This window comes from Xyrauchen texanus, chromosome 6 (genome assembly GCF_025860055.1).
Source record: "Xyrauchen texanus isolate HMW12.3.18 chromosome 6, RBS_HiC_50CHRs, whole genome shotgun sequence".
Taxonomy (NCBI): Eukaryota; Metazoa; Chordata; class Actinopteri; order Cypriniformes; family Catostomidae; genus Xyrauchen; species Xyrauchen texanus.
In genome coordinates this window covers 37,438,279-37,509,099 of record NC_068281.1, presented here as the reverse complement: position 1 = coordinate 37,509,099, position 70,821 = coordinate 37,438,279, and the positions used below count along the sequence as shown (strand labels likewise).

Sequence of the window (70,821 nt, the reverse complement as noted above, 5' to 3'; positions counted from 1 at the left end):
GTGTCTTCCACAGTCTGACATCACAACGTGGAGGAAGCAGAGAATGAGTCGTTTGGTCAGTTTGGTTTCAACAAATGCTCTTTTTGCAGTGAGGATGAAGGTTTGAATTTTCAGTGATGTTATGAAACTTACAGTATGCTTTTATAGTACAATGAACTATTACATGTCAAAAGATCAATGACAATTGAATTTCTTCATTTCATGACCTAGATGTGTTTTCTTCAGACTTCGAAGAAAGTAGAGACGCTGCTGGGCTTTCTTGGCAATAGAGCTGGTGTTGAGGGACCAGGTGAGGTTCTCTGCCAGGTGAACACCAAGGAATGTTGTGCTCTTGACGATCTCCACAGAGGAGTCGTCGATGTTCAGCAGAGAGCGGTCACTCTGTGCTCTCCTAAAGTCAACAACCATCTCTTTTGTTTTATCAACATTCAGGGACAGGTTGTTGGCTCTACACCAGTCCGTTAGCCGCTGCACCTCCTCTCTGTATGCTGACTCGTCGTTCTTGCTGATGAGACCCACCACGGTCGTGTCATCGGCGAACTTGATGATGTGGTTCGAGCTGTGCATTGCTGCACAGTCGTGAGTCAGCAGAGTGAACAGCAGTGGACTGAGCACACAGCCCTGGGGGGCCCCCGTGCTCAGTGTGGTGGTGGTGGAGATGCTGTTCCCGATCCAGACTGACTGAGGTCTCCCAGTCAGGAAGTCCAGGATCCAGTTGCAGAGGGGGTTGTCCAGGCCCAGCAGGTTCAGCTTTCCAATCAGGTGCTGAGGAATGATTGTGTTCATTCATAGACTTCAAATGTGAAGTCTATGAATAGCATTTGAAAGTATGAGTCCTTTTTATCTAGGTGGGTGAGGGCCAGATGGAGGGTGGTGGCAATGGCGTCGTCTATTGAACGGTTGGGACGATACGCAAACTGCAGTGGGTCTAGTGAGGGGGGCAGCTGGGTCTTAATGTGCCTCATGACAAGCCTCTAAAGCACTTCATGATGATGGGTGTAAGTGCGATGGGACGGTAGTTGTTGAGGCAGGACACTGAAGACTTCTTTGGCATGGGGATGATGGTGGTGGCCTTGAAGCACGTTGGAACGACGGCGCTGCTCAGAGAGATGTTGAAGATGTCGGTAAGAACATCTTCCAGCTGGTCTGCACATCGTCTGAGCGCCCAGCCAGGAATGTTGTCTGGTCCAGCAGCCTTCCGTGGGTTGACTCTACATAGAGTTTTCCTCACATCAGGCGTGGTAAGACAGAGCACCTGGTCGTTGGGAGGAGGGGTGGACTTCCTTCCTCTGCTCTGTTCGGTTTTTCTTTGTTTTACAAATGGTGAGTCCCTGGAGGTTTGCCATTTTGAATGATCCATGGTAAATTTTTCTCGTTTGTTGTGACAACAAACTTCCATCTTCAGCTACTGCCACACGCACACTACAGAAGCCAGATCTTATTTTCTCTGTGTATGGATATGATGCCAACACACACAGGTGAATGACGTATGCAATTTCCTGTCAAATCCGTCCCGACAGTTCTAAAATATTTATAATATAATATAATTATTGTAGGTTTACCAAAGTATATTTGGGTAAAGAAATGGTTTGGAAGATGGATTTTTGTTGCACTCTATCATTAATAACATTTTGTTGTTGTTGTTTTTACAAAAAAAAAGTTACATAGTGTAGCTTTAACCAATTGAGAAAATTTTTTGTAAAGAAATGCCATTGAACTGTTGACTCATGAAAGCAAGCAATGAACTTTCGAATCAGTTATAAGACACATCCCCAATCCTACATGCCACTCGAAGAGGATGTAAGATGGCCTGTCATTGGACATTGCTGGTTTATTGTTTGCTGTACCTTAATGTTGTTCTCATGTTTAGTATGAAGTTCCTTTCTGTTGGTAGCTTTGTCTCCAGTGGTGTTTGCCCATCAGATCGCCGTTTCTGGCCACTTGTCGGGAGACTTGTTCTGGGCTCTGCTTCGCACCACACCACAATTCAACGGATTGTTCCAGACCTCCACACACACTGACGAACACACTATCCTAGCCCCAGTGGCTTCCTTTTGAGCTTCTTTTGTAAATGGAACTACTGGGCTTCCATAATGTGCACTCATGTATTCAAAGTGCAAGGAAACTATTTTATTACCTTTTACTTGATGGTTGACATTTTTAAAATCATTAAATAATTTTTTGTACAAAATGCTATAAATGTTTTTCATACAATTAGTAAAAACAACATGAACTCAAAGATTACAAGTCTACGAACTTGATATGTGTTTTAAATCAGATTTTCTTTAATATTTCAAATTTTTATTTTATTATCTAATTTCTTAAGGAGAAAAACATGTTTTATGAGGGAAAAAATATCAAGTGCACCTTTAAGCTGTAAACTTTCTGACTGTTCTAACTAAAATAAAACCCACCCACTAATCACATATATTGCTATTTCCCCCCTTAGATGTTACTATGCAACATTAATAATTTAAAGTAATGTGTCTATAATGTAAAATATGCACTGGTGGTTTACATAAAAACAAAATCCTTAACAACACCTGGCCATGCAGGTCAGTCACTGGTCCTGTCCCAATACCCACACTTGCGGTCTTGGCAAATTGAGTGAGCGTGCAAGGAAGTAAGTGTTCTAGTCTTATGTCTAAAACATGCCAAATCACAGTGCACTTAACCCACACTAAATCCACACTCGTGGGAATACTGCTTCAGAGCAGTGTTTCAGGATAGGTGTATCCCAGAGTGTATCCCACCCCACCCACCAGAGTGATCGGTATATTTTTGCCATGATGACATCAAGGGAAACTTTTCAACATAAGTTATTTATTACAATCAGATAGTGAAATGTAAGTGAAGCATATATTTACTTTAGGATGAATGAAAGTGTTCAACATTATGTAAAGTGTTTGGGATGACTTAATATCAGCATCATAATTACACATTTTTATTTATGTGTATATTTATATACCTCTTTGTTATCCTGTTCTTGCCTAATACTGCTGGTGATTTTGGTAATTTATCAGCGAGTGTGGCATACAATATACAATCTAGTAAATGTTGTTTTAAAATAAAATAAAAATTAACTACTACCACAAGTTCTTTCTCATCTTTATGTACATACAATAGATGTTGTAATGGTTTTTATTTGTTGTATGAAACCACACACTGATAAATTGTGCAAAGCAGTCTTTAGTTGTCTAAAAGCATATAATTTAAATGGTTTGTATTAGTATCTTTTAATGAATCACAGATTTATAGAATAAAGTTTTTATTTAAATTTAATTTATGAAGTTTTGTGCAGTGTATTGAGAAACCAAGTTGAATTTTTTTTCCTTATTTTTAAAAATAATTAACTTTTACCATTATTTTCACACAGTAAAAACATTATAAAACAAATGTACTTTCTACAGCACTTCCAACAACCAGTAGTGTATTAATAAATAAAAAAAATAATTTATTCATTTATTATTTTAAGTAGGCTTTAACAATCACTGCTACCAAAAACAATCATTCTTCAGCAGAGTGAAAAGACAAAAAGTATTGAATGGGTAAGTAGGCAAGACCAGAGCCATATAGAGCTCTCTATAGACGGTTTCAACGGCAACAACATAAACAAACGTTACTGCGCATGCGCGCTTTAGTGGCCCAAACTTAACTTACGGTAGAATCAATAACAACAGAGTTCATCTGTAGAAACCATAGACAGTAAAAGAAACAAGCAAATTACATTACAAGCTCCCGTCTGCCTTCCCCCACTAAATCCAGATGGGTCACCAAAAACGCTTTTTAAAGCCCTGAAAGTAAGTTATAGTTCATATATCTCTAACAAATCAACTAGTCTAATGTAAAAGATTCAGTACATATATATATATATATATATATATATATATATATATATATATATATATATATATATATATGGCAGTGTAGGTAAGGTCTTTTCACCATTTACAGGTGAAACTAGAAAAATTCATGAAAAAAACTTCATGTACTTCAGTAATTCAAATTAAAAGGTGAAATTAATATATTTAGTATATATAACTATATACATATGCATGATTATACTTATCAGAGGGCCGACATTTCTGTATTTAAAATCCTTTTTTTTATTGATTTCATGTAATATTCTAATTTTCTGAGATTTTGAATTTGGGGTTTTCATAAGCTGTAAGCCATAATCATCAAAATTATAACTTTTGCACGATATTCTAATTTTTTGAGTTTCACCTGTATTTTAGGACGCTGTGCCAGGCTGTGCTCTCTTTTCTGTCATGTGTGACAGCAGTGGGACAGACACAGCCTCTGAGTCAGGTAGTCAGGATTTCACCAGCAGTCAGGGAGAGCATGATGCTCAGGGAGAGGAACTCTACGTGTTCAGCAGCTTAGCTCAGCCCCACAGTGAGCACGGTAGTGTTCTGAGCTGTCCAAAGTGCACAACATTTTATGATGCCTTCATTAAACTGAACCCAGATCAAGTGGTGGAACTAGAGAGAAACACTAGAAAACAGAGCATAGAACCACTCTGGCATGATGCGCGCAAGCTACGCATAACAGCAAGCACAGCCAGCAAGGTGCCTCAGCGTGAGACAACTGACCCGGCTAAGTTTCTCACTGAACACCTCTACCCAAAGTTCCAGGGGAGCGTGGCCACAAGGTATGGGAAGGAAAGCGAGGGACTTGCTAAGGAGCAGATTAGGGAGAGGGGCTGCATAGTGATGGACAAAGGGTTGGTAGTGTGTGCAGGAGACCCATGGCTGGCAGCAAGCCCTGATGGTATCATTGATGACAAGCTGCTAGAAATAAAATGCCCTATCACACTCAGTGCTTGCACATCCCTTAATGATGCACTCACTGCCACAAACCAAGACATCAGAGTGGAGGGTGGGCAGTACATTGTGAACCCAAAAGGCCCCAGAGGTTACTACAGGCAGATACAGTTAGGGATGCACTGTCTCGGGCTGAAAACATCCTGTCTTGTTATTTGGACCCCAGTACAGCACCTGGAACTTGATGTGCCTTATGACAATGGTTTTGTCTCCAAATATATGCAAAGGCTACGTAGCTTTTACTTTAAACACATGCTGCCAAAAGTTGTGGATGCATTTGTAGAGGGAAGACTGCAGTTGAGTGACAGCTACATGAACATTGTCTCAAAAGCAACTTAATAGTGCTGATCTGAAATCAGTTTTACAAGAAAAATAGTTATTTTTCTTAAAGCATAGGTTGTTCCTGCCTTTTTGAGCAGCAAGCTTTTTCACTTTTTACATCAAATACATAAATACATTAAAAACGGAAATCATAGTCTACAGTACTTTATTCATCAGTCAATAAATAAGTTACTCAATAGTTGTTGGTGTTCATTACTGAATATATCATTTCATTTTATAATTACAATCCATGTGAAACATTGTGATACAAGTGCAACACTACAAATATCAATGCATGTGTTTGGTATTTTAATATATTTAATAATAAAAAAGTAATTAATTTCTCTCCCTCATTTCGTTCCAAACCTGTAAGACCTTTGATCATCTTCAGAACACATTTTTGATGAAATCCGAGAGCTTTCTGTCCCTCCATTGACAGCCTAAGTAATTAAAAATAGCTTAATTTGTGTTCGAAAGATGAACAAAGGTCTTGCAGGTTTGGAACGGCATGAGGGTTATTAGGTGAACTATCCCTTTAAGTTGTGGTTAAGTCCTGCTTTATTTTGGTACAAGTGGTTTCCCCAGATTTGAAAGTGCTGCACAAACAATTAATATTTGATCTATTGTGCAAAGACTGTTATCATTTCTCCGTTTGACCATACTGACTGGCAGGGTGTTCCGCAGAATTCTGAATGTCTTCAGTTTTCCTATGGCCCTTTCCATGTGGATTCTCACTCGGGACATTTTTCTAGAGTGTGTCACCTCTAATCCTGTCAACTGTTTTCTTCCCTTTGTAGATGCTGGTACAAGAAGACGAACACATTTGGTGGCAAAATATTCAGGAAAATTGAAGCCTCGATCAGCCATTACATGGTCTCCTTGTTCAAGAAGGTCAATTAACCCTGAATTTTTTTGTTATAACCTTGTCACTAGCACGACCACCCCAGACTTTTGATAAAAATGTAATAGCTCCTGTTGGACTAATACCAACAAGGAACTTCACAGTATTATGTGATTTGTAGTGGGAGTATGTGACTGCCCGTGTTTGCAAACTAGTTGGCCTCTCAATAAACACTTCAGTACAGTCTATTATACATCTAACTTGTTGGAAACCTGTAGTCTTGAAGAGGGTGGGGAGATTTCTTCTGATATCTTTCCTGGATGGCCACCGGACAAGGCATTGTAACTCTTTAGCCATTACATCGAGCCATTCATGAAAGATGTTTGAGACAGTTCCACAACTCACTCTGAAGCGAAAAGCGAGGTCTTGATGAGTTAAGCCTAGGCGAAGCTTCATCAGGACCACAAGAAACTGCTCGGGAAGGGTAAGTATGGTTGATGATGCGTTACATGTTGTTGTCAGGTAAGTGAGGAGGGTGAAGAACACAGAAGCAGATGGTAGACCAGTGTAAAAATGAGTGTGCTTGTCATCATTTAAAATAAAATCGGACGGACTGCCAAACATATGATCTAGTAGTCGTTTTTCTTGAGATTCCAGTTTCTTCTCCAGTGAAGCCATTTTTCTTTTTAATTCAACATTTTCATTTTGTAGCTGGTCAATGTCTGCCATTGACAGATCTGTACCCACAGCAGTGCATCCTTCTTCAGGGTCAGCATGGGTGACCTCTGAGTAAGGTGAATCCATAGACTCAACCACAGATGGTCTCCTCTGGTATCGCTCCAACTTCTGTGAACCATCAATGGTGTTTTTATGAGCGAAAATTGATGGAACATAATCTGGATGGCATGGGTCCACTGATGGCGCACCTAAAATAAAGACAGAAACAGTCTGTGTTGACAGTATTGCACCTTGCTAAGCATCATACATACATGCTTGGCATAATCCATAACTTTAATGGTTTCATGTGCATTTCTATGATATTGATTACAACTTATTGATTTAAAAAAACATTAGTAGCCTACTAGTACAATGAAATTAGGTCAAAGTCAAATTTATTTCACAATGCACATCGTTTTAAAGCTGCTTAACAGATAAAATATATCAGTGAAAATGTAGTAAAAGTCCATATTTAGTACTTCATTTAAAGCTTCATTAGAAGAGCTTTATTCAGCATTATTGTATTTATGTCCCCAGGGAACAAGCCAAAGGCGACTGTTAGTTAAATAATGTAGGTTATTTGTAAAGCATTGATGGAAAAACATTGTGGCTCTTATGTTTGATAGATATCAGGTATCATAACGCTAGTTTAAATCATAACTAAAGCGTATCAACTACAACACTGGGCTAACGTTACTGTGTAAAAGTAATGTATACAATGTTAGCTACGTGTGTAGTAATCAATTTAGTTAATACATAACTATTGCAGGCTTGTTACTGGTCAACTAGCTATTATCTGTTGCTTATCATGAGTTTGTTACCTCTGGGCAAGACCAAAGCCGCACGTGGGTGTATTGGTACAGGGCCGGTGTTGACAGTGATGAGAGCGTCGCAGTGCGCCTCCTCAGGAAGTGCGCGGAATTACACGCTTTCCCTTCACAGCTGATTTTCTCGCCATCTTGACATGAGCAAAAACATTTATGCCCTCTGTTCAATTATTCTGCCATTATCTCTCAACACCGAAAAATCGTCTGCATATTGCAAACACACCACTAATACTTTGTTGGAGCGTCGAGAAAACACCAAGTTGATGTTTACACGATCATTGCGCACATATTTGTCAATATAATGTGTGCTTCTTGAGCACTTGTGCAGAAGGTAAGATGTTTTTTCTTCATTAATACTGAATGGCAAGGTTTTCTTTTTCGCATCTACTGGTCGTAATGTTTTTTAAGTTATAATGTTACATTTAAAGTCTCCGTTAGCTAAGTGCTTTTAGCGAGCGAGCTGATTACATGTGTGTTTACAACCCTCCTGCTATTAGTAATGCTCTTTTTTTTTTATATCTATTAATACAATAATAATCGTAAAATACACTACCAACGTTTCTGTTTCATTGCTGATCTGGTAAATGTGGTGTTTAGGTTGCAATCAGCCTTGCATATCATTTTATAACACTCCAGTAAGCTGTTTTACCTAAATGCAGGTCACACTAACAATGAAATGGTGAAGAACAGATTTATGGAAATGTTTATATTGGAGGTATGTCTGTATGATAGTATATGACTGATCAATCTGTGTTGATTGATGACAGATTGGCATTTACTGACAGCTGTCATTGGGGCAGATGAGCACCTACAGGAAGTAAAGCATTATGACTCGTGTTGTCCACTCATGGATAAATAATGTGCCTACAGGGATGGGAGACCTGGGAGGGTCCCCGTCTGCAGACTGAGGGAGCTAGAGAGAGTCTGACTGTATGTTACAGTGGAAATGGACCAGGACTATGAAAGACGCCTGTTGAGGCAAATAAACCACCAGAATGTCCCAGAGGGCCACCCCTCCAAAGTAAGTGTAAAAAAAACATCTTTAGTTTATCTGCTTATCATGTAACTGTAATTTGTATTGGCAAGGTTGGTGTCAGACATTAAGTTTAGCATCCTGGAGATTTTTTATTTATTTATTTATTTACTTTATGAGGGTACATTTTTATTGACCATATCAAATATTTATATATTTTAAAACATTTAATCAGTTTGTATTTTATGCGATTAACATAGTTATTGAGAAATATGCAGTCTCACGATAAAAAAATAGGGGTGTTCATTATGGGAAAATGTTTTACCCTTTTTTTCCCCCAAGCCCTTGTTAAAGGGATAGTTCACCCAAAAAGGAAAATTCTCCCATCATTTATTCATGATATACCAGATGTGTATGACTTTTTTTTCAGCTGAACACAAACAAAGACTTTTAGAAGAATAGCTCAGCTCTGTAGATCAGGGTTCAAAACTTTGAAGCTCCAAAAATTACTTTTAAGGCAGCATAAAAGTAATCCCTACGACTCCAGTGGTTTAATCCATGTCTTCATAAGTGATGTGATAGGTGTGGGTGAGAAACAGTTAAATATTTAATGCCTTTTTTCTTGCCGTTTCCATATGCATGAAGAATGCGAATCACTAAAAAACAAAAGAAAAACACTTAGGAGAGTTTCTGTTTCTCACTCACACCTATCATATCGCTTAAGAAGACATGGATTAAACCACTGAAGTCGTTTGATTACATTTATGCTGCCTTTATGTGCTTTTTGGAGCTTCAGCGTTTCTGAAATATTCTTCTAAAAATCTTTGTTGGTGTTCAGCTGAAAAAAGTAAGTCGCATACATCTGCAATGGCATGTAAGTAAATTATGAGATTTTTTTTTTTTTTTTTTGGTGAAAGCTTCCTTTAATTTCTGTCCCTGGGTGTGTAGAAGTTAGAATGTCTGGATGTGTATTAAAGTGGCAGAATGTGTATTGAATAAAACAGTTGAATTTGTACATGTAAAGATTATGTATGTTGTTTGTTTCTGTTCATGCAGTCAGTGTATGCAAAGTGCAGCCCGGTTACTGTAAAATCAGGAGACAGATTTATCCCCACACGTGCCGGAAGCAACTGGAGCATAAACTTCCACTATGCCAATGCAAGTCACCATTCATCTGAGCTGCTCTTGAGATCATTTGTCACAAAACATCTCAACCAGTCCAAAAGAATGATTGAAATCTGTAAATGAATTTCATGTGCACTCACATTCCTAACTTTTGTTTGTAGGAGAACTGTTGGTCGCCCAATCAGAATCAGCAGTCGAAGGATGCTGGTACAGACACAGGGAAAGGTGAGGTTTTGATCTTTTGGATTCTGCCTCTGGATTCTACATTTACATTTATGTTTTTATTTCCCTGGGTACATTCATGTCCTGTGTGCTTTATTAAAAGTGACTGATTTTAACCTTATATGTTGGCTTGACAGACCGGGTGATCAAAAATCCCCAAAATCCCATAGACTTACATTAATGGAATGTTTAAGTGGGCCAATGGAATGGTCATTAATCCAAACTTAAGCTGTCTGTCTGTCTGTCTTTCTGTCTGTCTGTCTGTCGCTCGGTCGGTTCGTCCATCTCTCTCTGTCCGTCCGTCTGTCCATCTAACATCTGTCTATCTATCTATATCTGTCTTTCTGTCTGTCGGTCGTCCATCAGTCGGTCCGTCCGTCCATCTACCCGTCTATCTGTCTGTCTGTTCGTCCATCCGTCCATCTCTCTCTCTATCCGTCCGTCCGTCTACCCATCCGTCTGTCTGTCTGTCTTTCTTTCTGTGTCTGTCTGTCTGTCCGTCCATCCATCTACCCATCCGTCTGTGTGTCTGTTTATCTATCTGTCTGTCTTTCTGTCTGTCCGTCCATCCATCTACCCAACCGTCTATGTGTCTGTCTATCTGTCTGTCTATCTTTTTGTCTGTCTGTCCGTCCATCCATTTACCCATCCGTTTGTTTGTCTATCTATCTATCTTTCTGTCTGTCCATCCATCCATCTACCCATCCATCTGTCTGTCTGTCTGTCTGTCTATCTTTCCATCTGTCCGTCCATCCATCTACCCATCCGTCGGTCTGTCTATCTGTCTATTATGTTTAAACTAAATTATGTTTAGAGGCAGAGAGAGAGAGTAGATGTTTATGAACTTGACCCAAACTGATACTATCTTTAACAGATGCCGTGGCGTATGCCGCACTGCTGAGGAACGAACTGTTGGGAGCAGGAATCGAAACTGTGCCTGATCCTCACACAGATGAACGCCGGCACACCGTTCTCACACAGGACACACATAGCCTCTTCAGGGTGAGCCAATTGAACACAAAAATGATAGAGAACACGTGATGGAGCCTGCATTTATTGCCCTCCTTTTCATGTAAAAACAATACTAATTTCACTAAAGAATGTTGCTGTGTGGTTTTCTGCTCTATGATAACCAGCTTTATTCTCTAAATTAGTTTCTCTCATAGCTTGTTACATCATATTAGAACTTAAAATAAATAACACTTTTATTTTGTTTGTCTTTTTTTTCCTCCAGTACACCATCCACACAAAGAGAGTGCCTTTTGAAAACGAAATCTCCCCATACTCCCTCTCTCCTCTCAGTAACAAAAGGTATTGTCCCTCTCTAAACTCATTAATTAAAAAATATGACCAGATGACAAGTTACTGTGTGTAAAGATTTTGATTACAGGATTACACTCACTGTGGTCCTTTTTTGTCCATATTAAATTGATTTATTAGATATGTACACACATTCCTGTATTTCATTAGATTTTAACTCATTAAAGGGATAGTTCTCCCAAACTTAAAAATTATCTCATCATTTACTTACACTCATGCCATCCCAGATGTGTATGACTTTTTTATATATATATATATATATATATATATATATATATATATATCTTTTGGTCCTCACAATGCGAGTGAATTGTGACCAGAAATCGGATGGTCCAAAAAGCACAAGGCAGTTTAAAAGTAATTCATATGACTCCAGTGGTTTAATCCATGTCTTCAGAAGTGATATGATAGGTGTGGGTGAGAAACAGATCAATATTCAAATCTTTGTTAAGCAGGTGAAAGAAAGTCATACACATCTGGTATGGCATGAGTGTGAGTAAATGATGAGAGAATTTTCATCTTTGGGTGAACTATCCCTTAAAATTATTCTTTGTTCATTTCTAAAGTCACAAACTGTTGCGGTCACCACGAAAGCCAGCACGCAAGATTTCCAAGATCCCATTCAAGGTTCTTGATGCACCAGAGTTGCAGGATGACTTCTATCTCAACCTGGTACACTTCAGTTACAGTTACTTGTTTTGTTTTTTAAATATAAAAATCATATTATTCTCATTAAAAGTCCCCATTACAGTCTCCTTAACAAAGGTGTCACTTCATTTATGGTATGATATGCTGTGTCATAAATCTTAATATATTGACTTACTCAGTTTGTGTGGGGGTTTTTTTAATTACGATTTTAAAAGATTTTGTTTGTTTGATTAAAAAAAAATAATTACATTTTGAATATGTGTATGAATCTTTTTTCATGTGTGATGTGAACAGGTGGACTGGTCTGCTGGAAATCTCTTGAGTGTTGGTTTGGGAGCCTGTGTTTACCTGTGGAGTGCCTGCACTAGTCAGGTATGAGAGCAGGTGTAAAGACAGAAAGCTGAAGAACTGAATGCATGTGATTGTCAGTAACAAGCCTTTCACTGTACACTTCTGAACTTACCAAGGTGACGAGGTTGTGTGACTTGTCAGTGGATGGAGACTCCGTCACATCAGTGTGTTGGAATGAGAGGGTCAGTACAAGTTCAGTTCATTTTAACTTTATACACACTGATCAGCCACAACATTAAAACCACCTGCCTAATATAGTGTAGGTCCCCCTCGTGCTGCCAAAACAGCGCCAACCTGCATCTCAGAATAGCATTTTTGTAGCACAAATTTAGCACAATTGTACAGAGTGGTTATCTGAGGTACTGTAGACTTTGTCAGTTCGAACCAGTCTGACCATTCTATGTTGAACTCTCTCATCAACAAGGTATCCAGAATTGCCACTCACTGGATGTTTTTGGTTTTTGCACCATTCTGAGTAAATTCTAGAGATTGTTGTGTGTGTAAAATCCCAGAAGATCATCAGTTACAGAAATACTCAAACCAGCCCATCTGGCACCAACAATCATCCATGCGATTATCTAATCAGCCAATCGTGTGGCAGCAGTGCATAAAATCATGCAGATACAGGTCAGGAGTTTCATGTAATGTTTACATCAACCATCAGAATGGGGAAAAATGTGATCTCAGTGATTTGGACCATGGCACGATTGTTGGTGCCAGATGGGCTGGTTTGAGTATTTCTGTAACTGCTGATCTCCTGGGATTTTCACACACAACAGTCTCTAAAATGTACACAGAATGGTGCAGAAAACAAAAAACATCCAGTGAGCGGCAGTTCTGTGGTCAGAAATGCCTTGTTGATGAGAGAGGTCAACAGAGAATAGCCAGACTGGTTTGAACTCACAAAGTCTACGGTAACGCAGATAACCACTCTGTACAATTGTGGTGAGAAGTATAGCTATTCTGAGGGCATGAGGGGGACTTACATAATATTAAGCAGGTTGTTTTAATGTTGTGGCTGATCGGTGTATATGCCTGTTAAACACAAATGTGTAGAAGGCCACCTGAAAAACAAAAAAGTGTTTAAGGATATGCAAAATTCTTTCTCTTTATCTCAGGGAAGTTTGGTATCTGTAGGGACCCATAAGGGATTTGTTCAGATTTGGGATGCAGCTGGAGGGAGGAAGCTGACCAGTTTGGAGGGACATTCAGCACGCGTAGGTTTGTGTCACAAAAAAAAACTCCCACTTACTTTAAATCAAAGTGCAGATCGGAGCTTTTATCGGCTTACATCAATCCTACCATAATTCTACTGATCTCAGACACACAGTGTCTCTCTTCTCTCTCCAGGAGCGCTTGCGTGGAATGGGGAGCAGCTGTCGTCGGGTAGCCGTGACAGGGTGATTCTGCAGAGGGACGTGAGGACGCCTCCCCCTGTGGAGAGACGTCTCCAGGGACACAGGCAGGAAGTGTGTGGGCTCAAGTGGTCACCTGACCACCAGCACCTCGCTTCTGGAGGGAACGATAACAAGGTGGGGGTCTCGTATAAATAGGGGGATCTGATTAAATAGTCAGTTGCTCATATGGGAGTACTGATTTCAAGTTATAACAGAAGAATTAATTAAAGTGCTTTTATAAAATTATAAGCTTCACATTTCTGTCTTTAAACCCCCCCCAAAATTGTCCCCATTCACTTCCATTGTAAGTGCCTCACTGTAACCTCATTTATTTATTTTTTACTTTTGTTTTTTTAAAAGAAAATACATTTTTGTGATCATCAACGTTATGCCACAAATGCTGTCGATTAAGCTTAACTTGTTGTGGCATGGGGACCTGGTCATGTGTCACACTCTCCCGCAGGCCGACACGTGACCACGTCCCCATGCCACACTTGTATTGAACCTGTAATATTCCTTTAGGCTTTTTATAGCCTATTCAGTCACCAGATGAAGAATTTAGTTGATATACTGTAGATAATTCACCAAATGAGGGTGAATGAGGAATAATGTTTTTAAATTATTTGCTAGATATAAAGTTGGAGACACAATAACGTGCTAACGGGGCACGTTTCCATGTAGTCGCATTACTGTTAACATGCCCGCTCTTCAATTTAGAACAGTTCATTATCTAATGAAAATAACAAAATATGCATTGAAGTGAGGACAAAAATGTGGATGAATAGCAAATCCCCATATGATTGTTAATCATAAATAATAATAAAAATAGGCAGACGCTATTTGCACCCTGGTGCAATAATGGTATGTGCAATGTATACCCCTGTGCAAATAGTGGCAGATACTATTTGCAGCCCAACCCTGGTGCAAATAATGGTAGATACTAATTGCACCCTGGTGCTCATAGTGTCAGATACTATTTGCACCCATATGTATAAACTAACATACTGTATAGGGGCATCACTGCAGTGTGTTATTAAGAGTCCCACAGACACCGTACATTAATCCCTAACCTTCCCTTAGAAAAACTAACCTTAGTTTTACCACAGTTTCATCATGCTATTTTTTGTAAATTTACAGTAACCACTAAATTAACCATAGCTACTATATTATCATCATATTCCTGTACTAGAATTATGGTTAATTGCATTAAAACTATGGTTTCTGCCAAAAAACATAGTTACTATAATATTAGTAATATAGTGATGCAATGTACATGTTATCTATTATTTTAAGTAGTGTTAAAGGAAATACTAAGAATGGAAACATAAAGTTGGATGGGAAAAGAGCGGGATAAAGGCGAATTCGAACCTCGGTCCCAAGGACAATTGTACACATTCACACACCGTATTTACAGCCCACACCACTGCAGTGACATCTGTTGATTAGTTTGTTGTATATTCCTGTGGTTTTACAAGACTATTGGGGTGCAAATAGCTGCCACCCTGAGTGGCAGATGCTATTAACACTGGAGTGAAAATAGACACTCCGAAAAAAATATCAGCAGCTATCGGCATAAAACTTTAGAGATAGCTGATAGTTCCAAAAAGCAACAATCGGCACCGATTAATCAATATATTGGTCTACCTCTAGTTGGTTGGTATATTATAAAATATCATCATAAATACATGCCCATTTATATCAGCAATTATTTGCCATTTTCTTTTTTTTCAATCATCATGTTTCTTGTACTCAGAGACACATGACCCCAAAAGCTTGTCTTATTAGCTGGTTAGGTTTTTCTTTTTTTCTGGCATGAACGGAGGATATCATAATATATAATACATAATATCATAATATATACATTTTTCACTTGTTGTGTAGGGGTTCATAGGAACGTACTTTTGTCATACTAATAGAATCTTGTGCTGACAATTTGCTGCCAGCTTTCAGACTTGGTGTGAATAGGGATTATGATGTCTTTCTACTGCTATGTAGTTACTGGTGTGGAACAGCTCCAGTCTGCTTCCTGTGCAACAGTACAGCGATCACCTGGCAGCAGTGAAGGCCATCGCTTGGTCTCCTCACCAGCACGGCCTGTTGGCCTCTGGAGGGGGAACGGCTGACCGCTGCCTCCGTTTCTGGAACACTCTGACTGGGCAGGCACTACAAAGTACAGACACCGGATCACAGGTTTGCAACCTGGCCTGGTCTAAACACGCCAACGAACTGGTGAGGAAAATCCCCCATACGTACCCATACAATCAAATCATAAATCTCTCTTCCCATGCTGGCTTTCTCACACTGTTTTTCACCTTTCATGTCCAATAGGTCAGCACACACGGCTACTCCCAGAATCAGATACTGGTGTGGAAATACCCATCACTTACCCAGGTGGCCAAGCTCACAGGACATTCATACCGAGTACTCTACTTGGTGAGTAGAAGTGTAGATTGACATTGGTGCTTTATTTGTTTTATAAATGTTTTTTGAAATGTCACTTGCAAAATATTGCGCTCTTCAGATTGACACAGTAGCGTGTTGTAAATTGTGCCCATAAACCCGTTTACACCTGGTATCTATCTTGGGCTAAATACAGGTGTAAATGCATTTCTAAATTGTTTGGGTTCCAATCTCTCAACCAATCAATGCATTCCAGACAGCAGTGAAGTAAAGCCTACTCACGCTCCAATCAACTATTGCACTAAAAAAATTGTTTTATTCGTTGCCGGTTATGTACTGCTTTAAAAAACAACTGCCTGATCGAATACTTTGCAAAAGCCCAGACATATGCATGTGAAACATTGACAAGTTAAATATAGGGGGAATTCATTAAGAATGAATTGTGCCTGGTAAAAGCATCAGCTAATTGCACAAGCTGTCTGTGCTGGTTTAGCACACGATTCACTAAAGGTATTATGGGCCAGTGGTAGCTCAGCGGTTAAGGCTCTGGGTTACTGACCAAAAGGTCGGGGTTCAAGCCCCAGCACTGTTAAGATACCACTGTTGGGCCCTTGAGCAAGGCCCTTGACCCTATCTGCTCCAGGGGCGCTGTTCATGGCTGACCCCGCGCTCTGACCCCAGCTTAGTTGGGATTTGCGAAAATAACTGCATTTCATTGGCTCTGTACCTGTACTCTGCACAATGACAATAAAGCTGAATCTTAATTATACAGATCGGGCAACGGTGCAAAGGCGCCCACAAAATCTGCTGAACGCACTATGCATGCATATTTTGATCTTGTGAGCACTATATGGGGGAGAATGCGGCAGACCACAGTGATCTGACACACTCTGGTGGGAGTCTCCAGCATTACTCCACATTTGAGTTCCAGACATCAGAATAATCTTTTTAGCACTTGACTACAGCTTGCATAAGGATACATGCCAGATTATAATGCTCTTCTCCATCACTTGATCATTATTTTATAAATTACAGCTTATATGTTCGATAGAAAATGTACACAAACATTCTGTTTCTTTTCAATAATATTAATGTATTAATTTTATAAACGTAAAAAGCAATTTATGTGAATGAACGCAGTCTATAATAAGGCGTGCTTGCATGAAAATAAATGAGCATGACTTAATTTAAATACTCAAGACACAGCGCAATTTCTGCGTCTACTTAAACTACATTGCAGGTGGTTAATGAATACGATGCTAGTTTTTCCCTGAAACACCATACGCAAAAGTAGAGCAACTTTTTAGTGAATTTCCCTCATATAGGTTGCGACTCCACATGCCGAAGTGTCCTTGGGCAAGACATTGAACCCCAAGTTGCTCCCAATGGCAGGCTAGCGCCTTGCATGGCAGCTCTGCCGCTCATTGGTGTATGAGTGTGAGTGTGAATGGGTGATTGGGACAAAGTGTAAATCACTTTGGTAACCTCTAAGGTTAAAAAAAGCGCTATATAAGTGCAGACCATTTACCATCCCAGATATGCATGACTTTCTTTATTCTGCAGAACACAAACTGAGATTTTTTTTAAAAAACATATTTCAGCTGTTTTCACCTGTTTGCCCATTTAATGCAAGAAAATGGTGGTCAAAACTTTGAAGCTCCAAAAAGCACATAAAGGCAGCATAAAAGTAATCCATACGACACCAGTGGTTAAATCCATGTCTTCAGAAGTGATATGATAGGTGTGGGTGAGAAACAGATAAAATATAAGTCCTTTCTTACTGCAAATGTTCACTTTCATATTCTTCTTCTGTTTTTGGCGATTCACATTGTTCATACATATCACCACCTACTGGCAGGAAGGAGAATTTATACTAAAAAATGACTTAAATATTGATCTGTTTCTCACCCACATCTTTCATATCACTTCTGATGGTGTGGATTAACCACTGGAGTCTTATGGATTACTTTTGTTCTTTTTGGAGCTTCAAAGTTTTGGTCTCTATTCACTATTCCCTGCAGAGCTGAGATATTCTTATACAAACCTTTGCTTGTGTTCTGCAAAAGAAAGAAAGTCATAAACATTTGGTATTTTCATTTTTGGTTGAACTGTTCATTTAATAACAGGTGTAAACAAAGCCTTTAAATGCATTACTGTCTCTGCATCAGATAATTGATTATTTTAAATGACTCAAAAGTAATCAAATCAGATCAGTAATCCTTGGGAATTCTGACACACATTAGACATAAATGTGTTGTGAGTTTATGTTTGCTTGTGTCCAGGCGGTGTCTCCAGATGGTGAGGCCATTGTAACAGGAGCAGGAGACGAGACGCTAAGGTTCTGGAATGTCTTTAGCAAAACGCGCTGCACCAAGGTCAGGCTCTTATAAGTTTTATTTGCCAAGGCAAACATTATTACTCATACTTGAGATTAGGGATTTTAACAATCCTCTAACCTTAAGTATTAAACTTGCATGCAATTCATCCAACGGACATGAATGATGAATGTTAAGGAGCTTAGGCTCTGGGTTACTGGCTCTGGGTTACTTTCCAGAAGGTCATGGTTTCAAGCCCCAGCACCGCCAAGATGCCACTGTTGGGCCCTCGAGCCTATCTGCTCCAGGGTGCCATATCCACTGGAAGTGGTATTAGGGAGGCCAGCAGGGGGTGCTCACCCTACGGTCTGTGTGGGTCCTAATGCCACAATATAGTGACAGGGACACTATACTGTAAAAAAGCACCGTCTTTCGGATGGGACGTTAAACCGAAGTCCTGACTCTCTGTGGTCATTAAAAATCCCTAGGGCACTTTCTCGTAAAGAGTAGGGGTTTAACCCCGGTGTCCTAGCCAAATTCCACCATTGGCCCCTATCTATCATGGCCTCCTAATAATCTCCATCCCTGAATTGGCTACATCACTCTACCATCTCCTCTCCACCAATAGCTGGTGTGTGGTGGGCGTTCTGGCGCACTATGGCTGCCGTCGCATCATCCAGGTGGATGCTGCACACTGGTGGTGGTTGAGGAGATTCCCCTATACTATGTAAAGCGCTTTGAGTTTGAGAAAAGTGCTATATAAATGTAAGTTGTTGTTGTTGTATCATGGCTGACCCTGCACTCTGATACCAGCTTAGCTGGGATATGTGAAAACAAATACATTTCACTGTATATATGCAAAAATGAATGATGTGTGACCAAAATAAAGGCTTCTAGGCTTCTAGGCCTGGGGGATGACAAAATGGCCACAGAAAAAAAAAAGCATGTACTTACAATGAAGGAGGAACCTGAGACATCTATGGACCAGAATAGCACTAGTAGGCAGCCAGCAACTGGCTAAATACCTTAGCAACTGCATCGAAACATGCTATGAACCACTCATAATGGCTTAGCAACCGCATAGGAACTGCATTGCAACACCCTGGCAATGTGGCACAGAGTTTTGCATGGATGAGCACCACCCATATGTTCTCGCTTTGATCGCTAGCTAAAGAAAAACTGAGATGCCAATTTGCTTAAACAGAAACCACTGTTGCCTGTTTCACATCATGCTCTTCTGTCCCCAGGAATCCAAATCAGTGTTGAACCTGTTCACCAGGATACGGTAATTAGCAGCTGGAGAAGAATCCATCCAATCACATGAACAAAATGAAAGCCTTGAACTCAGTTCTGTAACTGTGCATCAACTCTAAAGACAATGTCAGAGAGAGACCCCAGCACTTCCTCCACTCTCCCTTTTTTTACTGAGATTCTCATTTCAACCACCCAGGCAACCAATGAGGACTCGTTGTTTACGTTAAGATTCAGTCTGTTCTTATTACTGTATGTTGTGGATGTCCAATCAGATGTGCTATTGTATAAGTAGAAGTATTAATAGAGAAATGAACCTATATGACCTTATATTGTCATTATCATGACTCGGTCATGAGGTTATTCAGAAATGGCTTGTTATGAATATTTTATATGTGTATCATAACAGATCATGATATCTGTGAGAAATAAATACACTTAAACACTAATCCTGTTTTATGTTTTTTTTATCTTAAACTAATTTATTTAGCACATAATGATAATATGGTTTAGTCTAGCAATACAATATTTTGATATGAGACTTATTCAAGATTTAAAGGAATAGTTCAACTAATAATGACATTTCTCCCTCATGCCATCCCAGATGTGTATGACTTCCTTTCTTCTTCTGAACACAAATTAAGATTTTTAGAAGAATATTTCATCTCTGTAGGTCCATACAATGCAAGTGAATGGTGACCAGAAATTTGCAGCTCCAAAAATCACATAAAGGCAGCATGCACCCACACATAATCTCTGCCTGCTAAAACCCTGAAGACTAAAACAAGGACAACTGAAGATCCACTCTGGGCCTTGCACGTTCAGTCTTTTTGGTAACATGCTGCATTCTCAGTCCCTTGTAGTCCCAGACTCGACAGAGCCAATTCCTTCACGATGTCCTTCATCCATTACTTGTTCTCTTGCTCCCTGTGCAGACTGATGAATGAAGAAAAGTGCATGGTGTTGGTGTTCTGTAAGATTCAGGGCATTTGTAATGCATATTTGCACTTCTCAGCATCTCCATTTAATTGCTATACAAGGCAGAACTGCTGGAAGATCTGTTGGCAGAAGTGTTCTTTGATCTCGGTGGTGAGATGTGAGCTGGGGAAGCCGGGGGTCAGCAGTAACTATCTGAACCACAGAGAGTACACTGGGACAGTAACGACTCACTGAGAGCAAGATCTCCACAATGTGCTCAGCCAGACTGCGTGGAGATTGACCCCCAATAGCCTGCATTTTGGAAATTGCTCCTTATGTGGCTGAAGTGCAACATCCAGTATTGTATAGATACATTTTCGTGAAAGTAAAATACTGGCAAAACACTTTTTTCCAATGTGGGTGCTCTCTCAGCACTGGAATGTTTTTTTAAAGGAACAGTTCACCCCAATATTAAAATTCTATGAAAATTCCCTCATATCATTCCAAATCTTTCTTCTGCGGAACACAAAAGGAATATTGCAAACTTTCAAGCTAAAAAAAAACTACCAAAAGGTATCAAAAGTAGTCCGTGCAGCTTATAAACCATATTCCAAGTGTTCTGAAGGTAGACGATAGGTTTTGGTGTTAAACAAACCAAGAAATGTTTTACAGTCAATCTTGACTTCCGTCATAGCTCTCCTGTACGCTGAAACCTTGCAAAAGCAGAGTTCTCTCTAAAAAAGTGCAAGTCTTATATAAAAAGTACTTTCTCTAATGAATATAGAGCCATTGTGAACTAATAAATAAACAAGATTCTTCTTGACAAGATCCCTGTAGGGGCAGAGTGATTAGGTGAAAAGGTGTTTTGAGGGTCTTTACTCAGAATATCCCCATTTGAGTGAAATTGATGACAATTATATGAGAATAAATAAATGGACTGTGTGGGTTATTCAGAAGCATGTTGATGTAATGCTCACCACAGTAGAAAACGGCTTTGATATTAAGACTGCCTGAAATATAAAGGTCAGGCTTTCTCTGCAAAATCTGAAAAGACATCAAAGAAAATATTTCAGCCTCAAATAAGAAACTATGGAAAGAAAATTGGAGGAACAAAGAAAAACTAACTTTCACAAATGTTATATATGTAAATATGTTTATGAACAAAATTTGTGCTACTGGGGAGTCATGTGACGCCATGCAAGGGTTAAACAATTATCCATTTAAGCAATTTTAACCAGTGAGAACTGTAATAGTTTTGTTTGTTAAACTGTGCTGGGAGGGCAAGATGTTGAAAACTTTTTAATCGTCGGCCTGTGGGGACATTAAAAAGCTCTCATGTGTCGGATGCCTCACATGATCAAGATGGCGGAGGTCCTATGGTGGCAGCGCGCTTCATGACGTAGGTTGGGATATCTCGAACATATAGGCAGCACTGACGAAAATCTCGACCGAAATGGAGGGCCTCGCAGAAATACAGTACATCGAGCGATCACATCTATGGAGGTGAAATTTTCCACCCTGATCACAAGAATGGACGATTTTGAAAAACGAGTCGAGTTTTTGGGAGTCGGCCGAAAGAGAGCTACAGGCTAACCAGCCTGCTTCCAAGACTGATGTGGAACGGGTGTGTGAAAAACTAGAGGACATGGAAAATCAGAGCAGGTGTAATAATGTTCATTTCGTTGGAATCCCTGAGGGACAGGAAGGTCAGGATATGGTTTTTGGATGGGCTTATTCCAAATTTGATCGACACAGAGGCCCGCAAGCTCAAAATTGAGTGTGCCCACAGAGTTTTCAGTCAGCTTCCTGTGACGGGTGACAGACCCCGATCTAGCTTAGCAAGATTATTGCGGTTGGCTGACAGAGAGTTTGTTTTACGTGCTGTGAGGAATAAAGGCAAGTTGTGTTGGAAGGACCACAACATCATGTTTTTTCCGGACTTTGCTAGATCGGCTCAAGTGAAGTGGCATGGATTTAAACAGTGTAAAAAATTGCTACACCAACAGAAGGTAAGCTTCGCTCTGTTTTATCCGGCTAAGTTGAGAATTGACAGCAAGGATGGGCGTAAGACATTTACATGCCCACTACAAGCTATGGCCTTCATTAAATCAATGGTGTGAGTGGGTCATTTTGCCTGCAATTCCTCATCAATACAGACAACACATTGTGCATTTTACCGATGTAGCTTGAGAGGGTTTGATGTCCTGTTGTCTGCCCACTGGCTCAGGCCAAGGATGTGGACAACCGGAAGCTTATTAGCCGAGCTGGGCTGAGTAAAAGAGAGAGCAATAAATGCAGTCAAAAAGGAGAGCTGTTAATGTTAAGTGGCAAGCTGTTCAACATAGTATCCCAAAGATGAAAATTCTGTCATCATCTACTCATTTTCATGTTGTTACAAACCTGTATAACGTTTTTTTTTCCTTCTGTGGAACACAAAAGGAGACATTTTGAGCATTGTTTCATCCAACAAAAAGGGCTGCCAAGTTAAAATTTAAATTGAGTTGTGCAAATTCGAACAGCACGTTGGTTATGCAAGTCGTGTGAAGAAGCTTCACGCCAGGTTTGTCATCAATGATGCCAAATTTATGCCATTATTTCTCAAAAGTCTTAAAAAACTATTCTATAGTTGTAATATATGTACAGAAGTGCAAATGAGATTTGAGAGCTACAGCGGAGGGTAAGATTTTCCATTTCAGTCTGCTCCTCAAACAAAGAGAGCATATGCTGGCTTCAGAAGACTTGGAATATAGTCATTTGGACACTTTTTTTTTTGCTTTTTTGCCCTTTTTGGAGTTTTATAGTACAAATCACTATCAAATCACTTTCATTTCATGTTAATGAAATAGCTCTAACCTTCAATTAATATTCTAGGTTTAACACAAGTTAAGCTTAATCGACAGCATTTGTGTCAAAATGTTGAATAACACAAAACAATTATTTAGACTAGTGCCTCCTATTCTTAAAAAAAAATAAGCACAAATCGAGGTTCCAGTGAGGAACTTGCATTGGAATTGAATGGGGGCCAATCTGTAAACAATAAAATAGTCACTGTTATAAATGCTTAGCCACAAGATGTAGACAATATGCATTTTCTATTTAAGTTAAATAGAATTTTACAACTTCGTTGCCATGACGACATAATGGCGTAAACCCCAAAACTAACACTAAAAACACTTTAAAAATTATACATGTGTTTTAACAGAAGAATGAATATTCTTATAAATGCATATTAATGATTTATTAATGATTTGTAAATGATATATTAGTGATTAATGAACCCCCTTTGTTGAATGTACTGTAAAGTTTTACCGAACGGTTCATTTACAGCACATATAATGTAATATATGTTATATAATATAACATCTAATATATGTATTAATTCCCAAAACAACACTCTCCATGCTGAAGTGTCAAATATGAATGAGAACACACATGAGCAACATTCAAACACTTGTAGCTCATATCAACCACTGATGTACCCCTCATGATCATCATTAAGCTTTAATCCAACACACACTGACATCAGTTTTACAGGGGCTCCTCATTGGCTCATTAGCAAGTTTCTTCGGATGTGAGGAGTGACCAGAGAAAGCCGCTTCCTTCAGCGTCTCTTTACTGGGCACAGCTGACCGCAGGAAACCCAGCGCCTGCATGAGCCACATGCATTGAGTGCTCTGTAGAAAACACTGACACTGACAGTCCTACTGTGGATGTTACAGTAAATGATTTGTATGCTAATTGTTTACTTTTCACTCTACATGCAACTATGTTTTGACCTTAAGATAAAAACTAGATAGATAAAGTTTTTCAAGACTAACTTTGATGTTGGCTTGACAAAACTTTGCCTGAAAGCATAAAAATAGTTTGAAAAGTTTGAAGGTTTTCCTATACAACAGGAAATTAAGAGAGATTAAAAATGTCAGGGATGGGTGGATTCACAGACATTCCGCCAATAAAAGTCTGTAGGATTCTTTTCCGATTTTTGATAGTCTGCTGTGTGAAAATGTCAATAATATTTCAAAAGTCCAATCAGTTAGAAAAGATATAGCACACTATGTCAGAACAGTCTGTGCCAGGTTTAGTGGATGAAGCTTGCAAGCTCTAGGGGGAGTTAATGATGGAAATGTTGCTGGTCTCGGTTGAGGGATTTTGAAAATAACCCTAAAACAAATTTGTAGAACCACCAGAGGTCGCTAGAAGTTTAGTGACTTTTAGTTTGAAGTTTTGTGTTTACCTTCTTTTGCCTCTATTCCTGGTTCCTGCCCTGATTGTTCCCTGCAGTTTCTCGTTTACCTTGTTCACCCTAATGCAATTAAAGTCCTTGTGTTTGCTTAGTCTTGGTAAATTGTTGTTTCCTGTTATCCTCATGGATGTAACATTTGTTCTGTTCCCAAGTTCCCGACTCTTTCTGAGCATTTATCACAAACACATTCACAACATCTTATAGTGAAGACAGCTTTCTCTACTGGAATGTTCTAAACCTCATCTCTTCAGTAAAACACCAAACAACTACACAATATTTGTCACAATGACAGTCATCTCCAGCACAACCTTTGAAAGTCCATGCTTATAATGACATAATCTGTCATATATTTAAAAAAAAAAAAATACAGTATTCCCAGACAAAATTTACAAACTTGCAAAAATGTGCTAGCTACCTAAGTATTAGCTCCAGCAGTTTGCAAGCTAGCTGATCCTTTTGCTGGGGGTTCACTGTCCTTTACTACATATCGCGGCAGCGTTTTGTGGTCCGTTCTGCATAACGCAGTGGCTCATTTGAGCCCGCTCGGTTCTCCCGATGGTCAGTTCGCCCCTGATCGGCCCCAAAGTGTGTCTGCCCACCGGGGAAAAAGCCCGGTATGCCAGATTACCAGTCCAGCCCTGGTGAGAACAGACCCAAAAGTAACTACTTATTCACTGTACACCGTGCCATTACAGTCTTTAGGTATGATCACGATTTCAAGCTCGATTACACTTCCCAGTGCTTCATGCATTCGCAGAGTGCTAGACGGTGCAAGGAATTGTAATCAAGCTTGAAATCATGATCACCGAGGAGACTTATAGATTTATAGTGGATATATTTTAGTCTGTTTTCACCAGAAACTGATTGGATTGTTTCAGAAGACATGGATTGAACCACTGGAATCTTATGAATTAACTTTGTGTTTTTTGGAGCTGCAAAGGTCTGATCACCATTTACTTGCACTGTATGGACCTACAGAGCTAATTAATCTAAAAATCTTAATTGGTGTTCAGCCGAAGAGTGAAAGCCATACACATCTGGGATGGTTATAATATATATTATTATTATTATTATTATTAAAAAATAATACAATAATCATTTTTACACAAAAGTACTGGTTCACAAAAGTGTTTTTTATTTTTTTAAATAAAAGGCACTTCGATTATTTATTATCTATGCCTAATACTTTTTGGGGCCACTATACATGTGACTTACCTAGCAGAAGTGCCATGCTTGTAGTGATTCCTGGGTCTGTGTGAGCCACTTCTGGGCCATATTCTTCTCGGCCATATCAGGGTCATAGTACAGCTGCTGAAGAGCCTATAGAGCACGGGACAAGGTTTGCTCCTGTTACTGCAAATTATACAAGTATTTTTGCCATGTTCTATATGGCACACCCTAAAAACCAATTGAATGCATGATAAAATATGCAACTGAATTACCAGGACACATTGGGGAAAGCATAAAATAACCCAGCCACCAATCCCTCACATGCTGATAGTTATTATTAGCTGAGGATATCAAGTTACTTTCCACTTGCAACAGCTAATATATTGTCCTTAACTACACAAACTGACCAAGATCGAACACATAGAATACTTTGATCAGATGATGTGAGGGTTTGGTGGTCTCCCTTAGGCAGTTCCAGCTGCCCTCCGGTTGCCGTGCTGTAGCAACTCCCCCCTCCTTGAGGCTGGATCTACCACAACGCCATGTTTCCACATGTGACCTGAATGGCCCATGTGATGTATTCGCCACTTTACCTCCCCATCCCTGAGCAGGTGTGGTCTCCGCAGGGTCTTTTTCCCCTGAAAGAATAGGAAACTGGGTAAGACCCCCTTCCCACGATGCATGTAAGGGCCCCATCCGTTTGGCTCTATGCGAGAGACATAGAGAGAAGAGGCCCGGCTAGGCTCGGCCCATTCCCAGGTTGGCAAGCGTCACCTTGTTCCCCTGCTTAGGGTAACCAAAAGGATTCCGACGACTTTTTATGGGGCATTGGGGAAGGGTACGTGCAGTCTGACACAACTGATCGCCTTTGCACACAAAATAGTGACAGACGGGGAATGTCTAGGTTACGAATGTAACCTCCGTTCCCTGATGGAGGGAACGAGACATTGTGTCCTCCCGGCCATGTCGCTGAGCCGAGCCACTGTAGTGGCCGGACCATTTCCGGCTCCTCAGAAAATCCCTGAATGAACTCGACGGATTTCTCCGCTTTTATACCCGTATGTCCGGGACGGGGTATGCCAATACTGTCTGCCTAATTCCCATTGGCCTTTTTTCATATCAGAGGCATATTCGGCGCTCAAGAGAGACCCCTAGTGTCGCTTCTTCGACACAACGTCTCGTTCCCTCCATCAGGGAACGGAGGTAACATTCGTAACCTAGACGTTTTTCAACAACAGGCATTAAAAATTTAAAAATATATCATATAAAAACATTAAAAAGTAATGAATGCAAAATGAAACTACTTAAATATCTGACACTCTTTACTGTGTGATTATTAGATATACATTAATACTGATTTGATGAAGAATGCCTATAACAGACAGCATGCAGTTTATAGACATTTAAACATCACTCAGATCTAACACTTTGAAGAATTTGTCCCATCTCGTCAAGACAGCACAGATTGAATCCTGTCTGTTTACACTCTTGTGTTCACATTAATTTCGCCTAAAGATGGGTATTTTGAATAAGAACAGAGTCTCGTGCAGGAGCGCACGTGCAGACACACGCATGAGCGTTTAAAAGCAGCCGGCTGAAATCAAACATCTCACGGGTAGCGAATTAGATAGATAGGTAATGCCGGTATAGCATCGGTCGGTGGCTATTAAAATATTAGGTCTGACGGACGCTCAACCGGCATAGGCTACACGTGGGTCGCAATAAATAACGGTAGACGTCACAATTAATTTGACACGATTATATTTGATTAATTGATTCCTTTGCATTGGAACAGTCTTGAAGCATGCTCTAATATACGCCGTTATTCAAACCAAAGTTTGCTTACGTCACGAGCATTCAACCACACCCCGCTCCCAAAGAACAGAAGCCTGGGGATATTTTTAGCGCTGATGAAGTCCGCTGTCATCTAGCGTAACGGAAAGATCATCCCGGGAGTCGAGCGACAGCTAGCGAATCTACACGGTGCTCGCGCTCGCTCGCTAAGCGTCGCTTTATTCAACATGAGGACTGAACGGGGTTTAATTATATGGACTTCGATGCTTCTTCATATGTATTTGGTAAAAGGTGAGCAGTGATTTACATTTACTTTATGCTTTCAACGTGGATATTCTCCAGTCTCCAGTTGTCGTTACAGTCTCTGCGGGCTTTGTCTTGCTCGCGTTGTTATTCATGTGTCTTTATTAACTTTATGCACTTAAAAACAGGCTATTTGTTTGCAAAGATTACATCACTTTGCCTATGATGAGAAATTAATTGAAGAAAAGGGCATCCATCCATCAACACTTATTCTGTTATTTTTAAAGTATGTAATCATTGAAAAATATACAGTACTATGTTACAAAGAACGAAAAGATGAATACACTTGTGAAGAAAAAAAGAACAATGTTTTTTTTTTCAACTGAAACACTTTTGTCTCTAATTCACCAGTTTCATTTATTTATTTATAGTCCTCCCCTATAAAGTGCTAATTGGATTCCTGAGGAGAGATCTTGGTTCTCGGTGTTAATTTCATGCTAAAACTTTCAGGAGTGTTAATGAGCAAGTACCCCCCCTCTCTCTCACTCTCTCATTTGCATTCTCAAACATCTGTGCAAAATTGCAGTCGATCTGGTTCATTTGTTTCTCCGCAGCTTCTTGACAAATAAAGGTCACATGTACTTTGTTCTGTGGGTTCTGTGACCATTACCCAACTGTTCACATCCGGTCTGGAACACCCACATACCCAATTCAGTATGAGAACACAGCTTTCTTCCTGTGGCTTCAACTAAATCAAATAAGCACTTCATATTTTTATATACAATAGAATAAAATACATATTTCTTAATTTCCTTTTTTAATGTTTTGGGTCATGTTGTAAATCTTGTTTATTTTGATGATAAAAAATTGCAATTAGAAGTTTTATGGCCATTTTTGTTTAATAAATTAATTTGTAATTTATTTTGGGTTTACTTCTGTAATTCTCCCCTAGGCCAAACGTCAGACTCGGCCCAAGACTTGATCACCTCTCTGAATGAAGTCATTTCTAATGATCGTGTGACTTCCAAAAGTGTCATTTTGGAATCACGACTCACTTCAACCTATCAAGACGTCTCGTCTCCTCCGACGGAGTTCTCAAACCCTAATGTCACACCTACTGTTCCTCCATCACAGCCAAGCGAAGACAGCACGGTGCACAGTGACACCTCTTATTCACCAGCTATCTCACAAACACCTGCATCACAAGATGTCACCACCCTCAACATGGAGAAAACCTCAGTACCAGGCAAGAGTAATGAGATTAAACCAAATCTCATTTTAAAGGCAATCAGTAATTTATCAGTCTAAGGTTCGCAAACAAACTTATTACCAATCGCTTTAAGAATAACAACAACATGTCACAGTGTACGGCTGCATAATTGTTTTTTTGCACTAATAAGCTGAATACATACTATCGAAACATTACTCTGTTTGAGTATCCTGACCATGAATTACCGAAATGTAGGATGGCAAGGGGTCATTTGTATGAGGAACTGTCATGAGGAAATCAATAACTGATTGGAAGCTTTATTAATATTCAGCAGGAAAGTTGTACCTGATTGGTCAGTAAAACTAGAACCCCGCCCTAACCCTAAATGTTTTGGAACACGGTGGCAAAAGAAAACGATTGCAGTGTAAATGTCGATAGTGGTGAATGGGAGACCACACCAAATATATTTTTTGCTTACCCATTTGCTCCAATAATCAAAAGAATTACGCCGCTGTTACGTTTCCACAACTTTCTAAATGAAGAAAAAAATGAGAGAGTGATGGATTACGACAAAAATGTCAAACTCCAGGGTAATAAAATACAATGCATAAATTGATACTAAATAATAAAAATAAATGCAAAATAAAATGGCAAATAAAAAAAAAGATTGGTTGATTTACGGTACAAAACAAGGCAGAAACGTATCATCACAGACTGTGAAAATGGTCCACTAGAAAAGATACAATACAAACAAACCCGACAGGAACCAGAAGGATGATTGAACAGGGCAAAGGGCACGAGACAATCTGGCACAAAACAGTACGCAAAGGGACAATAAAAAAGGATTGCAATCAAGAGAAAATAGAAAGCAGGTGCAACAGATGATGAGCGGTAATCATCATGGAGGGTGTGCTGTCAAATGCACTGTCAAAACAAAACACACAAGGAGGTGGGGAAACAAAGACAAGGAGAACAGCAGCAGATCACTCCACAACCCTGACACAGACCTTATTCACACTAGCGCCATCTTTGATTTTTAATGGGAATGACAACGAGGCCATTACAGACTCTTCAATGGGCTTAACTGCAGTTTAAAGTATTTTTGAATCGTTCCTTGGATAAAACCTTCATAAAATATCTGTCTAAGAACATTCAGTATACAAAAAAGATGTGATCTAGGAGCTTTATACTGTTCGTGCCATTGAAGAGATGTTTAGTGTAATCATATGAAGGTAACTCAGTAGCAAAACTTGAGAGCTTGCATATTTGGATTTGAGAACTTGTACAATAAATATTAGTGCTCTAGTTGAATGTTGCAATCTGCACTCAAAGACAAGCTTGTGTTCTGAATTCACAATTGCAGACAAATAGTCACAAATGTGTAAAATGACATTCACATAAATACAACTACAGACACAAATGTGTATTACACATTACATTACACTTTGTAATTTTTTGCAGTACAACCACAAATTGGCACTTATAACCTCTCAAATATGTCACTGTAACTTCAAATTGTCACGCCTTGACCTTTTGCGAAAAACCCGTAGCATACTTATGCGAGAGAGCAAGACCAATGTTTGGCGGGGAGGGGGTAATGAAGTCATTTTATTGGTTGATGCCTTGCCAAAGAAATGGGACATGTTGTACATGATGGCATCATTCCACAGCACCAGCCCATTCCATTTTGTTTAGGGCAAAGCAGAGCCGGTCATTGCGATGCAGCGATCTAACAATCCAAAGGTACATTTTTTAAGAGTTTATTAAATAGTATTAAGAAAAATTTTGTAAAACTCCCACACTTATCAGTAGGTTTTGCTTCACTGATATAATAACATTATATTATTGATGAAGACCACTTTCCACTCAACAATGTATAGTTTTACCAGGTATCAAATTATTGTACAGTTGTCCATTAGTGTGATGTCCTAATAACCAACATAATTAATTATTCTATTAGCTGAAGCAAGTTCGCTAATGCTGAACAATATTTAAGGGAAGATGTACAGTCAGCCATTCATTATCTTACAAATAAACCACAACATGGGGGCCTGGGTAGCTCAGCAAGTATTGACGCTGACCACCACCCCTGGAGTCACAAGTTTGAATCCAGGGTGTGCTGAGTGACTCCAGCCAGGTCTCCTAAGCAACCAAATTGGCCCGGTTGCTAGGGAGGGTAGAGTCACATGGGGTAACCTTTTTGTGGTCACGATTAGTGGTTCTCACTCTCAATGAGGCGTATGGTAAGTTGTGAGTAATGCCAAAAACACTATGCCAATGGTGTAGTGTGTCCGAATCCTCAGTATTCATAAAACAGTAAGCAGGAAATAACTGGATGACCTAGTTTTCCAGTGAGATTCTTAAGTGTGGATCAACTGGACACTTTACTATCCCATATTAATAAAAAAATGGTGAACCACGAGTCTGACAGCTCTTCTCAACCGTGAGTGATATATATACCAAGAAAGTTATACCTTGTGCTTAAATAGTGCATGTTCAAAGGGGTCATGACATGCCTTTTTTATTATTTCAAAATGTTCCTTGAGGTTCACTTATAATATAAGTTTTTGCACAAAAAAAAAATAGTCATACATTTGTAAAACATGATAATTTTCACCCTCATTCAGACCCTCTGTCAGAAACCCTCACTTTTGGTGCTGCTCTCCTTTAAGACTTGACAGTAAACACCCACTGTTATGATTGGCTCTCTGCTCTTGATTGACCTGCTCTCTCATTGCCATCTCACGGCTCACCGCCACTGGGTGGAGCTACTGAAGTGATAAGGTAAGGTAGGCGTTGATGTGTTTTTGTAGAGGCGGTCAGATGCATGTGTTTACCACACTCTGACATCACAATGTGGAGAAATTAGTCAATGAGTCGTTTTGGCTGCTTGGTTTCAACAAATGCTCTTTCTGCAGTGAGAAGGAAGTTTTTAGTTCTGAAACTTACAGTATGTTTTTAGAGTACAATGAACCCTTAACATGTTAAAAGATCAAGGAAAATGTTATTCCTCATGTCATAACCCATTAACTAAATCAGAGTTTATTATTTTTACAGTTATTGTTATTACATCATATATATGGGTCACTGGTCAAGATGCACATCACAAAGTATGTCAGGACTCTATTCGTACTACTTGCATTCTTTCCTAAAGAATGTACTGTTTTACCAGACGAGAGGTGCGTCCTTCATCAAATATAGTACATATTTTGACAGTACTCAATTTCAGAGACAGGGATGGACTAAGAGTCACAAAACTCTCATTTTTATTTCATTGAATCTTTATATTGCTGTTGTCATTGTATCCACCATTGGCCACCCAGCACTCTAGATATTGGCTTTGGCATCAGCCATTGAAAAACACAGCCCAAGATGCTGGTAAAGATGGTAGCATTGTTTGTAAATGTATTGTTGCTGTATTTGCTAAGTGCTTTGAGGAAACTGGGTTTGCTGCATATTGCTGTAGCCATTGTATGGACACAATGATGCAAGTTTCATAAGCTGACATTTGCGTCCTTCTTGAATAGTGTGAGTGCATTCATGTGGGTGTATATCGCTTTGCTCCACTTTAAAGATAGCACACTGGGCTTACGGATAGTATGAATAAGGCCTGAACTCATGAGGCTCTCAGGGAAAGTGCCGGTCAACATTCCACACACTTTATCAGACGTCTGTCCATAAATAATGGCTGCATGGAACATGACTGTGTTTGCAAATAATATCCTTCTCCCATGCAGCCATTACACTGAAAGTGTATCTATATTTAGGGCAGCTAAATGTCTATTTATTGGTGTAGTGCACAATATGCCAGATCTTACATTTATGACAGTTTAGACCACCCTAGCAACCACCTAGTCAGGCCAACTCCAACATTGTGATGGTGAGTTTTTCATGAGAAAACACCGTTCACAGAAAATGTTCAAATCTAGTTATAATATGCTTGTTTTCCCACAAGTGCTCTTATATTTAATTTCTTTCCTTGTAAGTTCAAACTTTCTTTCTTCACAGAGTTTTATTCACACTTTTGGTATTTGTTGTGTTTTTGTATTTTTTGTCTCATTTCTCTCATGCAGCCTCTTCTGTAAGTAGCACAACGGTTTCTGATGTCAGGAGCACCGTTTCAGAATCAGTAGTCACCACACGTCCTGCAACATCCATCAGTCCAGGTGAAGGACATCAGACCTTCTCTCCTCTAACCAGCAGTGTGTCCCAGACAACTCAAGCAGCTCTGCCAGTCACCCTGTCTTATCCTGCACCATCTCAGTTTGCCCTGACCAGTAGTTCAAATGTCACAGGCCCTTCTTCACTGGAACACCAGGATGTGCCCTCTGAACTGGATGTGGGGGATGAAGGTGTGTGATGAATGGTTCTCATTAAGGAACAATACTGTTATGTACCAATCCATGTTTCTTTTTCCTCAGTGGTGCTAAGAAATCAGGATTAGAATGGACTGACTGAGGAAGTGACCGATCACAAGTTGCCAAGTAACTAAAGCCATTTTACCAGAACGGTTCTCTGTCCTGGGTATGGTTAGCTAACCATTCTAGGAACAGTTTGTAATCATAATGTACCAAACCGTACTCAAATGGAATTGCGACTGGAACCGTTGCTCAGAACCGTTCTGCCCAGTAGTGGAAAATTGCTTATAGATGTGAATGCTTATGCACCTCAGTATTCAAGGGGTGAAAGGGTTACTTTCAAATGTCTATGCCATTAAACTGGATGTGTTATGATTCAGGTAGCTAGATATTAACATGTCAACAGAACATGCTTTGCAAGATTTTCTTCAGTGTTTGACCTAAAAGTTCAACACTTGTCTTGCGGCAACACTAAGAATGCAATGTGCACTTGCGTTGCATTGTAAAATGTTTTGACATATTTCAGAACAACGTTCACTATGTGTGTTAACATTCACATACTTATGAAGAGTATGTTTTAGGCCTAACATAAATGTATTATCTACATATAACAAATTGATTTTCTTCTCAATATTCAGTCCATTTTGAGTTGTGTCTTTGGCTTAAAAAACTTGTGTGACAGTAGAAGAGTCTACTGTATGTTTTGGCCATACTGCATCTCATAAGCACAATCACCAACGATAATTTGATTAGTTTGTCTTGTTAATACTGTAATTGCCTCTGTGGTCTGTGCATGGCTCCATTATGTTCCTTGAGTAGGCTACATGATGTTCCTTCAGTTTTATTATTTCCTGTGATAGTGATAATTAATTTCTACTCCATTCACCTTCCAGAATCAAACAAAGTTCAACACGGTCCCACCTCCCCTGTGGACCCCCTGTTTGCCACTCTATTCTCCATTTTCATTATTTGCACCGCCATGGTCTCGGCCGTGCTCTTTCTCAGATCTCGCCAACGCAGTGAGCATCCAGAGTTCCATCGGCTTCAAGACCTCCCCATGGTGAGTTTCACAGCTGGATTATGTGTTTTACAGCAGTGCTTCCCAAAATTGGGCATTAGGTCTGTTCTAATAGGGTCACAGAGAGCAGGAAAATGATGCTTAAAGCAAATAATAAAATGCAACTAATCATAAAATCGTGCATATCTAAGATAGCAAAAATCTGTCACCTGCTTACCAAAAATACTGCTTATATTACGTGTTGGCTCGCCACTTGATGTCCATTGTAAAATCTGGGTCTTGAAGCGCAACCCATTGAGAACTGCTGTCTTTGTATATTTCTATATTTCTGTGCTTGGCATTTGGTAAGCAAGTACATATAAAGTATTTGAAACTTACTGACAATATTATAGATCATGAGACATGATATTACTTATTGTCTTTTGCATATTTTGCTAAACCATTAAATACTAAAGACTGTAATTAAGTGCTGTTCTCAATTTGGCCTGGCTCTTTGGAAATTATAAAAGCAGAGAACGCTTTCGATCCAAGTTCTTACGTCAAAAATAAAACATCTGATTTGCTTTTCTACAGGATGATCTCCTAGAAGACACACCATTGTCAAGATACACCTATTAGCAAGAGAGAACTCTTGCCAGTGTTTCATAATTTGATCCTTCAGGCACCCAGTTTTACTGTTGATTGTAAATCCATTTCCAACATCCAACTGATTATGAGCTTTGATGGTTCTCGGGAAGTTTGTGGAGAAACAGTCTTGATGATAAGTTTGCATAATAATAGGATAACATTTGGTATGCATAATATAGGAAAAAAATGTGATGTCCCCTTGGGCTTAATGAAATGCAGACAGCAAAAACATAAATCTGAGATACCTGAGGACTGATATATCGTCTTGAGAATAAAAACTATTAGTATTTCCAGAGTTTTAATATTAGTAATGATAGAGCTTGATGTTGGCTTGAGATACTGTTCTCTTGAACATCTTTTTCCTTTTTTAGCGACTATAATTGTTCAGTTGCATAGGGAGTTGCTCAACATCATGCAACCATTCTTTTGGTTAATTCATTTGTTTTTTAAAGTAAAAAAAATCATTTTTTTTCTACACAAGCAAATAATACCAAATTTTTATTCTTTTCAGAGTTTTCAGCATTTTAGAGACTATTGGCGAAACTTCCCTGTTTTTAGTGTAAATGCCTCTGAACTTTTGCACTGTTAGAGCTATGATACTGTACTGAGAAAAAACTTTTCTTTTTCTTTCTTTTTTTTTACATGAAAGTGTTTTACAGAATTACGAAATATTTAGGGTTAAATTGAATTGTGATTTTGGCATTTTTGACAAAGCTGATTGTCTTGACTTCTTATGAAGGTTTAACTTGATATTTATTTTAGTATATTCACTTCTGTCTTGTATTTGTGGTAAACCTAGTGCCTAATGTTCTTTGTGCCAAAACTGACTTACAGTAAATTAACTGGTAAATATATATTGCACAGTTGTGTTGTTGAGATTAACCTGTAAAGAGACGGTTTGTAATTAAAGAAGAACATTTTTTTGTGATGCTTCATGCTGTATCACATTTACACAAGTTCAATAACATGTGTACATGTTAAAGTACTCAATGGGTAAAATTGGGGATGCAGTATATACAAATATGAATTATATTAAAAGGTGAACTCAGTAATTTTTTGATATATATTTCGAAGTGTCTTACACTGACACCTAGTGGCCTGGGTGCTGCATCATTCAAACAGTACTTTTCAGTTACCAATGTAATATAAATTCACTATGCACAATAAACCAGGATTCATTTAATGCACGAATGAAAGTGTCCAATAACAGGGCAGTAACTGAGATTAAGTGAATAGAATTCGGCCGGTCATGTGATTCTAAACTGGCATCCCCCATGTGAGCACCCCTGCCCCATGTAGAATAAAAGAGCTTTTATAAAGTCACTGATATGACTGAACTCTTCATCTCACATGAGTGGTCATGATTTCATGCAAATGTTTAAAAATAACTATACAATCATTTAGAAGTAAATCTTTTTTAATGAGGAAGAAATCGTGAAACATTACATTATGTGGGGCATATTTAGAATTTTTTTTTTTATGAAGGGTCAATTACAAATTATTAAACTTTATTGCCTAGAAATAGCAACATAATGCTGAATTCATGCATGCGCAAAATTACTGTATTTAAAAATCTTTTCTTATTATAGTAAAAGAGATAAATATAAAGTGTGGAACAGAATAATGGATGTAAAATAGTTACATAACAGAGAACAACATTCAGTATTATAATAATATCAAAAAGAATATTATAATAAAATGTAATCACAATCATTTAGAAATATTAAAACCTGCATAAATAAACAAAAGTTATATTTCATTCTTAAAAAGTTTTAGATGTATTTAGCTTTATCACAGAGTACAAAATATCACAACAAAATTGTGTTGAAGCTATGTTGTTACCCCAGTTACATTTATTTTGTTAGGTTTATTCAATGAATTAACCTGAACACTGATTTAATATGTGAATATGTATCATCATACCAGTTTTGTCTGAGAACGATGGCAGGATATCATCAACAGCTTGACATGATGTCACCAAACGGCTCATGCTGTCATACTGTGACCTGTTTTGCAGCTCTTTTCTCATTAAACACAAAACCAAGCCAGCACAAAACTTATTAAGATATTTATTAGAAGTGTGGCTGCACCTAATCTAAAATGTTGTTGCTCATTGAAAGACCTCACGTAAAAAGCCAAAATCCCAATTACATTTTTCATTAAATGTAATAGATTTTTTTCACAATAACAAGAATCAGACCTCATTGTATGATGAAATGGTACAGCCTCTATCACCATCTAACCTGGCAGTGCCCAAAAGATTTGGGCAACAATTCTGCGGCTGGCCTGAGGAGGCAGCAGTGAGTGAAAGGCCTTGAACAGAAGAAAACAAGACATTAGAAATGCTTTTATAGACACATGCGTTCAATGTTATTCAACGAATTAACACTGAATACACTCAAAGATCCTTTAAGGTAAGTCAGGTCACTCATCAACCACAATCATAACCATACCTGCCCACATCGGATTGTGAAATATAGGTTGATAGAGACGTGGTTTGAATGTGCGAGGAACTGTAGCCGGTGGAGTTTCTGGTGACCCCTAGGGCCATGTTTCCTCACCACTGCCACGGCTTTCAGTCCTCACTCCTCACCTTTCAGAGATATTTGCTGTTTTGAAAGCATAATCGGTCACTTGTGATTGTGAAGAGCCATGATTAATGTGCAGAAGTGAGTGATATTTATACATGTTAAGGGTCTTTCATATGACTCACGTCAGCGCTGCAGTTGTTTATGAAGTGACGTCACTTTACACAAGTGTTTTTCTCACACATGTTTTTGCTTCACCAATAATGTCCTTGAGTACGAAGCAACAAGAAATATGAAAAAACTGTCCAAATTTGTGAAGAGACATTGAATGTCTCATGATTTCTTTTAATTAAATATTACCTTATTGATTATGTATATCAGAGACCCCAGTTATTGAACTAATTTAAATTCACCAACAAAACGCTTCGACCTAAACATAAACGAGTCCTTTTTATTACTTTCTGATATCAAAACAACTGCAAGCTTTTCTCTCTTCCAAATAAACGTTTTCATTGTTTATTGTGAACACATCCTGTTATTTACATGGCAAACTTGTAAAATCTCCCCTCTGTGACGCTTTCTGCAACTCTTGTCATGTGGAGGGTCGATGAGCGGACTCAAAGTGATTCACTGACTCACTAACGGCACATAACATTTGTCGCCACCTAGTGACATTTCCAGAAGGGGTCACTGAACAAATCAGTTCATATAATTTAACACATTGGTGAAACAGAAGCAAGCCTCACCAAATAATATTTATTTTTCAGCTATTTCTGCACAGTTGTGAACTTGAATAAACTTGAATCACAAAAATAGCTGGAACTGATGCTTTTAGCTTATTCTTAAAAAAAAAAAACACCTCTGACCTCACACGTAGCCTACCTATGTGACTTGTTTTTTTTGTATAGCTGTATTTCAAACATTACAAGTAAACACGCTACTAAGACCGACAGAAAACATGTTCTTGAAAAGGAAAATATTGACGATGGTTAGCCTGTGTGGGATATAGTGGTGTGCTGTAGAATTTTTTATTTTATTTATGTATACATCTGTGTTGGTTTATATGGATTTTTCATTTATTTTAATTTTATTTTATTTCCTTCACCTTCTTGTCGTTATGACCCAGTGACAGTATTCATACATTGTTGGATCTGTGTAACTTTGTAAATTTTATTGAACATTTATGAATCTTTCTGATTTTAAATAAATAAATTCCAGTTTTAGCATAATGTGTGGACTTTTCAGGTGACCCCTTACCCACCAAATTAAAAATGTCCAACTTATATCAATGTTAAATTAAAATCAGGAATGATTTCGCTGTGACTCACTTCCTGTATTGATTAGATACGGGACGCATAATTTCATATATAACTATGGGACAATCCTGAATTTTATGGGACGGGTGGCAACCCTACATGAAGGTCTAATACATCCTCATGAGAAAAGTGTGGATGCGGGAAATTTTGAGTTTATCTGGAGAAGTTGTCAATCAGGAGTACAGCAGAATGAGGAGAGGAAAAATGGAAGAAACCAGATAAATATCGGGAGTGTTGGCAGGTATGTATTCATAATCTCTCCAGGCAGCTATTTTTAGTCATGCAAGTACAGCTCCAACTAATGGATAATATTACATTCAAATAAAAAAAGGAAATTACTGGTTCCTCAATATCCATTGAAATTTCTGGAATCCTCTCCTTTGGGATGTCCTCCAGACTATACTGAATTGCTGGAACAGGCGATCTAAACACATAAGAAAGCCCATACTCATCGCTGTAGTAATTATTGAGAGCCACCTATTATTGAGCATTTAGTATGTACAGTGTATATAGGGATAACAATTTTTCTCTGGCATCCCCGGTTCCTCCTTTATCTGTCTCCCGCTGATTGGGCAACTCAACGCCGGGTGTGCATCCTCACGGCCCGGCCATGCCCGCCTTCTCGTCACATACCCCCAATGCCTGATTCAAGCTGGGGAAACCTCTGGCCTGACTTATTTCCCCCTCCCTTCCCCTTCAGCCGTTCCGCCACCGGCTGGTCTTTCCCATCCCTGGGAACCTGGGTAGGATGAGGGAGAGCAAAGAGAGAGAAAGAAAAAAAAACCTCTGGTTTCACCATTCGGTCCTCAGACAGCTGTCCGGCGATCCTCCATGACAACGGGCGATGGCACTGGATTTCACCTTCTGGTGGACGGCAGTGACTCCTCCTCCTCCTAGCGGACAGCAGCGGGCTCCTCCTTTTCCTAGCAGACAGCAGCGGGCTCCTCCACCTCCTTGCAGAAGGCAGTGACTCCTCAATCCCCTGGCAGACGGCAGCAGGCTCTTCCGTCCCCTGACGGACGGGAGTGGCTCCTCCGCTTCCTGGTGAACCACTCCAGTACCATCGAACCAATCCTCACCTCGGTATCGCAATCCTGTCATCAGCGAGGGCTTTTTGATGCCGGGTCTTTCTCCAGTCTTGGGTTTCGGCACCAGTGTGGCAGACTCTTGTTCGGTAGAGAAAGGAGGAAGCAGGAACCGAATTAACAATCAACAAGACTTTAATTACAACATAAAACACAGAAATGAAGAACAACAATTGATGAAAATACAAACTGTGTGCGTCTGATGAATCATTGCAAATTATATAATGGAATTAAAAACAATAAAAAAAAAAAAAAAAGATCTGAAGCTGTTAATTCTAAGTACAGAAACCATTTATAATGCAAAATATTCAGATATTTGCAAGTCACTGCAGAGCTTGTTTGGTGCCTTTTGTAGGCTGTGGTTCTCTGATTGGTGGATCTTTCTTTGCTTGATCAGGAATAGTCTAATTCTACACCAGAAATTCAGCTCTTAACCATGATTTTGAAATGATTGAGTTGAAATAATGAGGACTGATGGTTTTGACAGAATCATGTAAAATCTATGAACAACCTCTGAGCTCATGGTCTGTCTTGGTTTATAAGTTAACATTAAAATTAAATGTACATATGCAGAAAATGAAAGGGATTTTTACTTCCTGAACCAGTCTATTGCGCTCTATTGATGATTGTGAAAGGAAATAACACAAGAGTGTTGGCGCAACCTAAGATGCACAACAACCGTGATAGAGCATTTTTTTGTCTGCAAAAGTTTTGGTCCATTCTGTCTGAAGAGAATTTAACATTTTAAATGTGTATATATGCGGCTACTTCTGGGAAGGAAGCAATGATGAGCCTGGATATATTGATGAAGAGTAAGGACATCTCGTTGACAACAAAGATACAAATCGTCAAGGCAACTGTCTTTCCTTTAAAAGTGTATAGATTCGAAAGTTGGACAGCCAAGAAAAAGGATCTTCGAAAGATTTACTTTTTGATCTCTGGTGTTGGAGGAGGATTTTGCGCAGTCCTTGGTCTGCCAGAAAAACAAATCATTCAATTCCAGATCAAATCAAGAAGGAACACTTACTCGAGTCATTTATGATCAACTGAAGTTCAACATATTTTGGGCACATAACGAGGACAGAAACCTTGGAATCCTTGGAAACAGAATCCTTGGAAAAAAACATCATGCTTGGTATGATGGAAGAAAACAGAGAAGAGGATGTCCAATCAAGGTGGTTAGACACTATCAAGAACGATATGAACCAGTTTCCAAGACCTAAAAATAAAATCAATGACTGAGACCAGAGTAAATGTATCCATCGGATCACCAAGAGTCATACACGACTGAACAGATAAAACAACAACAACAACACATATATGGTTATATACTTATGTTAATTTAGTCAACTTTCAGGAGAAAACTTTTAGTGTGTAGATGGCCTCACAGCAAGACAAAGAGCCACAAAAATACTTTAATACTTTAAAGCCTTCAACCCCTCCCAAAAAAGTTTTTGGTTTCTTGAAAGTCACTAAACCTTGCTAAAAATAAAGTCTAAAGTCTAAGTCTCAAGAAGTGTCACTAAACGTACAGGTCTAAAGAGAATGATGTAGTTAGATCTCTTGTTGCCTCTCTCTCAAGTGCTGCTAACTCTTGATCTCTTTCATCAGACACCCTCGGCTCTTCTCTTCTGCCTCTTTATCTCTTTACTCTCTTTCTCTGTCTGTCTCCTGCTGCCTCTCTTCCTCACCTGCAAAAGAGATTCTTTCTCAAACTTAAACCAAAATCCCTCTCATTGGAAAACAGCATAAAACACGACAAAAAAGAAACAGACATAAATCTGTGCAGCATTCTGAGCACTGAAAAATAACTTATTGTTCACCTTCAGTAAAGTGGTCTGGCTGCTCAAGCAAAAGCTCAGTCATGTTAGATTCCTGCATCTCTGCACCTTCAAACTGAGATAGCAAGCATGTTTTGTTGTGCACAAGAATCAACATACAAGGGTTCCCGGGTAGCTCAGCGTGTAAAGACGCTGACTTCCACCCCTGGAGTCGCGAGTTTGAATCCAGGGCGTGCTGAGTGACTCCAGTGAGGTCTCTTAAGCAACCAAATTGGCACGGTTGCTAGGGAGGGTAGAGTCACATGGGATAATCTCCTTGCGGTCACTGTAACGTAGTTCTCGCTCTCAGTGAGGCGCGTGGTGAGTTGTGTGTGTATGCCGCGAAGAATAGTGTGAAGCCTCCACACACGCTATGTCTCCGCAGTAACATGCTCAACAAGCCACGTGATAACATGCGCGGATTGATGTCTCAGACACGGAGGCGACTGAGATTCGTCCTCCGCCACCCGGATTGATCAAGTCACTACACCAACATGAGGACCTAGAGTGCATTGGGAATTGGGCATTCCAAATTGGGGAGAAAAGGGGAGAAGAATAAAAAAATAATCAACTTTCAATATTCAAGACAATAAATGTATGCCATCTGTTGTAAATCCACATTATATGCCACTTCCTTTGCGGTGTTAAGGTTGTTCCACATAGACTGTCTAACCAGGGGGCCCCAGCATAGAGGTGTAAGCCAGTGATTTTGTATATGTGGTGATGATATTGATTGACCGCAGTCAATGGCTCAGGCATGGTGACTGGCTCTCTTTCAGTCAGAGTGATGGACTCTTGACTGGCTTTGATGCCTAGAGGCAAAAATATGAAATTTCAAAGTATGTTAGCCTTCATTAATTTCTGTCTTTTTTTGTTGGGCCGTGCATTTTTCTTTTCTTCTCATTTATTTATTATCACCCAAAGTGCAGATTCCAGTAGCATACAATCTGAAGGTGGTGTTGGTTCTCTTGTGGGCAGCGCTTGCTCTGGTAAAGCTTCTCCTATTTGCTGAGGAAGCTGCCAACCACATGAGCAAACAACACAAGAGCAAAAGACATCACATGGCATGTAAAAAACAATCCTTTGTGTTAAATAGATTGTTAAAAGTTTTATAGATGACATCTAGTTTGTTAAAGAGACATTTGAAATTGTATATATCAGAAAATGAGAGCATTTTTGAAAGTCTAAATTATGCCCACCTGAATGAGGCTGAATGAGGCTGCTTGGACTAGGCACCAGTGTCCATAACTCCAAAGAAGGGATCTCTCATCCATTCTGTCTCATCTAATCGTGCCAGGTCATCAGGGAGCATGTGACTCTGCCTAAATGGAGGGAGGAGGAAGTTGAGGAACAATGAATGTTAATGTCACTCAGAAAAATGTCATCATCGGAAATAAATTGGTTGCAAACTCTGAATTTAAAACTTAAACCAATTACATGGCTATGCACTAGATGTTGTATTGAATATATATTACCATTCAAAAGTTTGGAGTCACTTGCCTGAAATGTTTCTCATAATCTTTAAAATCTTTTGATCTTTAGGTTTATGCTTAAATGTTTGAAATTAGTTTTGTAGCCTAAAATATAATTGTGCCAACTTATTTGATTTCATCACAAAACTAAAATTTATATTACTATATATTTAAAAACAAATATTTTGAAATGGATGACTTGGACCAAATAATTAAGAAAAGCAGCCACTATGTGCCCAACATATAGATGGGAACTCCTTCGATATTGTTTAAAAAGCATCCCAGGGTGATTCCTCAAGAAGAGTACATTTCTGCAAAATCTAGGCAAAGTGTGACTACTTTGAAGATGCTAAAATATAACACAGTTTTGATGTATTTTTGATTTTTTTGGGAATTATGGGAATTATCGCAACATAATTCCCATAGTTCCATTTTTTCTGTTTCAAAAGTATCTTTTTCTTTGCAATTCTTCCCATAAGTCCTGCACCCCTGAGTCGTCTCTGTACATGAAACTGGTGTTGAGCGTTATTCCAAACTTTTGGCCACCAGTGTATATATATATATATATATATATATATATATATATATATATATATATATATATATATATATATATACATACACTGTCGTTCTGAATATACATATACATGTATATACATACACATCGTTCTGAATTTGGACTATTTGCAAAAAAAAAAAGAAAAATATATATATATATATATATATATATATATATTTTTTTTTTTTTCTTTTTTTTTTGCAAATAGTCCAAATTGCTCTTATATGAAGAAACTTACCATATTGTGGAAAAGCACCCAGTCAATTGATTGAGTACAAGAGGATAGAAAACATTGCAAAACATAGAAAAGCTAGAATGCGATTTATTAAACTGAACAGTAGATGACGGCATGTGCTCTTGATACCAGTCCGACATTAAAATAAAAGAAGAAGAAGAAGAAGAATGACTGTCGCCATAGTAGGGTTCGGCGGAAACATTTCACTCGTGTTCTTCCGGATTGAACCAAACCGGAAACTTGCTAGAGTACAGCTTTTGTTTTCGCTGTTGCACATCGTTCTGAAATTGCTGTCATAATGTCGGGCACATCAAATATTGTTGCGATGAAGAAAGTCGTTCAGCAGTTACGCTTTGAAGCAAACATTAACAGAGTAAAGGTTCGTTTTTGTTTTTGAGATTTCGACTGAATCTAGCGAGTTTGCCGCCGGGATAATCTTGGGCGTGGACCTGTAGCCCGTTAGCTTTCCTCAGTTACATTTAAGTAGCATTCATATCCACATAGCTAACTGAATGTAAAAAAGGTTCAGTAACGCTACTAATTATTGATATAAGCCAGGTCTAGCTAGCTAGGCTGGGTAGTTTATGTAGACTAGCTCAACTTAATTGAAATGTGAAGATGTAATCAGAATTTGGCGCATTACTTTTATTGCACATTGTCCAGATTTCATATATTTGTGCAGTCTTGCAGTTGTATTATGTGGTCGTATTTAGCATTGTTCAGTTTGGAAGTTAATCGTGCATGGAAACATTGCCAAACCTCCTTGTTTGTCCAATTCCTAAACTAAAATATTGTGATATTTTGGACAATTCAAGGTTTCTCAGGCGGCTGCGGAGCTCCAGCAGTTTTGCATTCAAAACGCCTTCCAAGATCCTCTTCTCACCGGGGTGTCTTCAAGCACCAACCCCTTTAGGACACAGAAGGTTTGCTCCTTTTTGTGAGGGTCCATGATGGCTTTTTTTGTTGTTGCCATAGGTGAGTATTCTTTTTTGTTAGACTTGGTTAGACTAGAAAATAAACAGTATAAAATTGAAACTAATATTTGAATTGTCTTCTCAGGCTTTTTCCTGTTTCTGTGACCTCTGTACTGGGGAAAAGATGAAAACCACTGCCATGATGTGTGATAGAAACGGCACAAAGCTGTTCACTTGCCAGTCAGTACCTCATGCCATAAACAGACTCGAGAACTGGAAGGATTCACCTTTCTTGCCTTTATTTCAGTTATGGTGCATTTTCCTGTCCATTTTCATTTTTTTAGAGAAGAAACTTAGTTTTTTATATATTCTAACTTGTAATTGACTCTCCCTTCGACAAGCCTATTGTTCTTAAATTTATGCCTTAACAAGTGATAAACAAGCTCCAGTTATGTGGAGGAAAGGCTTTTGTATTTTTATCTGGAACAGCAGAGGGAAATTAGTAATTTATTGTGCCTTTTTAACAGTGTAGTCTTTTTCTATCTTCTCTGCCTTAGGCTTTTTATAACCCAAAATAAACCAGTTGATTTCTACACGTGTCTGTTAGTGTTTTTAATAGTTTTACATTTCTCACTGTGAAGATTTTCTGTGAATAAATGGAGTAATATAAGCACAAAGTAATGATTTTTGAGATGTGTGTGTGTGTGTTGCAACTCACTGCCTGAATAATATTAATAAATGTCTGAACTGCTTTTATTTTCGTATTACCATTGCCCATTAACATTAATATTGCTTAGTGTCTTTCAAAGACTACTTTCTTAAATTTATATTTTGCTCATATAGTATATTTCATAGGCAGTGACCCTTCATTTTAGTCTTTGCTTGTAAAATTACTTTTTTTTTTTTTCACGGGCCATTTATCTGGAAAAGGCAAGAGGGCATGTTCATTTGCGTTGAAAAATTGTGGTAAAATAAAATATATATTTTTCAAAAAGTACTTAAAATTCTAATTTGTGCATACATTGATGAACAATTTCCATATTTTAAAGGTTTACATGGATAAAATGTAACAAAGTTTTCATGTGTACTCAAATTAAAAGCCTATTTACCTGTAACATGACCAAGATCAAATAAACATCCCAATAGAAAACCTATCCATGCGTGCAGGTTGGTTTGGCTTGAAAATATTATAGGTACGGAGAGTTTAATGGGTAGGCTATTGTCACGAATGTCAAATATAAAACTAGCTTTACCGCACTCACAAATACAGGACATGTGTGATTTGAAGCTTGAAGTTGCTGCCAATGATCAATCTGTCAATAAAAAAAAACAATGACAGCAACTGTAAGAAACCTGCACCGAGCAAGCAAAAAGTCAGAAAATGAGTGCATTGGACGAGATGTGGTCAATGCATGACTGACATAACAGATCCGGGATATAATTTTGTTATTTCTGTGTAAGGGAATTAGTTAGAATGTTTATTTCAACAGCACACATCGAGCACAAACTAATGCCACCGGTTTGGATCGATTTGAGCGAGATGGTGTGGAGAGTGACGTCACACCGCTTAAAAACAATGCAATATCTCAAACGTTCATTTTTGCGACACAAATCAGCACAGACGAATGGAATACTTTTAGTGATTATTTGGGGTGCCAACTTCACGGAGGTGGGGGGAGATATTTGACAAGAGGGAGCCTGTGATACATTAACAGCAGCCACATGTCACTGCACACTGAGACAGCACCAGGCTTATTTATGGGCATTCAAAACTTATAAATGACACACAAAATATCTCTTATTACAGTTCTCGCTCGCATAACGTCTCGGACTCTCTGGTTTGCCATGGCCGCTTCTTGAGTGTGTTGTTGCTTTCGGCCAATGACAAAAATAGGAAAACTTTACGCATTTCTGGTGCTGTTTTGTGATTGGTTGGGCAGTCTAAAGCCCACCCTCAATGTTTGCAACACACAGCCCGCCCCCATATTGCTTTTAACCAATACAAATGAAAAAAAAATAATAATAAATAAATTATATATATATAATTCATTTTTCATTATTTTTTCATTTGTGTGTGTGTGTAGGCCTATATATATTTAATATATTATATATATTAAAACCGTGATTCCCAAATGATTGATTGGGTGTCTAGAATAAAATTAACAAATTACATTTGAATGACAGGTTTGTTTTGTTTTTTACAGCCTTTTTGTAACGTTTATTGTTTATGTAGATATACATACTGTATAATTATAGGTAGGCTATACATATTAAAACATATTTAAAAAATATATATTGTTTAAATAATACTGTTTAATGGTGTCTATTTATAATACATTATAAATAATATAATATTTATTTGTAATATTTTATGTTCAGCTGGGTACACATGTTATAACGCATAGCCGATGCCAGTGTGATCTTAACGCAGGTGCATACAATTGCGTTTCATTATTTCCATCCAACCCAATAAGGCCAGAACTAATCAACGACAGGTGTCGGTGTTTTGGACCTTGTGATTAGGTGGTTATTTTTCATTCAGACCGTTTCAAACGCATGCAAGCCCGGGGTATTTATAGGTATTTGTTATTTTTCCACAGGTCATTGGGTGATTCTGTACCTGTACCATTAACGTCTCAGGAGATATGTGGCTCAACAGAAGCGTAACGTGGTGTGCTGCCTTTCTTACGATATTCTTGCTCATTGAATGTCACCCTCGCGCATTCCAGCAAAGCCAGTCTTTTGCAAACCAACAATTATTGACAAGTCAGTTTCAGGCCATGATTAAGCAGAGTCCAGTTATAATAAACGAGCCCGTTCCTACGCGCCGGCAGAAAACGATAGCCGTGAGCTGTCATGAAGAAGCAATGGAGATCGTGATAATGGCGGAACTGTTTGCGACTGGCCTTCCCGTGTACGCGAATGAGCTGTGGCTGGGTTCAGCCTCGATGCTCAGCAAAGTGTCTGGAGCGTCGTGTCACGCTCTGCAGTCTGGAGAGTCACAGTTTACCATATTTGCTTATTTCAAGGATTGTGGAACCAAACTATCTGTAAGATGGCATTTTAACTTTAATAAACTTAAGTTGCTCTTAGCTGGTCTCTCCGCCTTACCATTTGACCAGTGGCCAAAACCCCTCTAAAACCATTAAACCAGACCAGCATTATTAGAGGAAACCAGACTGGTGGCCAGCTGAGATCACAAAGCTGGTTTAAGATGTTTTTCTTTTCAGAGCTGTAACAATAATACTTGGGGAAATGTCTAGTATACAGTTTTTCTTATTACAGATAACCGATGACTCCCTGGTCTATTCAAATGTCCTGATGTACACCCCTTTCCCATCTCCTGATGGTGTACTTCACAGCGACGGTGCAGCCATACCTGTTCAGTGCCAATACCGGAGGTAAGTGACCAACCTCAGTTTTTCTAATGGATTGTTAGGTCAGCCTGTAACTTCTTTGTGTTGAAATCCTCTTTAAGGTGGTATAATGCTGACAGTGCAGCAGTGGCGCCAACTTGGATTCCATTTTCTTCCTCTGTAACAGCTGAAGATGTTCTGGAATTTCAACTCCGACTGATGAGTGGTACAGTACTGGAGTTTTCTTTATTTACGCATAATCCGCATGACCGAAGTAGCAGGGGTGTCTGGGAGTGTTGTAACCAGGACCGGTACTAGGATGTGGTCGGGGGTGAAAATGTTCCCTATAGCCCTACTACGGTTGTAATTCATTTCAATCTCTGGGACACTGCATTTTTTTTTTTTTCTTCTGCCTTCTGTGCCTCTGATATTTCCAAATTTGTTGCTACAAATTATGGTAGTTTAGAAATGTACAATTTAGTCTTCAGATGCAAAGCTAATGTCAAGTACAATAAGTGCAGTTGTTACAACCTACCCTGCTACTAAGGGTAATCTTTAATATAAACCAATGAATGATTTTGAAACCGGAGCAATTGCGAATTCTGATGACACTAGTTCTTTTTCATGAACATTCATTAAAATGATCGCAAATCAAAAGAGCCACATCAGAAGTTGATTCCTAATAGTTGAGGTCCCAGCATTACAAATGGTCTTCCTCTTTATCCTTTTGTTTAAATGTGCTAATCATTAAGTGTTCTGTAAATGGTTAATTTTGTCTTAAGATGACTGGCAGTATGAGAGGGGCTCAAATGTCTACTTTCTTGGGGGTGCGATACACCTTCAAGCATCCGTGACCTTGGCCAATCACTTGCCCCTACTTTTATTTGCCGACCAGTGTGTGGCTACTCCAACTCCTAATGTGGATGGTAGTGATCTCCAATATTCCTTCATAGACTATCATGGGTGAGTTTCAATTCAGTTTGTTAGACCTTGCTTGAGTACTGCATATTCCATATCAGATTGAAATAAAAGGGACTTTTAGTGAGAATCAAGTAGTGATGTGTTATTGGAGTATGATTTTTTTTTATTGGGTGGTTTTGTTGCCCACTCTACTAGTGGGTACACTTAATTTCACCCTTACAAGCCTTTGAAAGGGAACTCTAATCATGTGGTCCATTTTCAGATGTCTTTCAGACAGTATGCAATCGTCCTCTCATTCCAAGTTCTTGCAGAGGATCCAAGGGAACAGGTTACAAATGCTATTGGATGCATTTAAGTTTCACCGGGTGGCGGGCAACTTGGTGAGCAGAACTTTTAGGTGTCTAACATTTTGTCTATTTATTTTGTTCTTGTTCTGCAATGTTTTGTGGTTCTTTTGCTTGTTCTGCAGGTGTACATCACATGTTACCTAAAGGCCATCCCTGCTGCTTATTCTGTGAATTCTCAGAATAGAGCTTGTTCTTTTATTGATAATAGGTAATTGAAGAAATTCTTAGATGTATTCCTCACTGGTTCCTTGTATAAGATCTCTGTACCCTATAGGTGGCAGTCTGTGGATGGAGATCATCAGGTGTGTGACAGCTGTGAGCCATCCAAACAAGGCATAGTGAAGCCTGAACCAATCCAGTCTTCACGTATAACACTGGCCGCTCCCATCAGGAATCCAACCTCAAATGTGGGGCGTGCAGACTTCTTTAATGTGAGGCCTGGTCAATCATTACAACCCATTAAAGCTCTTATTCAGGCTAGGCAACCTGCTTTCCCCGGTCTATCAAAGAGAGGAACTGACTCTAAGAAAGGTTGGCACAATTTCAATAATTTAATTTAAATGCTGCTTTGTTAGAAATGTAAATGTTACCTTTTTTTGTTTTAGACTGGCAAAAGATTGCCACCTTGGGTCCTCTGGTCTTTCTTCCAAAGCAGCAAAAAATGACCACTATACCAACCGGATCTCTGCTCCGCCCAGCTAAGGTCTCCACAGCATCCTTTACTGCGGAGCCTGAGCTCTTCAATTTAACAGAAATCACTCCTGTGTCGGATGAGTTTGAAACCACTGAAGAGACCCAAAGCTTCAGTCCATTAGATGAGGGCTTCTTCCTTGACGCTTCTGATGGTCTAGATTTTGAAGAGGGGAGTGGGTTTCAATAAAGTGTCCCACTCCCATTTAAAACAATAAAATTTTCCTTCAAAAATTGTTTTGTAACATGTCTTTCTATTGTCCGTACTGTACCTTGCCTAACGTTTTAATTCACGAATATAACCAACTTGTAGTAATCTGGGTTAAATTTAATCTCAGTGGACTGCATTTGTGGCGTAACATTGATGCCACATTTACTTTGACTTTCCTCCGTTTTCTGAGGTTACAGTGAGTCACTTAAAAGTAAGTAGGGTGGCAACACTTCCATTAATTCTTGTAACTCATGTGTTATTGGAGCTGTGAAGCTGTTTAAATGGTCATTTTAGGTTTTGACAAATCCTCATGGCTCATATGCACTTCTAAGGCCATGTCCACACTAACCAGTTGAACTTTGGAACTTTTGATTTTCAATTTCTTAACACCATATTTTCCATAGTATGTGTTACTGGAGTGATTTTGAAACAATCTAAAGTGTTTATCACACTGCTGGAACCAGATTAAATTAAGGTGTTTGAGAATTAACTGTCAGTTCCAGGGCCTATACTGTCCCATATAAAACTTTGATCTAATATCTTCATGTTGAAATCCATGGACACATTGTCAACTTCACACAATTCACATATATTAGTTGGATAGTGTACATGACTTTCTATTGGTGCAAATTATATTGTGATTTTTATATTCATGAATTATGACTCCAGGTAACTTTAGCTCCTTGCATGGTTCTTGTTTACATGAATATACTGAATTCAATGAGAACTAGTAGGATATACATAACCTTCTATAGCTTGTTTTTTAAGTTTCCATGTTAAAAAATACAACAAATTTGGATCATGGCACTGTCTGGGTCCTTTTTGTTTTTGTAAAGGCATACCACAGAAACTGTACACAAGCACATACAATTGTGGTTATATTTATAAATATCAAGTTAACACTGGCCTGTTGCATGGTTCTGCTATCACTAATACACCAAAGTCAATCCACATGATCCAACTATATATAGCAGGACAGTAAACAGAAATCCATAGATGTGACAAGATGTAGCCATGTGTTGGCTATTTTTTCACTAACATCACAGATGTTGCTCTTATGTGTTTCACAGTCTCTTTGATGTTATGGTCCTCTGGTGTTATTTTTACCAGGTGTGCTATTCTTCTGAAGCCGTCCACCAGACCCGCTCCAGTCAATGCAGAACAAGGCTGAATGAACCAGTCTCGGTCACTGCAGCTCTTTCTCAGATTAAACTTCTCTGTGATCTCTATTACCGTTGCAGCTCCTTCAATATCTTGCTTGTTGGCAAGAACGACCACCGGCAGTCCCTTGAGGTGGTCACTCTTTAAGGTCTGTTCAAGCACTCCCTTTGCCTCGTCCAGCCGCTTCATATCAGAAGAATCTAAAACGAACACAATTCCAGCTGTGTCTTGGTAAAAGCTCTTCCAGTGAGCTCGCATCTTAGCCTGGCCACCGACATCCCACACGGTCAAGGCAATTTTCTCCCTGTTCCTCTTGGCCTCAATCATTTCCACGTTGAATCCGATTGTTGGAACAGTGTGGAAGTCTTCATTGTATTTGAGTTTGTAAAGAAGCGTTGATTTACCAGCTCCATCGAGCCCCAGGAGGTTGATACGTGCTTCGGGTTTGTGTCTGGATCCCGTTTGGCCCATTCTAAATGTCAAACGTTCACATAAACTAAAGCTCTGTCTTCTCTTGGCGCATGTGAGTTTACCTAAGATGTTGTCTTTGTTACTCAGTGATGTATTACATCTTGCTTATCTACATAGAGCTGTGTGATTAAGGGGTCAAAGTATGACAAGGACACCTCCCAAATAATATGCTAGGAATCCCTGGAATGGTGTCCTTTTTCATTTTCTCTTTACAGAACATTATTTAAATAATCTACACGTTTAAAAATGTATAAAATATTATATGAGTGAAACAAATCAACTACCCAATACACCCATTACCTTACATAAATGTCTTTTATGGACTCTCATGTCAAATATACAAACAATGAAATCTTAAGTTCCAAAATCCTCAGGTATACAATGCCATTTAACAGTTAATTTAAACAGTTCCAGTTACATTGGATTCAGCTATTAAAACTAGCTATCAAAAGTATTTTTCCACAACGCTCAACACAATAATATCATACAGTACTTTACATTAGAACTGTTCTTTTTAAAAGAACAAAGAAACCAATCACAATTAAAGTTAAAACTGCCTGCTGCCCTGGTACATGTCCTCACATGTGAAATAAAATAAGAATGGGCTCACAGTTGCTTTCCAACTAAATATATCAGCTGATAACATATTTGACTTCATGCATTACCATGTGGACTTACTGCATGACCACAGGCTATAAATAAAAGAAGACAACATATACTGAAAATTAAAGACATGGTTTTTGACAAAAGATCTATTCGGAAATAATTGTCAGCATTTCCAGCCTTGAATTATGTAGATCTCTTTGAGGCATTCAAGAATCCTTGACATCCCAAGCCTTCCAGATACTTTCCCACTGGATTTACTGTGACCGTCACCTTCAAATATCTCCAGGACGGATTTTAGGGAGAATCAAGACAGTAGAGAGCCAAATCCAGCTCCACATCCATAGGATCTATCTTTGCCTTCCGATAGCTTTATCAATCCATACCCCACCGGTTGGATCTGCCACGAAAACCAGTCCCGAGCACACGTCATGACCGTTGCAGCCGCATCGCCTTCTGTCCAAAGGAGTCTCCACTTTATTTTCATTCTGAGAGAAGTCCACTCGCACTTTGCCTTGTGAAATGCCAGGAAAGCGTTTCTCAGTGAACTTTATAGTTGTAAGTGACGTGATCTCGTTAAATTGCTCATGCACTTGCTCAGATGTCCTTGAACTGCACTGACCCATATTCTCAAGCTCCCAACTGCACTTGGAAAAATCCTCAGAAATGTGTGCCTTTTAAGACTCAGAGAGTTTGTGCCAAAAATGTGCTCAAATTCACATTTATATGTTTCAAACTACTGGGTTTACACCCCCTTGTAACTGGCTGTCAATTTCAGTAAGACTGTGTAGGAGCAGATTTATAGAAAGCTTACCCAAGTGACAACAGGAAAGAGTCATAGGGGCTTTAATACTCCACTTCACAATGTGGGTGCTATTCTGAGGCATTACACCTGGCCTGGGGTCACGATGGATTGCATAGCTTTTGGCCGTCGGACCGCTCAGTGTCCGGCAGCACGTCACATTTGAAGCTTGATATGGTACAGTACAGATATAGCGCTGCAGTGTAAAGTTACTGGTACTTGGACCATGCAAATGATACACGTACCGAGCAGTATGTCATCCAAGGAGCATGCAAACATGCATACATCACATAGTTATTTTGTTTGTTTTTTATTACGGTGATTCCTACTAAACTATATATTTTTATATGTCCCCATCATCGCAAATAATTATGCATGGCTCCATAACAGAGCTTAAAGATTATTTTATTAATTTCTTAATTTTTCTGTTAGCCAGGATATATATATATATATTTGGTTGTGCATAATGGTTCCCAAATGTTACCTCAACATTTCCTTTACCTCTAAATTCTTGGAACCTTTCTGCAACATCAACATCTACAAGCCATGTCTTAATTTAATGATGTACTGCACTAATGTCCATGGGTGGTGCTATGGGTGGCTAACAGGACATAAAGGAATAGTTTACACAAAATGAAAATTTTCTGAGATTTTTCCAAGATGTATCTGAGTTTCTTACTTCATCAAAACAGAATTTAAGATGTTTAGGATTTCATTTCAGGCCTCCTCCTCCTCTAAACAATGCAAGTGAATGTGTTTTTTTGATGGTCCATAATGCATATTTAGGATTTATCTCCATTCGACAAATAAAGTTCTTCTGAACCCAAACGACTGATTATTTTTTAGAAACAAAACAATACTTATATACTTTTTATCTACAAATGTTCGCTGTTTCCAATTCATCGCTCATCACTGCCTGCATAAATAACTCACCTTCATGCTACTTCACAAGTCTCACACAAATGACTCTATTTTGTCCGTGCTGCTCTCACGCAGTGTTTATTTACCCATCTATATTTTCTCTTGATCTTCGTCAATATCTGTTTAATGTTTAATCTGTTGTTTCGGCTGTTACCTCTTCTTCAGTTTGTGAAGCTTCTCTTCTGTGTGATATCACCTGTACCATTGATCTCACTGTAAAAACCCTGTAAATCCTGAGAATCTCAGTAAATGCTCTCGCACTTGGTTTCACTAACTACAACTTGTGTGGCTTGAAATCCTGACAGTCATTTAGCCTATATATTTCTGCTAAAGAAAAAGCACTAGTAGATATCGCAACAGCATTGCTCCGAAATAAATGATGTTTTTTTTAACATTTACATTTATGCATTTGGCAGACGCTTTTATTCAAAGCGACTTAGTGCAATTATTACAGGGACAATTCCCCCGGAGCAACCTGGAGTTAAGTGCCTTGCTCAAGGACACAATGGTGGTGGCTGTGGGGTTCGAACCAGTGACTTTCTGAGCAACAGCCCTGTGCTTTAGCCCACTACGCCACCACCACTCCATTTTTATTATTTGGAAATTATTTTGATTTAATTTTATATCCTTTTGAAATTGTTTTGGTTTGTGAATGGTGCTTGGTCTGTGCAAGTCCCTCTTGCAAACAATGACGTGCTTCCGGACTCCTCCACACCACATTACCAATGAGCTTACATCATCCCTCTAATGAGTACGCATCACAGAGATGTACAGAAGTGAACATTTGTTGTTAAAAAGTATATAAGTATTGTTTTGTTTCTAAAAATAATCAATCATTCAGAATAATTAAAATTGTCGACTGGTGTCTTGTGGATTATTAAATATGCATTTTGGAAAATGCATATTTATCATCAAAAAATGGAGTACATTCACTTGCATTGTTTAAAGGAGAAGGCCTGACTTGAAATCCTAAAAGTCTTAAATTCTGTTTTGATGAAGAAAGAAACTCAGATATATCTTGGATGGCCTGAGGGTGAGTAAATTATAAGCAAATAAAAAATTTTGGGTGAACTATTCCTTTAAGCTAATTCCTTTTTTTTTTTTTTTTTTTTAAAACCCGTATCGTAATGATCTGGGGGTGCTTTAGCAAGGCTGGAATCAGGCAGATTCACCTTTGTGAAGGACACATGAATCAAGCCACATACAAGGTTATCCTGGAAGAAAACTTTCTTCCTTCTGCTCTGACGTTCCTCAACTCTGAAGATTGTCCTGTGGAAAAACCAATGCTCCATGCCACACAGCCAGGTCAATCAAAGTGTGGATGGAGGACCACCAGATCAAGACCCTGTCATGGCCAACAAAACCTCTGGAATGAGATCAAGAGGAAGATGAATTGCCACAAGCATATATACAGTATATATACTGATCAGCAACAACATTAAAACCACAGACAGGTGAATTGAGTAACATTGATTATCTCGATACAATGGCACCTGTCAAGGGGTGGGATATATCAGGCAGCAAGTGAACAGTCAGTTCTTGAATTTTACGTGTTTGAAGTAGGAAAAATGGCTAGATGACTGGGTCAGAACATCTCCAAAACGGCAGGTCTTGTGGGGTGTTCCCGGTATGCTATGGTTAGTACCTACCAAAAGTGGTCCAAGGAAGGACAACCGGTGAACCGGACAACCTGTGTGTAAACATATAAATATATATACTGTAAATATAACTATACACCTTAATAAGCCTACAGTAGTTCTGTAAAAGGGAGCAGTTGGTGCAATTTTGAAAAAAACACGAGGCTCATTATACATATATTTTATAGTTATATTTTTTTAGACAAATTAGTTAGTTACAATAGAGAAAACAAAGACAAGTAATTTCAGATTCAAATTAAGTTTATTTAATCGCTTAAAACTCCCGCATACATTTTGCACAGTGCAAGAAATTAGACTTGGGGCTGTTGACAATTACATTTTTTGTTCAGTAAACTAGTAGTTAAGGTGAATGAAACTGTATTTGCCAGTATTAATTCAACTACCTACAATGGACACATAATTACATAACACACCACCTTCAGTCCAACCATGTTTAAATTCATATTACAAACAAACAAAGTGACTTTAAAGGGTAGGAATGACTTGAGTTCCTTCTGACAATAATGTATGCAGTTGATCCAGACTTATAATCAAATTGTAACATTCTTTCTTAACCTAACATCACTTAATCTACCCCTCACTTACAGTATAACTGATGAGCAGAACCAGTGTAAAGCAGCATAGATCCACTAAACTGATATGAGTCCAGACTGAAGATATACACTATCATCACAAAAACAACAAAGAAAATGAAATGAAGGTATAATATTAAAAACAAAATACTAAAAGTGCATCTTCAATGCAATAAAGGCCATTTATGCCAATTGCTGTTTAATTCACAAATAATATTGATCTTTGTAAGGAATGCTGGGAATAACTGAATGAAGAGTAATTTCCAAAACATTTTAAAGAGTGTCGATTTGGCACAACAAAAACGGAGAATGCATGTGTTTGCACATGCATATGTGTGCCTAAACGTTTATTATAACTGTGAGAATATGTTGTGCCTCTTATATTAAACTGTCTAGCCTCTGGCAATACACAAGAATGGAAAAACAACTGCGGCTCTTCATGGGTTCAGAGTCAAATTATTCTCCAGTTTTGCTCCCAGAGCTGCTCTTGAATTTCACCACCATGACCGTGATGTTGTCGGGGCAGCCGCGGTAAAAGGACTGCAGCACAATGCTCTTGGCCCCGAAGTGCGGCTCATCCAGGCGTTCCCGGACAAAGCGCACCGCTTCCTCATTGCTGAATGCATCCCACAGGCCATCGGAGGCCAAGATCATGAACTCGGGCTGTAGCTTGTCCAGGTCAAAGGTGAAGATGTCAGGGTCTGGGATGACCACGTTCAGGTTCTTCAGAGGGTAGTCACCCAGTGAGCGCGACATGGCAAGAATTCCCTGAACACGCCAAGAACCATTGAAACTGATGAAACCACCTGATGAATAAGAAGTTTAGCAAAATATCAGAGACATCCTGTGCTATAATAATTTAATGTGTAGCATAGGAAGCCATCTGTACTCCCAGAAAGCCATCATAGGGACTTGTGCAAGTGCTAATGTGTCAAACATTTACAACTGACAACTTAGGAGTTTTGTTATGTCTATGGACCTTTTTTGTCCAGGTTTGGAATGCAGAAGTAACCTATAGCAGGGAGAAACTTGAATGGGACACAATGGCACATTTCATTTCTATGCTCCCGTTTGCTCCAACAGTAAAAGAAAAACTCCACAACTTCCAAAAGAGCTAAAAAAAAAAAACTATAGTAGAAGCCCAATCACAGCACTGTTGTTTTAATAGATGGAAGGGTATTATAAGGTATAATGTTCTATATTTAAACTAAATAATTCAAATTGAAACTATAAAAATGTAAAAAGTAGTTTGCTAAATCTACATTACTTAATTAGTGGGAAACACATCATCACATTCTATGAAAAGGGTCCATTAACAAACAAAAGATGGTTAAAGTGTTAAGTTCACCCAAAAATGAATAATTTACTCACCCTCATGCCATTTCAGATGTGTATGACTTTCTCTCTTCTGCTGAACACAAATTAAGATTTTTAGATAAATATGTCAGCTCTGTATGTCCATACAATGTAAGTGAATGTTGACTAAAACTGAAGCTTCAAACAGCACATAAATGGCAGCGTAAAAGTAATCCATATAACTCCAGTGGTTTAATCCATGTCTTCAGAAGTGATTCAATCGATTATGGGTGAGAACAGACCAAAATATAACTCCTTTTTCACTGCATGCCTTTCCATTGCAGTCTCTAGATACTTATTTCACAGTGCTCTAGATGGTGCTAGGAAGTGTAATCAAGCTAGAAAACATAAATCGCAAAAGAGACTGCTGATGTCAAGATTTATAGTGAAAAAGGAGTTGTATTTTGGTCGGTTCTCATCCAAAATCAATTATATCACTTCAGGAGACATGGATTAAACCACTATAGGCTTATGGATCACTTTTGTGCTGCCTTAATATGCTTTTTGGAGCTACAAAGATTTCATTACCATTCACTTGTATTATATGGACCTACAAAACTAAGATATTCTTCTAAAAATCTTCATTTGTGTTCTGCTGAAGAAAAAGTCATACACATCTGGGATGGCACGAGGGTGAGTAAATGATGGTATAAATGTTAATTTTTGGGTGAACTATCCCTTTAAGGGAAGATACTACAGGAGAATTAACATTTTATTAATACACTAATAAGACAATTATATTAAAATATACATAAAACAAGACTTTATGGTATTGTGAACATCCTTTAAAGATGTACAAATATACAAATAAGACATCTTATGCACAAAAATGCACACATTTGCATATTCTATCGAAAATGATTTATACTCCACAGCAAATGTATATTTTGTTTTTGTGTTTTTTCATTTTATTGTTAATGTGATCTCTGAGTTGTTGATATTTATCAACCTAAAAAGAATACTTTGTGTTTATGTAAATGGTCATGCTTTATGCTTTTTGCCTTTTCTACGATAAAATGGGCCATAAAATGCCACAGTAAAAAGATTTTCAAAAACCTCTCTGAAAATCATCAGTAACATAAATTAAGAAGTCTCTACCTATTATGAAACAATAGATATTATATTTAGTATATTAAGAAAAAATTGATAAAGAAAATCTTATTAAAAGACAAAATAATATATTATTTTTACACTTATGCCTGTAGTTGTTGATAACTTGATGATGAAGGCAGCTCACCTGCTCTCTTGATCCTCTTGCGCTCCTTCAGTTGGTAAGGCTTGTGGTCATGTGACAGTGCCACAGCATTGCCATCCTTATCACAGAGAACACCGCGAGAGTCCCCTACGTTTGCCACGGTCAGTTCCCGGTCAGACAACAAGGCTAGCAAACACGTTGTGCCTGGAAATGAAGGGGTGTAATTCAGCAAACAGTTTACCATTTCAAGCCATTGCTGAAAGATACAGTAAGATCAACCTAAAACTGACATATACCACCATATACACATGGCCAAAAGTATGTGGACATATTTCAGCTCAACCCATTACTAACAGGTACATCAAATTAAGTCATACTGGTTTGGAACAACATGAGGAAGAGTATATTATGACATACTTTTTATTTTCGAGTCAACTAATTCTTTAATGCCCACACATTCTAAATTAAATGTTTAACGAATTCAAACGGTTGTTGAGTTCAAATGTTCAGATCTTGTTGGCTATGTAATGTATGAAATATCCAATACATAGCCATGCCTGCTCACCTGCTTCATCATGGGAGGCAGAGAACTTTTCCACCATGTCCCGGTCCACAGCCAGAATGCGCTGCTCTAGGATCGTGGGATAGGAGAGCGGGCTGTCTTTCTGCAGCTGCTGTTTCAGAGCCTCGGGCAGGTGGGCCTTCGCATAATCAGCAGCTGCCTGAGAGAAGACAATGAGAAATCTGAGATGGTGTTCCTGTTTGTTGATATTACATTTAAAGACCTTCGTCCTTGTGGAGAATCCAAGTTCATTTGTAATGCTGCTGCATAACTGAACCATTCAGTGTCACTAATAATGGAAAAAGCTTTAAAATGAAGGAAAGAGAAAAGAAATGCAGACGAGCACACTGTAAATCGCACACGTAAAGATGTTTGCAATTTAAACAACCTTAGTTACCGCTTAGGTATTGCTCTGAATACTAAGGCTAAAGGTAAAAAATGGACAGAGCGCACAGGTCAAGTAAACATGTCCAGGTAACATTTCACCAAAAAAAACAAGTATATTTTTAGGACCATTACATTTATTTATTGCATTGTGATTGTACATTTTCATGACTATTAAGCACCCCACCCCCACCCAAAATTCTCCTTAATTTATACCTTAATGCAACAAATATCATTGTCATTTCCAGTGTTTTGTAGATTACTTCTGCAATGTAATCCAGCACTGAATACAAATTATAAGATGTAATCAGTAATGTAATCTTTTAGATGACACCTTTAGGTAATCTAACTTGAATAATTTTGGATTCTTTATTGGATTTTTTGCAATAATTCTAATCATCATAAAAATCAAGTAACTTGATTACATCACATTTTCAAACATGTATTTTGGCATTTTGATGACATAATCCAGATTACATGTAATTCGGTCATTATGGTTAATGCAAAATAAAAAAAATATATATATCTCTCAAGTATTTGTCCTGAAAATGCTAGATAATGTTATCCTATTGAACTGAAACTTGCTGAATTTGTTCACACAGGGTATCAACAATCCCCCCCCCAAATTGCTAATTTATCTACAAATATTTTAGTTTTTTGTTCACTTTGTTACACTTTTGGTGTTCCCGGTCAAAAATGACCGGCCTATTAAAAAGTCCTTATAATCTCTCATTTTGCGATATTATCACCAAAAATTGGATTAGATATTTTTGTCAACTAGTTTTCTTTCAATTAGGACAGGTTTTTAATTTCTGTTTGGAACTTCTTGATCATAGATCTTACTGACCTGATCTTATGCAATATTAAATCAAATATAAAAACATTCTGTACTATTTATCGGACTAGAGTGCTTTACTGTTTAACATGGCAGTTTGTTTTGAAATGCTTTTATTTTGTACAAAATGGCACAAAGTCACATGTGGTGCTCCTGGTCAAAAATGACAGGCCACTGAAAATGAATGGGGGAAGATAAAAAAGAGAAAACTGTACTGTTCCTTACTGCATATATGCATGCATGTGTGCTTGCAAACATAAAGACCTAGAACCGGTGCATGCGCACATACGCAAGAACGAACACACACACACACGTACATGCATAATCTCTCGAGTATTACATGCTTTCTTTTCCACAGAAATGGACTTTGTCCTACCCTGAACTGCATCCAACTTCCGTCCAACATTATTACACACACGCACGCTACCCAACATCCATTTATCCAACATCCATTTATCCATCCAACATGATCACAGACACACAAAAACACCTGAGCATTCTTTGCCCCACAGTGACCCCTCTCCAGTAAAATCTTTCATTAGCTTTCTTTCAACAAACCTTTCAGAAAAAATATAATGACAGTGTGTTTTGGATTTTTCATGCTCTCACAAAGCAGTAGATCAATAGCTTCTTTTCCACTATCAGGCCATTGTGCGTTTGAACAGATTCGTACTGTGCACGCATTTTGTTAATGAATTTTTTGTCCCAAACATGTACCGTTGTACACTGTATACATATCCTGAAAAGTTCAGTCTTTGACATTTGACAAAACTCTGCCTTTGGTTCAAGGGTAATCGGTGGGCCAAAGGCCATTGGCCCCAGGAAAGCCCAGAGGAGGCACGATGAAGCCCCAGAAGTGACAGTTGGAATGCAACTGGCCCTTTTGAAGGGGTTAAAAAGGAAGATACAGGTGATGTCTGTATCTAAAAGGTGATTGGCTCTTTAACCTGTAAGGCGGGACTTCCTATCTAAATCCATTGACTGCAGTTGGCCGTTCTAATTTTTCTCATTCATTTTAATAGAAGTGGCCCGTCTCTGCTAAATAATCTCTGGTACAACTTGAAAGTAAAAGCACTTCACGTGTGCAATGAGTAAATGTCTTTTTCACTATGCACTGTATGTACAATTGGTTTGATTCAGTAGATTTTGAGTAAATCCGATTACTAACGTGGACATGCCATCCATGGTTGCTGGACTACTGTGTGTAGTTTATTTCCTCCCTTTTTTACAGAGTTAAAGTTTGTGAAATTTAGTTTATATTATTATAATATTTTTTGCAATTTAATGCTTGTTATTTACTATATTCAATTGTGTGATATATCGGCATCGTATCACCCACCCAGCTGACTGGATATCGACCATTACAAAAAAAAAAAAAAACACATATCGGTTAACCACTAATTTTAACACTTACAGATTGGCCCCATTCACTTCCATTGCAAGTGCATCACTGTAATCATGATGTGTTTTTTTTAAAGTAGGGAAAGTCAAAATGTTTGATGTGGTAATTAATATTATGTTATGAATGCTATTGATTGAGCTGAACCCAGAATATTCCTCTGATTGTCATGAAAATGGTCACAATGTGGAACAAAAATCATAATGAACCTAAATATGCTTCAATTGCTTAATGCTAAATATAAATTCTAATTTCTTTCTTTTGATTTTGGAGTGAAATATAACCTAGAAATGTTCTTGAAAGGTTTTGGTGAGATTCACCCTCACAATTAAAGATACATAGTCATTTTGGTAATGGTAAAAAAAAAAATTATTTCATCAATTCAGTTTTCAACTTAAAAGAGGCCTAAGAGCTGCTGCCCGATGGGGGTTTGCATCAGAATACAGATAAAGGGATAGAAAGTCTCTGGAGAGCAAGTGCCCTTTCTAAAGACTGCCAAATCACCAAAACATATTGAGAGTAAGGGCATTATTTAATTTCCCAACTCGCTTTCCTCATCATCACTCAGGATAGTTTGGATTCCTTTCAGCAGCTCACACTATAGCCTTGTGCATCTTATGCCTTTAAGTCCTCGCCAGTGACTCAGCAATGACGTGCTATAAATACAATAATGAAACCAGAGAAGCAAACATAATACCTGTCTGCCAAGAGAATGCTGCAGTTGCTTTCTATGCCCCTTCCTGGGTAACAGAGTTGCTGCTTGTTTGAAAAGACACTGCAGAGCCTCCTTATGAAGCCTATGCATTATTTACCCAGAGGCACAGCTCATGCAGAACACTTTCACAGAATGAGCAGATGTTGCTCAGGGTCACTTTGCACAAGGCACTGCTTTTAAACCTGTAAATAGCACAGAGTTGCTATGAAGAGGATCCTCTCTGGTGTTAGATCAGTCAGTGACTGAATCCTTGAATTGTGAACAAAGTATTATTTCTGTATGTATGTGTATATAGCTTAGCTGTAAAAACATCTCTATATATTTAGCTGAGCATTCCTAAAATTCTCCATTAAAACATTGAACCACAAACTGAAGAGTTCTCCTAAAATAGCAGGATTATAGTAATCCTCTGCAAAACATCTGCAGGTGTGGCAGTCTGCATTATTCAAAGTCTGTTCATCATTGTGTCTAAGGAACAAAGAAAGCAGGGTGGTGGTGACCTAAAGTGACTGTAATTCACCAATCAAGATCCCTCCTACCGCAAACACACTCTGCAGTCAACCATCCATTTTACGCCAGTCACACATCGACACAATGAGTTCTTTATTACCGATGCGCACCTGTGTTTTGATGATTCAATGGCTTAACAGATCTCAAACATCTCAGTCTCTGAGCATTTGGGGGGTCGTCCAGCCATTTTATCCCCAAACCAAAAGAAAGAAATGTATGCATACATTTCACAGTATATCTATATATAATTATGAATGCATATAATTAATATTTTGCATAACGTAAAATACTTTTGTTTTATTGTTCATTGCAGTAATGAGAATTGAGGGGGGAAATTAATAGTCATGAAGATACTGGTCACAACGCAAAAAATCATATTCATAATAATTACTCCAATGCCAAAAACATTATTCAAACTGTGAAGTATTTATACATTATGGTAATATTTGTTGTACTGCCTTTAATTTATGCAGATTTAAATAAAAATTAACTTTCACTGTATCAAAATTAAAAATTACTGTTTTACAGTAATGAGAATCACCATTGGGAATTACAACTCTAATGGTGGGATGCATATGTTTTTCTGCCTTTTTTTATATTGACATGTAATGATTGATTCAACACAAAAGCCCAATTTACTAGGCCTAATTCAAGATTATTATAATGAGGAGACCAGGTCATCAGGGAATAGAAGAGCACACAACGGAAGTGTAAGACAAGAGCTGATTAAGCCAACCGTGTTAGTCATTGTTAGCGAGAGCTCATCAGTAGCAGACAACATGGAGCACAAGATGAAGGAACAGAACGACTTTGTCTTCTTTACAGGACATTTTTAACAAAACTCTTGGATCCACTATATTCAAGACCCTGTTTTTTTTTTTTTTTACATCTGACATTTTTAATCACAACTGTTTATCGAGGTTCCCAAACTTTTCGGCCAGTTAATTTTCATGACCTTTCCAATTGTTTGTGATTACTGGATAAAGATTTGTAAAATAATAATAAAAAATTATATATATATATATATATATATATATATATATATATATATATATATATATATTTTTTTTTTTCCCTGAATGAATGATAATTTTTTCCCAAGAAACCAATTACTAAAATGACAATTTAAACAACTTTAGGCTATAGCTCAAATAATACACGAGTTCTAACAGACGAATTAATGCAAGTGCTTTTCTAAAATTATTAGCTTCACATTTCTGCCTATAAACCCTCCAGAAATTGGCCCCATTCAGTTTCATTGTTAGTGCCTCACTCTAACCTCAATTTATGCTATTTTTTAAGAAAAAGGAGGGACGAGTCAAAATTATTCTTGTGGTAATCAACATTATGCCTCAAATGCTGTCGACTGAGCTTCACTTCTGTTGAACCCGGAATATTCCATTAAGAAAACATTCATATTATTACAATTAGAAACACTATAAACACATTGAATATCATTGTCATTGAATGTTTAGTAGTTTTAATCATTCAGAGCCTCGCAACTAACAATCAAAGAAAAATGAGCAGATATCATTATGACAATGACAAACTAGTGAGACTTCAAATGTTTGGATCAGCACATTGTTATTATTAGAAGGCATTTTCCAGGGGCCAAGAGCATGAGGGTGGCACTGCTTGATTTGCAGAGGGGCCTGTGGCCATTTGTATAAACAAATACCAATATAAATAGATTTTAGACATTCCATGTACAATCTCAAGGGTCAGACAAAGCTAACTAGGTTTTGAGGAAGATGGTTAACGGTTAAAATCCTTGAAATGTAAGAAATTTGTCATAGCATTATATCCGATTTGCAAATCAAATATTCCCTTAGCATTTTTATTGGTTATCACACCAATAGGATCCCCTTAAATCTTGTAAGCAGTTCATTTCATTACTTAACTTTACATTACTGCATCTTTAAGGACATAACATCAAGCCAATCATTGTTTGTCTGCCTTATACTTCACAACATCTGCCCGAGTCTGGAAAATAAGATGGGTTAGAGCAGATGTCTTCTCTGGTGGGAGGGGACATTGACTGAATGCAACAAAAAATGATTATGGGAATCTAAAATCTCACATAAAACCATTATAAAAGGCAGTTGGTGTAAATATCAGTTTCAAGATTTTACATAATTGCAATAAATAAACATCATTTTAAGTTAATGTTAATTATTTAGAAGCAATACAAATAAAAGAACCAATGCTGAAAGCAGGCCCGTAACCAACATCGACATTGAGGGTATATTCAGATTAGTGGAGGTTATGCAAATCTTAAAAATAACGGTTGACTAAAATGGTCTTATTAAAGGCTGAAGAGATAATGATATCTAGAGAGCAGGGTGGCCGATATGATGCTGGTATACAATTTAATAATGGCAAATGAGATGTGAACAAAATTGCTGAATTTAACACTTATTTAACACAATATTTACTCAAAATTCATTTTGCAGTCGAGCATGAACAGTTCATCATAAAATAATCTCGAAATATGCAAATATTGGCATACTGATATATCGATTGGCCACTATTACTCAGTAATTTTTTCCTCATTAAAAAAAGATTTCCTCCTACAGAAATTAATGGTAATTTTAAAACACATGTATAAAAAATCATGAGCGCTCACATGAGATGAGGACTCCAGTCATATAACTAATCTTATTATACAAATACCAACAAGAAGAGGGTCCCCTCCTGTTATTGGACACTTTCACTTGTGGATTAATCATGGCTGACTGTGAAGAATTGTTAATATGTAAAATGGCATCTGTAACTGCTAACCATTTATTCTGAATGATGCTTCACCTATAATTGTGCGTTTACGTCATGTCGGAATTACTGTATTTACGAGATGGCAACTCGTAGATTCAGAGCTATTCACGTCCTCAGACCTCGTAAATTACGTGTTCACTACCTTCAACTGTTGACATCACGACATCAAGCGGTGAAGTAGTTTTCATTTAATTCCTTGTGCCTTTTACAAGTCATAATTATGGTAATTCTGACATGACGTGAACGCACAATTAGTATGGCAAGGGAGCAGCCAGGAAATTATTTTTGGGTGGGCCTCATTCAGGGCTGGACTGGTCATCTGGCATACCGGGCATTTTCCCTGTGGGCCGACGCAATTTGAGGCCGATCAGGGGCAGACTGGCCATCGGGAGAACCGAGCGGGCCGGTGGGTCAGCTGTGAAACGGGCCGATTGGTCCGCAATAAGCTAAAAAGGAGCCGCCGCATTATGCAGAACGGACCACAAAATGGCGCCACGATATGCAGAAATGGACAGGGAACACCCCCCCGCTCAACTTTTAGGCCAGTTACGATTTAAAATCCTGGGCTGATTTCTCTTCCCAGTCCTGGCCTCAATAAAAATGGATAGAAAGCTATAGAAAACTATAGAAAGCTGGCACATTTAAACAGCTCATTCACACTTTCAGAAATCAAAATTCTTTTAATGTATTCTTCAATATATATATATATATATAAAGAATAATCCATAATATTCTGGTTAATTTGGGTGGACCCAAGCCCACCCCGGCCCACCCTTGGCTACGCCACTATATGGACATTCATACACAGCTAGTACCTTAAACAGCCATTTAAAACACCTTAAAAAGACATCAATTTTTGTTGCTTGACCGTCCCAGTTCCCATTCATTTTCATTACATGGAAAAGAACGGCCAGAATGTCCATCAAACATTCTCATTTTGTGTTCCACGGAATACAGAAAGTCATTCAGGTTTTAAAGGACATGAGGGTGAACCTCTTCCTTTGAAGTTCCAATAACGTTAAGGTAATTTTTTGGGATGTTTATTTTTTATAGCCATAAATTAACGTTCAGGGAACCCAAAAGTCTGAGCTGGCTAATTCTTTCATTATGAGTCTACGGCATCTGCCCTCATCAGCACCCAAATGTCTTACCTCTCCACCGTGGCCGTCAAAAATGGCAAAGACTGAAGGGTGGCTCCTGTTCACCAGATCGGTTAGGACTTCAAAGCGGTCCTCCATGTGGTCTCTTCGGCCCTGTATCGAGTACACCGCGACATTGTTGTTCCTGAACTCCCATGTTTTGGAGAACTCCGCGTCCAGGACGCCTAGACCCCCGAGTCGGTCGTTCATCATCATCTCCGCCACTTTCCCCTTCACCATCTTCACGGCATCCCGGCTGGACTTGACGATGGTCTTCACCTCGTCCGTGTGGAAGAAGTAACTCCAAAGGGCCAAGCTTATACACAACAGAAACAAGGTCTCTGGCCTGAGTAAAAAATAACGCATGATGCGACCCAAAAGAGACAAAAGCGTCATCGTGTCTCCTATCATCACACGCTCAAAACTGCACCCGGAGACTGAATGATAGGCTTCAAATTACTTCATTTGTCCAATATTAAAGCCAATTTGCAGTCCGACGAATCAAAGACCAAACCAAACGACGGAAGCACTCTCTGCACTTTGTATATCAAATCGCCGATAGATCGCAGAGGGTTCCGCTGCAGTCCGGCTCCCGTGTCCTACCGACAGGCTGCATATAACCGTAGAGATCCCATTACCCCCAACGACAGCAAATCCAGTCCCTCCAATGAAGCCATTTGTACCGCTAGTTACAATGTTCGACTCTCTGCTTGGGCAATAACGCAACGCGGGCTGTTATGTTACTCGATTACGTATGTCGCGGATAGTTAAACCGGTTTATATCGCTAATTCGTCGATGTACATGCAGCCTGCGAACTTCCTCCGCACGCTACATGACTGTCTGAGGTGTGCACCGTGCAGCTCCACGCATTTAAAGGCCGGGTGCAATGAATAACAGACACAAACACCGTATGAAATCACATCATACCGATCAGTTGGGTAGAGGAGCCTACGTCACACTTCATTTCAACGCCCTGAAATTTGAGGTTCCAAATTCCAATACCGCAACTTGACGTCACAGTCAATGCGTTTGAAAAGTCGTGACATCATGCCGCAGCTGTTTCCTGAAGAAAACCAGGTTGCCCACTCATTCATAATGGCAAAAGTAACAAATGTCTAATATATTATGACCTTGATTTCCCATCTTATTGAGTAATTGTTATGTATTTATATTTCAAAAAATTATATTTAGAATAATTTATTTTAATTATTATTTACAATATAACTTGAATATATGAATGCTGTTTTTTTCTTTGATTCGGTCCCCACCCCCTTTTCAGTATTTTTCCAATGCAGAGCTATCTGTTGTTAATGTGAAAAAAAATAAAAAAATCTGAAACTCAATAAAATACCAGTAATTAACGGGATAACATTTTATTTTACATAATATCCAATTATAACTAAAGGGATAGGTCACCCAAAAATGAAAATTCTCTCATCGTTTACTCACCCTCAAGCAATCCCAGATGTGTATGGCTTTCTTTCTTCTGAAAATAAAAGAAGATTTTTAGAAGAAAATCTCCAAAAACCTAAAAAAAAAAAAGGCAGCATAAAAGTAATCCATATGACTCCAGTGGTTTAATCCATGTCTTCTGAAGCACTTTGATAGGTGTGGGTGAGAAACCGATCAATATTTAAGTCCTTACTTAAGATTTATAAATCTTACTATAAAAATAAATATATACCTTTGATCAGCCCCAGTAGGTGGCGATATGCATGAAGAATGTGAATTGCCAAAAAACAAAAGAAGAAGAATGTGGAAGTGAAAGTGAATATTTATAGTTCAAAAAAGTACTTAAATATTGATCGGTTTCTCACCCACACCTATCATATCACTTCAGAAGACATGGATTTAACCACTGGAGTCATATGTGTACGAAAGCCTATCCTAGGAATCAAAGTCGTTTGCTACACGGATGGATTATAGTGGTACACACAGGAAGACGGTCTTGGAGAATGTTTATCTCTGCACACTTACTCATGTTTGTTTAATGCGTTTATGACTTGATACCATTAATACAGACATAATTGCCAGAGAATAACTGGTTCAGATGGCATCCAGAAAGACTGTTCAATAAATACATCTTTGTGAAGAATCTATCCTCCGACCTCTGATTCTCTGACCGGAATCCAGACCTCTGATTCTCTGACCGGAATCCAGTCCATATTTGGCCGCCTCAATCAGCGTATTATAAAGTTGTAGCACACCTTTGCTATATAAGTGGTCCCTCGAGCCGGATTGAGAGCAAACCGAACCAATATGGACAAAGCAGAAAGTGACCTATCTGAGGCAACGTCCAGACCTCGACGCAAGATTCATCTGCCTACACAGCTGGATGATTACGAAGTTGGCTACCACCCTGCTGGGGACCTTCCTCCAAAGGCTTCCTCTCACTGTCCTAGTCAGTCCCGAAGCAGCTCTAGAAAAATGTCTTGCAGTGGTGTCAGCCCTCAATCCAGGACCAGTCGGCGTTCCATTACGTCCGCTGGCGTTTACGTCCCACCAGAGCTCTCTAGCGTCCAAACTGCTATGTTGGAGGAAAAGATCAAACAGAGACAGTATGACAGTCTAAAGCAGCAAGTAGTAGAGGACTCGCTGATTGATCTGGAATACCAAAGACTGCAGGTACAAGCTAAAGAAGCCCAGCGCATGCAAGAGGAAGCGCTAGCCGCAAAGGAGGCCCTGTTGAAACAATTAGAATGACAGCGCAAGCTTCAAGAAGCAGAGACTGAACTCGAAGTAGCTAAGCTTGTATCCTCTATGCTCTCTGTAGACTCTAGATCGACCACTCTAGTCCCTACAGACTCTGGTTCTCCAAATGTTCAACAGCTTGCATCAGAGCGCAGCCAGGCTTGTTCACCGCAGCTTATGTCTTTTGAACCTCAGCAGCTCCCTTTCCAGTCACCCGCTGTGACGTCAACGCTGCTGCCCTGTCTTACAGCACTGCCTGATCCTGATGTCTCTGCAGCGAAACCTAGACCGCCACATTGGGCCTCACCTGCTCCGTACTCATCGGATGCACTTGTGCCCACTGCACGTGACCCAGGGCCACAAGCATTCTCATTGCTAGTCCCTGACGTTGCACCATTGCCTTCTACTGCCGTGCCAGTACACTGTGTGTCATTACCATCGAATGTGGCCCCTCAATCTTCAGGAGTGTTCACCGTTCCGACGTCCACTGCGTACCCCATGAGTA

General features: G+C 38.7%; 6 protein-coding genes across 6 annotated transcripts; 4 read left to right on the top strand and 2 right to left on the bottom strand.

Annotated features, from left to right (window-relative positions):
* The first annotated feature begins 7,652 nt into the window (after positions 1-7,652).
* Positions 7,653-19,975, top strand: LOC127645226 (fizzy-related protein homolog). Its single transcript, XM_052128773.1, has 15 exons — positions 7,653-7,863; positions 8,403-8,553; positions 9,562-9,663; positions 9,792-9,855; positions 10,727-10,854; positions 11,087-11,163; positions 11,739-11,844; positions 12,115-12,192; positions 12,288-12,353; positions 13,290-13,392; positions 13,522-13,703; positions 15,564-15,797; positions 15,897-16,001; positions 18,251-18,343; positions 19,531-19,975. Exons 2-15 carry the CDS (start codon positions 8,479-8,481, stop codon positions 19,570-19,572), a joined length of 1,455 nt encoding a protein of 484 aa, XP_051984733.1. The 5' UTR covers positions 7,653-7,863; positions 8,403-8,478; the 3' UTR covers positions 19,573-19,975.
* Positions 19,976-27,782: 7,807 nt separating this feature from the next.
* LOC127644689 (DNA-directed RNA polymerase II subunit RPB1-like) lies at positions 27,783-36,612 on the top strand. Its single transcript, XM_052128001.1, has 5 exons — positions 27,783-27,950; positions 28,855-29,148; positions 33,186-33,464; positions 34,364-34,530; positions 35,062-36,612. Exons 1-5 carry the CDS (start codon positions 27,887-27,889, stop codon positions 35,104-35,106), a joined length of 849 nt encoding a protein of 282 aa, XP_051983961.1. The 5' UTR covers positions 27,783-27,886; the 3' UTR covers positions 35,107-36,612.
* A 7,750-nt stretch (positions 36,613-44,362) lies between these two features.
* Positions 44,363-46,192, top strand: LOC127645322 (guanine nucleotide-binding protein G(I)/G(S)/G(O) subunit gamma-5-like). The gene is made up of 3 exons (XM_052128902.1): positions 44,363-44,509; positions 44,946-45,105; positions 45,190-46,192. The coding sequence occupies exons 1-2, from the start codon at positions 44,429-44,431 to the stop codon at positions 45,069-45,071; spliced, it is 207 nt and encodes a 68-aa protein (XP_051984862.1). The 5' UTR covers positions 44,363-44,428; the 3' UTR covers positions 45,072-45,105; positions 45,190-46,192.
* A 1,632-nt stretch (positions 46,193-47,824) lies between these two features.
* zp3b (zona pellucida glycoprotein 3b) lies at positions 47,825-50,577 on the top strand. The gene is made up of 8 exons (XM_052129382.1): positions 47,825-48,094; positions 48,330-48,445; positions 48,523-48,626; positions 49,183-49,363; positions 49,584-49,701; positions 49,791-49,876; positions 49,943-50,199; positions 50,274-50,577. Exons 1-8 carry the CDS (start codon positions 47,825-47,827, stop codon positions 50,546-50,548), a joined length of 1,407 nt encoding a protein of 468 aa, XP_051985342.1. The 3' UTR covers positions 50,549-50,577.
* Positions 50,578-51,238: 661 nt separating this feature from the next.
* On the bottom strand, positions 51,239-53,608 carry LOC127645426 (ADP-ribosylation factor-like protein 14). Its single transcript, XM_052129041.1, has one exon. It carries the CDS (start codon positions 52,199-52,201, stop codon positions 51,593-51,595), a length of 609 nt encoding a protein of 202 aa, XP_051985001.1. The 5' UTR covers positions 52,202-53,608; the 3' UTR covers positions 51,239-51,592.
* A 2,806-nt stretch (positions 53,609-56,414) lies between these two features.
* On the bottom strand, positions 56,415-68,623 carry LOC127645357 (protein phosphatase 1L-like). Its single transcript, XM_052128945.1, has 4 exons — positions 67,637-68,623; positions 59,874-60,030; positions 59,351-59,512; positions 56,415-57,563 (listed from the first exon to the last, which is right to left on the bottom strand). The coding sequence occupies exons 1-4, from the start codon at positions 68,033-68,035 to the stop codon at positions 57,214-57,216; spliced, it is 1,068 nt and encodes a 355-aa protein (XP_051984905.1). The 5' UTR covers positions 68,036-68,623; the 3' UTR covers positions 56,415-57,213.
* Positions 68,624-70,821: the final 2,198 nt, after the last annotated feature.

What these genes read in the sequence shown, in the direction of transcription:
- LOC127645322 (XM_052128902.1), top strand. Translation starts at nt 44,429, where the DNA reads ATGTCGGGCACATCAAATATTGTTGCGATGAAGAAAGTCGTTCAGCAG. An exon ending in CAAACATTAACAGAGTAAAG is followed by an intron (nt 44,510 to 44,945) that starts GTTCGTTTTTGT and finishes GGACAATTCAAG; the next exon opens with GTTTCTCAGGCGGCTGCGGA.
- LOC127644689 (XM_052128001.1), top strand. Translation starts at nt 27,887, where the DNA reads ATGAGGACTGAACGGGGTTTAATTATATGGACTTCGATGCTTCTTCAT. An exon ending in TCATATGTATTTGGTAAAAG is followed by an intron (nt 27,951 to 28,854) that starts GTGAGCAGTGAT and finishes ATTCTCCCCTAG; the next exon opens with GCCAAACGTCAGACTCGGCC. An exon ending in GGAGAAAACCTCAGTACCAG is followed by an intron (nt 29,149 to 33,185) that starts GCAAGAGTAATG and finishes TCTCTCATGCAG; the next exon opens with CCTCTTCTGTAAGTAGCACA.
- LOC127645226 (XM_052128773.1), top strand. Translation starts at nt 8,479, where the DNA reads ATGGACCAGGACTATGAAAGACGCCTGTTGAGGCAAATAAACCACCAG. An exon ending in CAGAGGGCCACCCCTCCAAA is followed by an intron (nt 8,554 to 9,561) that starts GTAAGTGTAAAA and finishes CTGTTCATGCAG; the next exon opens with TCAGTGTATGCAAAGTGCAG. An exon ending in CTAAACACGCCAACGAACTG is followed by an intron (nt 15,798 to 15,896) that starts GTGAGGAAAATC and finishes CATGTCCAATAG; the next exon opens with GTCAGCACACACGGCTACTC.
- LOC127645426 (XM_052129041.1), bottom strand. Translation starts at nt 52,201, where the DNA reads ATGGGCCAAACGGGATCCAGACACAAACCCGAAGCACGTATCAACCTC.
- zp3b (XM_052129382.1), top strand. Translation starts at nt 47,825, where the DNA reads ATGATTAAGCAGAGTCCAGTTATAATAAACGAGCCCGTTCCTACGCGC. An exon ending in GTTCAGTGCCAATACCGGAG is followed by an intron (nt 48,446 to 48,522) that starts GTAAGTGACCAA and finishes ATCCTCTTTAAG; the next exon opens with GTGGTATAATGCTGACAGTG. An exon ending in AGGAACTGACTCTAAGAAAG is followed by an intron (nt 50,200 to 50,273) that starts GTTGGCACAATT and finishes TTTTTGTTTTAG; the next exon opens with ACTGGCAAAAGATTGCCACC.
- LOC127645357 (XM_052128945.1), bottom strand. Translation starts at nt 68,035, where the DNA reads ATGATAGGAGACACGATGACGCTTTTGTCTCTTTTGGGTCGCATCATG. An exon ending in TTGACGGCCACGGTGGAGAG is followed by an intron (nt 60,031 to 67,636) that starts GTAAGACATTTG and finishes GTCTTCTCTCAG; the next exon opens with GCAGCTGCTGATTATGCGAA. An exon ending in CAAGAGGATCAAGAGAGCAG is followed by an intron (nt 57,564 to 59,350) that starts GTGAGCTGCCTT and finishes CTTATTCATCAG; the next exon opens with GTGGTTTCATCAGTTTCAAT.